Here is a 52,638-nt window from a genome sequence, read left to right as displayed (position 1 = left end):
AGTGTTTTTGGGCTGTTTTTTTTAGTCCAATCATAATGAACTTTAGACACAATGTAAAGGGTAACAGGTATTTTCAAATTAAAAATGGAGATACAAGGTTTTCTTCCAACAGCAGCGATATATATATATATATATATATATATATATATATATATATATATATATATATATACACACACACATACAAACATGCTATTTGTATACACATTTTTTTTTTACTGTACAGCATAGGGTATGAAGTATATGAAGTACAGGCTGGCTATTTAGAGCTGACACATATCTCTATAGTAAAAAGTTAGAAAATCCATTTTTGTTCAATTAAGCTTACTTTTAAGTCAGTCTGTCAACGCACAAAAACAACAAAAAAAAATCTGGGTTTAGACAGAGTCTTAGGTCTTAGCATAATGGTTTAGACCAAATATTTCTTGTGTGCAAATTTTCGACATTATTTTTTTGCTTATTTTTTCTCTCAGAACCAAGTTTGGGCTAATTTAGTAAAAGTTGGCTAAATTATTGATACATTTCTAGCAATGAAATCGGGATATCAGTTCTTTACAGCAAATAAAGCACTCTTCATAACATCCTACTTCTAAAAAAAAGGATCTGCCTGATAAACAAATACCATATTTTCAAAGACACATATCTCTGTCTGTGCATTTTTGCAGTGCTTACAATTATTTGAATTTTACAAAAATATGAGCAGTCAACAGAAAGGAAGGTTACAGCTCAGACATTTTATAATGCTTCATAATCACCGGTTCACAGATGACCAGTGCTTGAAATGTTTAGAAACACTGTTCCGCCACTTGTGAAGGGATGCATGAAAAATACATGTCGCTGATACAGAGACAGCTTAGAAAGAGTCCGACATCAGGGTACAAAGGACAACAAATGTAGCTAATGGGTTATATACATTCTGATTGCGCACTCATTCGGTGCAACACTTTTTCAGAGCTTTGTCATTTTGCACTCACTCGCAACATGTCATTAGCAGAAAGGATACCATGAAGACACCCACCGAATAAATAAGGAGGTAACCATATACAGGAGAACTTGCCATACTGTAATGTTAGAATGGTAAATCTAGCTGTGAGTGTGTAGTTTGGTGTAGTAATGAACAAGTGACAAGTTGGTCAGTCAAAGTCAGTTACGTATTATGGAAAGTTAGTGCTTCATTTACTTAAGTGTAGTTAATAATCAGATGTAGAGTTGGTATGGAGACTTGCAGTAAGTTAGTAAGTCTTCCTGTTATTATCCTCCTCTTTTCACATATTTGGTGGGGTTGAAGCACACAGACATGGAACCCTGGCTGTCCCTTCATAGGGTCTGTGTTGTCTGGTGGTGACCTCAGGGATGGCCAAGTTCGCATCATACCACTCTCACATCAATGCTTACGTCACAGTGCCCACCAAATCCATCGCTTTGAAACTGCCCACGAGACATTGAAAAAGAAACATCAGAGAAGGTTACTGACGCACTATTAAAAGGTTATTTCATAGTAGATAATCGATCACATAAAACTGATAAATATGGATAATCATAAGTGCAAATGAAATCCATCTTTTCAACGAGGGTTGTCGTGCCATAGTCAATGCCTGTGATTTATAACCCCTAAACAAAAAGAAGAAAACAAATCTTCCAAAAGGCAATATCCATTCAATTGGTAACACATGATACGACAAATAACATGGAGACAATGCTGAAACAACACGAATCTGGTCAACTTTTTGCCACTGAATAAGTACCCTATGATGCAGTCATTGCTGTAACCATGAACCAGTTAGCAAGACATCACTACAGGCCCTGAATTAGTCCTTAAATGTGTAAAGAGGCAGCCATTTCACTGACCCAAGGACATTGTGGAACACCACTGCTGGTGACTGTGCCACTGTGCTCTCACCAACACCAAAGAAACTGATGAATCAGTAAATCAACAAAAGGGATGAATTAATACCTGTCCCCTGCGCAACACCTTTACAGCAACAACTGAATTGCATCAACTTTCCAGCATGAAAGATTCCTGGGTGCCTCTTTGTCTCTGTGCTTCTGTTACTTGGTTAAGACTGTGAAAGATACAATGCATATTCACCACATTAAAAAAAAAAATAGCGCCAACCCCATTCAGTGGATACATAAATAAATGAATCAAGCTACAAATAAAAGAAGCTAGTGATTAAATGATTGTTCTTCCACCAGTGTTTCACAGTCCGCATTAGGTTAATCACAAAGTGTGGTCAGGACAGCAACAATGTTGTGCTAATTAATGGGCCTCCAAAAAAGAACTTTCTTGTAACATCCATCTTAATCCAATAAGTGTAAATAAAAATGGCACTGGTGGCAGAAAAAAGAGAACAATACGCTGTTAAATCCACAAGAAAGTTTTCCTTTTTTTCCAAGACGTTCATAGTTCACAATTGGCTACATTGTCTTTGACACGTAAGCTTAAGCAGGGCCTAATCAAAGATTTTTGCAGTTTTTTTCTTTTTTGCATTCAGTTTCCTTGTCATTTTGCAAAACTTTTCTCCAATCATTGAGAGGAGAAAACATAAAAAGCCTCAGAAATTACATGTCCATGATGAGTATTTACAATAGCGATTAACGATCAGTCTGATTCCCTTTTTTCACCTCTGGCACATATAGAAGTAAAAAAGGACAATTTGTCTCCAGAGGGAGGCACCCAGAAATGCACGCAATCAACTTTAAGGCTTTTAGTCTATGTGGTGAAGAGGCAGAAGCAAAGCAATGACACACAGACACACATATCCTCACACATACATACACAGACGGTCAGCCCAGGATGTCCAGATAAACAGGTGAGGCCTTGGCCAGGCTCTGGAGCAGATTGTGGATCTCTTTGATGTTGAGTCTCATGTAGGGTTCGCGCTGCCAGCAGCCCAGCATCAGGTCATACACCTCTTTTGGGCAGGTCCGAGGCCTCTGCAGTACACGGCCTTGTGTGATGCACTCAATCACCTGCAGGGGGAGCCACACCAAATGCACACAAGCTATTCTACACTGACTCACCAGTTATTAGGTATACGAGTGCAGGGCACAACCTAAAGGCTAAAACACAGAGGTTTTATATGCATCTAAACAAGTCAACGTGTTTTCACATTTTCCAATAGCAACGACATCTGTGAATTCTGACAACTGTAGAATCGTCTCGTCGTCTGAACTCTGATGTAGTATTTGCCAAACTGTCTTGTTTTTTTTTCAGCAGTATTTCATCTAGCTGCCATCAGCCTATTCAGAAAAAAAATTTGTCTCCTTTATATCATGCAACATCGCTGTGATGACCAGCTACATTGGGGGGTTGTGTGTCTGCAGTGGAAAGCGAAGTAGCTGGTACCAAAAGCGAGTAGAGTCAAGTCGAGCCGTACTATGCAGTGGAAAAGCAGCTTAAGTCTATAACTGTGTATAAGATTTCGCACCATATTATTACAACATCTTATTTTAATCACCTTCTTGGTGGCTGTAACATAGCACCATTTTGAAGCATATAAACAGCTCATTGCAAAAGCTAAGCAGGCCGAAGTACAGCCTCCATATCCACATAGTGGGTTAGTTTTAAACACTCTTACAACAAAGCCTCCCCAAGTAAACAATGAGAACAGTCTGCTGCCCTTCATATGAATTTAGAACCATTTTTTTAAGCATATACATGACTCACTGCAAAAGCTAGCCAGGCTAAACTACAGCCTACACATGGTGTGGTTAGTTTTAACAAGCTATAACAACTAAGCCTCCCAAAGTAAACAATGAGAACATTCCCCTTTCAAATAAATGCAAAACTGTTAAAAATGCACAATCAGATTAATAAAACATAATTCAGTTGGCCTACATCATGCTGATACTTGCTGTTCTAGTTTGTAGTAAAAAAAAAATTGCCAGTGTCTAGTTTTACACTGTTGTATTGATCCATACATAGTGTTTGCATCAACCTATTACAATCAACCCTACCTCTGGGGTAAGTTGTAACATTTTCGCTCAAACTACTTTAGGCTGAATTCTTCACATACAATATATGCTCTGAACATAGTTTGTTTTCAAATTGTTGTTCAAACTAAAAATCTAGGTCAGGTTAAGCCTCACTTTCCCCTGCACCTTCTTTAATAAAATTTGCAGTTTTGTTCAGATGTCACAGATACAGCAGTGTTGCTGGGGTTTTTAGATATTGTGTACACTTACTGACTACTCTCTATTAGACACACCTGCCTTGTTTGCCCATCTTGTAGATGTCATTTGTAGAGACTATGGCCCACCTATTGCTGCACAGTCATCCTCTAGTCTTTCATCAGTGTTCAGTTCCTGACCAAAGGACCTGATGGCTGGATATTTCATGTTCTAATATCATCAAAATATCGTGTGGTGTACTGAAAATGGATCACTACCCAAATAACATCTGGTCAGTGGCTGTCCTATGGATGTCCCATTCCAATGAGGGACAGAGTAGATGGTGCCTATAAATTGTGCAGCAACAGATGGGCTACAGTCAGTAATTGTACACCTAACCAATGTGCAAAAACATGGCAGGTGTAACTGATAATAGTCAATAAGCGTAGATACAAGGTAGGTGGCAACTCAGTGTCACTTCATCAGAACATTTTACAAGAACAAATAGGATACTCCACAAAATTCTTAAAGTAGAATTCCATTGATTGTTCATGTGTACATGAGATGTTGTCATTCAGAATGGTGAAACCGTTAACTGAGAAACTTACTTAACAATAAAAACACTTATGCTTAGAGTTTTATGTAAAAATATTTAATTTGTGTCCTAATCATCAGCAGCTTATATACTGCAAGAAAGCATTTTTCCATCTGCTGAAGTGATGGATTCATAGCATCAGTTGCTTTAAACACAAGTAGAAGCAGTATAAGTTTACATTCTTTATAGGTAGGTGCCAAACGGGTTCTTTGGAGCATTGCCATAGAGGACAAATATTTACATGCTTAGTTACTTACTAAGTAAAACAACAGAAAACCTGTTAACACAGAGCACACTTACAATAGAGGTCAATGGCCACTGGGTTTGAGTCAACAGGGTGAAAAACCCTAGAGCACTCCTTTGCACAAACATTCATTAAAAGGTTCTTTAGGGACCCAAAGGTAGTTCTTCTATAAAATTGCTCCAAAGAACACTTTTTTTTTTAAGTGTATAAGTCTGACCTCATTGTTGGAGAGCTGGTACCAGGGTTGCTTGCCATAGGTAAAGATCTCCCACAGGACCACCCCAAGGCTCCACACGTCACTCTCTGTGGTGAACCTGCGGTACATGATGCTCTCTGGAGGCATCCAGCGGATGGGCAACATGGTGTGACCGCCCACCTGCCATCACGTGTGAATGATTTTATTGTGGTATATGGCTATCAAGTAAGTTACATTTCATTTACATTCATAGCTTGTCAGTTAAAACAGTTCCATTCTCATATATAGGCTCCAGTAAGTTGTTGATTCAGTGTCTGGCATTTCATGGCAAAAGGGGCTGGTGTCCCATATCGTACACAAACACACACACACACACACACACACACACACACACACACACACACACATATACCCAGAAGGCTGCTGACACAGCAGAGTGTTTCCGCCAGTGTTGGCAGGGGGCGGATTTGGGAGAGCCCTTCAGTGTCAGATGGTCAGAGCTTTTTCTGGAACAACTCGCTGTGGGGGGAATTGTCTTTTTTATCGCACATTTATATTTCATCATGTCTAATTGACTGTTCTAAGATTTGTAGATTTAAACAATCTACAGTTTTTTGGCCAAATATTTGCTCAATTGTTAACAAAGACTGTAAAATAAACAGCAGAGTATCTATTTAATTTGTACTTGTGACATTTTTGTAGAGCTTCAAGATCTAAAATCAATATAGCGAACTGTTTTTCATTGTAGGGCTCTTTAGGATTAGAGAATTTGCATTTATAGGAGATAAAAATAGCAGATTACTGTTATTATAATTATGACTGATACACTGCGTAACAATTTTCCAGCTTTTTATCCTGTTTCTGAGCCTTGCTCCTGGGTGAAATAGCTTAAACGTCTAGACCTTCCAACACTGTTAAAAATAAAGGTATTTTTTTTATTTTAATTTTTTTTATTTTCATCAAGGTACAAACAATGTAAATGTACCCTCAAAGGTTAAACAGTGGAGACTAGTCGGAGTGTGTGGAGTCAGTGCAACTGAGAAAATATCATTTCAATGGATTATGGTTCAATTGTTTTCCCTGACTAAAAGTACTTAGATGTACCCTTGAGGGAACTGCCCCAGTTACAGTTTTGCACCTTTTATTCTGAGAGTGTATGGATCTATTCTAGGGCCAGAGTATTACCATGGTCCAAAGCTATCATGAGAGAGAGTAAGAGAGTAGAATATTTCAGACTCTCATATATGAACATAACCACCTTACCCTGTAGTAATCGGTGCTGTACACATCTCTGGACATGCCGAAGTCCCCTATCTTGACAAGCAGATTCTCTCCCACCAGGCAGTTGCGCGTGGCCAGGTCTCTGTGAACAAAGTGCTGTGAGGCCAGATACACCATGCCGGCTGCTATCTGCTGAGCAATGTGTAGCATTTGCGACTGAGTCAGCTCCACCAGCATACTCTGCTGCCCATCCGCCATCAGCACCGCATCTGGCCCGTGAGCCCTGGGAAAACAAGATAAAGAGACATTAAAAGAACAGTTTGACCAAACCTGCTAGTGTAGCTAACAGTGACTATAAGCTAGTTGGCACCAATTTTCACTTTCATTTATTGTTAGCAACATTATCTTTTTCTGTTTAAACTGTTCCTTTAAGAACAGCACCTCTCATACAAATGTACCACCAAACATTGCGTAGAATACCACCAACTATGCAAAGACACCCTTGAATGTGTTCACAGGTACAGATAAGGAACACTAGCTAATGTATAAACACAAAGAAATATACACTATATGGACAAGTATTGGGACACACCTATTGATCATTGAATTCAGGTGTTTCATTCAGTCCCATTGCCACAGATGTATAAAATTAAGCACCTATTCATGCAGTCTGCCTTTACAAACATTTGTGAAAAAATGAGTCGTTCTAAAGAGTTCAGTAAGTTCGAGCATGGTACTGTAATATGGAGGACCAGATTTGCCAAAATGAAAAATAAATAAAATAAAAAATAAATGACTTAGTAAATTAATATATCAAGTAGAATTGCAAGAATAATGATCCGCCCAATGACAGCTGGGATAGGCTCCAGCACCTCACCGCGACCCAGAAGGATAAGCGGTTTAGATGATGGATGGATGGATGGATTAATTAATATGTCTGCATTTATTTATGTCTATGTAGTAATTTCCCCTTCTCACTAATTTTTTTATTTTTTTGTTATTTATGTTTCTTTATTAACATTTTTCTGTTTTTCTCTTCATTTATTTTCATAACTATTAATTTCTATATGTACTTATTTCTCTATTTATTTATTTCTGTATTTCCTTGTCCTTATGCTAATAAAGGGGCTGTCAGTCAATGATGTCACAGCGTCTTAATATTCCTATTGGTTGATCGAAATCAGATTCTGTAGATTGATTGTACATGTCTTGCTCTCTCTCAGTGGTAACTAAGGACAAGACAGTACAATAATGGCTTCTTACAGGCAGCAGACAGCCAGAGATCTGAGACACTCGGCTGATCTGGCTGAAAATGCAAGTACAGATTGTTTGCTCTTTCGCGTGGAGGCTGTAGCGGACAGTTTGCTCCATTTTGCTGCCTCTGCTGATAGAGAGGTCGACCCTGTAGTGTTCAGAACTTTGGAGGAGGTGGTTCATCGTCTTTTTCTGCAAAGATAAAAGACGAAGATTCAGATTACACCCAGACATTTGGACGCCCTTCTCACATACTGCCTGTGGAAGCCACGGAAAGTTATTTATCAGCAGGTTTGTCTGTCTGTGGCATTGCAGTTCTTTTTGGAGTTGGTGAAAGAACAGTTTAATCAGCTCTTCTCCTCCTGGTCTTGACTGCTAAGCCTGAACATGAAAAACACGCCCCCTCATTATCATATGAACGACGAAATACAGAAATAAATAAGTGAATTAATGAATAAATAAATAAATAAATGAATTCATGAAAAAAATGAATACATGAATAAGCAATATCTACTTTATTTAGTTTTTTTTATTTATTGATTACTGAGCCATTTATTTTTTAATTTTATTTATTTTTCAATTTGGCAAACACGTTTTGTGGAGTGATGAATCACGCTTCTCTATCTGGCAGTGTGATGCACAAGTCTGGGTTTGGTGAATGCCAGGAGAACATTACCTGCCTGACCACATTGTGCCACCTGTAAAGTTTGGTGGAGGAAGGATAATACTATGGGGTTGTTTTTTAGGGGTTGGCCTAGGCCCCTTAGCTCCAGTAAAGGGAAATCTTAATGCTTCAGCATACCAAAACATTTTGGAGAATTGTATGCTTCCAACTTTGTGGGAACAGTTTAGAAAAGGCTCTTTTCTCTTCCAGCATGACCGTGCCCCAGTGCACAAAGCAAGGCCAATAAAAGCATGGTTGGGGAGTTTGGTGTGAAAGAATATGACTGGCCCACACAGAGCCCTGACTTCAACCACATTTAACACCTTTGGGATGGACTAGAATGAAGATTGCGAGCCAGGCCCTCTTGTCCAACATAAGTGTCTCACCTCACAAATGCTTTTCTGAATGAATGGACAAAAATTCCCACAGACACACTCCAAAATGCAAAACGTGGATGAACTCCATATTGATGACTGTGGATTTAGAATGAGATGTCATAAAAGCTCCTGTAGGTGTAATACATAGTTGTCCCAGTACTTTTGTCCATATAGTGTACATGCAGGTACAATTGGTGTATACACTCTCAAAAAAGAACAAAGTAAACAACTGACTTATTAAAACTTTGTTTTGCACACGTCACACACATATGGATACCTGAGGAACTTGTTGAGGTCTCCATGTTTCATATACTCGAACACCATAATGAGGGGATCACTCTCCACACACACGCCATAGAAGGTGACGATGTGCTCATGCTGCAGGTTAGTCAAGAGCTCTGCCTCTCGATGGAAGTCGGCCCGCCCACTTTCACTTGCTTCTTTCAAAGTCTTTGTGACACACATTTCATCTTAAGAATCATTACATTGGACCTGATGGTCACATTACAATGACCTACCTACGGTGTACATTTTAGGACATCCTCAGACCTCAGCATCAGTACTCGGGCATCAGACAGATCATCATCATCAGAACATCATTCCTCAAACTAAATGACTTTGAATCTCAGGAAAAAATATCATCATGTCTCAGATCTTGTGTAATGGAACATCAGACCAAATGGCCTCAGGAAAAAAGGTATCAGCTTGGTTAAGCATATACTGGTTCAGTGTAACTTAGGAAACTATTGTGTATTCTCGATATAAAAGCTGGTCTAACATTTGCAAGTTTACTTATAACAAGTTTACTTATGTGAAGTATGCGCTTGCAATTAATGGCAGCTCCATACCCCACATATCCTCTAACACAGTACAATGTAAGTGTTACTAGTACTTCTAATGTTTCAGGATTCTAGATTTTCATACCTTAACAGCCACCAGGATCTTCTCCTGGTCTGGTGATAAATTGTAGCACTCGGCAAGGAACACTTTGCCGAAAGCCCCCTCTCCAAGTTCTCTCTTCAGCACTATGTTGTGGCGTTTGATGTGTTGCACAACTACAGAAAAATGCACACAGAGCTAGTGATCAGCTGGTTTCACAAGCTAGACTTGACGTCACCCAGTAAGGCTTATTGTACTACAAAGCCAAAAACCACCTACTTCGACAAGAAGGAGTGACCAACCACAAACTGCTGTTTTAGCCTTCACCTTAGGGGTGAATGCCAGTTAAAGCAGTGAAAAACATACTTATTGCCCAGGTAAATGGTTTCAACAATTTGCTTAGGTGCCTAAGACTTTTCTGTGTGCGGGGCATCTGAGGCCAAATTAGTGACCAGCTGAACCGAGTGTGATCTAGCACAATCATAGTTACAGTTCTTGCACCTGTAAAATCTACAGTTAGAGACCACCTGCCTCTAGTGTAGTTGCCATGGTAGTGGAAGGGAAGTTACCATAAAAACTGTTCAGAGGCAACTCAGGCTAGGGGTTCTTAGTGTGTATATGTGTGTGTGTGGGAGAAGGGTGTTGGTAGTAGCCTTGTGCACCCTGGCAACTCACAAGTGTCTGATTTCAGCATGCTGCTGGGGTTGCGGAAGTACTGTGGGTTCTCAATCACCGGTATCTTGGTCATGCCAATGATGACAGCATCTGGGCCCATCTCAGAGGACGACGGCGTGTTGTTACCATTGGAGACATGGTGGAGTGGGCTTGCTGAGTCGTCGTCATTGCTGATAACTGAGGAGGAACCTGAGCAGGAGAAGAGAAGAATTACAAACCTGGTAAAGAGGCAGAATGTCAAGTTTTACATATCATTTAACAGTACCTAGAATGCCCATATTTTACCACACATGGAATTCAAACACCCACTGAATAGGTACAAGACCATGAACAAATTTTAGAATTCTAGAATATTTGAGTAATAATAACCTTGACATCAAATGCCAGTTGACACTGGACATATGTTTCCCATAGTAATATTTATTTTGCATGCAGATCAACTCAGATTAACAAAATAAGGTTTAAAGTCTTAGACTAAGCTTTAGGCCTATTGTTTTGGGGAATTTTCCATTAAAGTTGGCATCACTGATTTTTAAGACAGAACAGAACTTTTGAAGTATTCTTTTCATATTCTTGCAGCTGACAATAAAAAAGGGGTCAGAAGCTGCCCCAAGCTCTGTAAAATGGAGAAAAAACAAATGTAGCGGACCATCAACACACAGCCAAAAAAGACAAGGAGGCGTTTAGACTTGCCAGTCAATCATGCTGTAAGTTCCACAGCACATAGCAGGGAGCCATATCTTATCCTTATAGCTAGTGAGCTACAAACCTGATAAAGTTCTGATAAAACCAAGTGGAAACTGAAGAAATAATGACAAAGTAAATAACACCAAAATGCCTAGAATGGCTTACACTGCCAAACAAATCAAGAGAAGAAAGACAGAAGAAACAGAAACTGAAAAATCCTCTACAGAGTAAAGCCCATGGTAAAAATCAGTGTGGCTTACCAACGCTAGACAAAGCTAAAGGAGCTTAAGGGCATGAAGATTGATGCCAACCTTGCTCTACAATATCCGCTAAAGAGATAATAATTATGAATAACACATCTGAGGCTAATGAAGTGCAACAACCAAACAACTAATTTAGCACCAGCATTCAGGCATTCTAGATTAAGTAGATTTATTGTCAGTTTGTACTGTACAACGAAATGCTTTTCTTCACATATCCCAGCATAGAAAGCCAGGATAAGATGTGACACACACCCCAGAGAGGGCTAAGTGCCTTCTTCAGGGATCCAACAGTGGCAACTGAGCAGATCCACGTATTGAACCCACAACCATATGATCAAGTGCCCAGGGCTCTAACCACTATGCTTCCCTTGCCATAGCCAACTCACATAAACACAAGAATGTGCAAACTATAAATGTTTCATCCAAATGTATATCTGTAGTAATTTCAGGGTTAAACCGGCAGCCCACATCTCCAATGGTGTGGCCCCAGTTTGCTAAATGTAATCGAGCTTCATGCAGTGCATAGAGATTAGACAAAGCTGAAACATTTTATTTTTATTTCCTTTTCCATCTTGAATGATGTAGCAGTTACTATTAGACGCATGTGTGGTCACTAGTGTCCAACTGCTACACTATTTAAGGAGGAACAGAAATTAAAATAAGAAGATGATTTCCTTTAATGACTAAAAAGCTAAAAAATAAGTGGAGCCTCAAGAGATTAGTGTATCAAATTCAGCACGACTGGCACTGGCTGACAAAACAGGCAGTGCTCTACAGAGTTTATTACATTTTTTACATTACCACAGGGGCATAGCCACAGGTCAATGACAGGCCTACTCAATCAAATGGAGTAAGAATATTTATCAAGCTGAATTTTTAATGATGATGAAATTTGATTTGTTTTCTCTGCATGCTTTCACTTTATAGAGGCCATTCAAATCATTATGCTGCCCCAAAGCTCTGCCTTATTTTCCTCAGCCCTTAGCCCTGCTTACCACCGGTTCCTATCTACCATTGCTTCAAGCCTTCAATTTGTTCTCATGTGCCAGTTTTTGAATTTGAATTCCCAGTTACAGTTAAAATATGTAACTCGGGACGTTTACAAGTATACATATCTTTTAAAGTATATTGTTTTCTACCCATCCAAAGCCAAAAACAAATGTAAAAAAGTTGTCTTCTGTTTGCCGCAAATTTGGTACTTACAATGCTCTTTTACTACAAAAGCTGGCATGGTTTTTTTGAAAACATCAAAGCACACATCTAATGTTACTTCAGTCCATTGAGTCATTACAGGTAAGATATAAATGGCCGCTGTAGCAATATGCTGTGTTTGTTTTGTTAACAATTTTTAAACATTTTCACAAAATAAATCACTAAAATTTGGACCTAGCCAAGGACTAGATACAAGCCTGACTAAACTAACACATGCTTACCCTTCAGGCCAAACTTTGAGCTTCTTCCATACTTGAGAAAGATCAGCATCAAGATGCATCCAGTCAGTGCAACCCCAGCTATTCCCACCACCACATATACCTGCAATAGATAAAAAAAAATTAATAGATAAAAAAAGTCTTCATGAAGGATTATTGTCTAGCACAGTCTCACACTCAGTGCCAAACTGATTTCTCTGTATTTGTGCAAATTCTCGAAATTCCATATTCTATTGCCAATATACTGTTTTTTCAGATGAGGCTTCTAACCTGAAATAATACATTTTCAGTGTATTGTTTTACAAGTCATGCAAACTGACTATTGGGCTCCAGTTTCTATTTACTGAAAATAGGTGCAGACTTACGGCAACTTTGTCTTCCTGTGGTGGGATCTCTAAACACAAGACCAAAATGTATCAATGTAAGTTTTAAAAAAAAATGAAAACTTACTGAAAACCATACATGATGCTCACAGAGACTGCATGAGAAAAAAAACAGACATACCTGGAGGGTTAGTTGTATCTGAGCAGAGGGTTTGCATGCCAGAAGAGTTACGTAGTTCCAGTACAGAGCATGACAGAAAATAGTTAGTTCAAATTAATAACCTATATTCAGCTCCATCCTGTAACATGGTAAAATAGCATCTACAGTTTTGTTAGCTCAGAAAAAAAATATCGTAACATAACATGGATGTAAAGAGAAAGAGCAATTCCAGAAAAACAGGGGTTTCCGACTCCAACTGAGAACCATAAATGTGAATAGCAATGGATAGCCAAGACGGGGGGGGGTCACTGCAGGTATGCATCAAATACACAAGAATGTGATCATACATTCAGAAATTAAGCTAATCATTCATCCATCATATATGTAATTAATTACAAGCCTCATGGATATTAAACCAAAGGTAGTCCTGGAGAATTTCAGAGAAGGACTTACCATAGTAGAACTCATCTGTGGAACAGAAACAGTCAGACGGTTGGAGCTTGTTTTACACATATTTGCTAAATCAATAACAATGCTCAGCATGAAGCTTGGCTACAATCTTACAGTAAAAAAAAAAAAAAGATGCCTAAGGGTTTTTTGTACTGATACCACCTTTGGCTCCATGAAGAACTTTTCAGTGGATGGTTCTTTAATGCAACACTCCAACATTTTTCAGCCCAATCTATATCGCCACCACCTTTTGCGTATGGTCGCTTACCACATGCAATAAACTTAGATGCTCTTTCCTGTAAAAACTAAAAACAGGCTGACTCAAAACACACTAGCCATTGTTTTCTATTAGAAACATATTTTAAGTCAGCTTTCTGTTCACAGGGACATGTGTCTAAATCAGTGGCTATCAACTCTGCTACCAGAGATCTATCTTCAGTCACTCCCAGCCCTGATTAAACACATCGGATCCAGATCATCATTTGACTTAATTAGTTGGACTACTAAAGCTAGATTTGGGCTGGAGCAGAATTTTGAAGGAAGGCCGATCTCCAGGAGCAGGGTTGTTGACCAGTAGTCTAAATTACTGTCCATGGTAAGTACCTGCATAACTACAGAGGTGGCAGACAGAGATCAGGTTGAAAAAGCTCTATTCCTTAAAAGAACCATCCACTTAAAAGTTCTTCAGGAAATCAAAGATGGTTCTTCCATGGAATTGCTGCAAAGAACTCTTTGGCACTCTATTTTTAAGAATGTACCATTGGCCAAGTGCACCCAAGCCCACCTGTTCCTGAGTGCTCCACGTCAGGGATGTGCATAAAGTGTGCTGTGACATTCTTCTGGTCGTCACCAAACTCGTTGGTGGCCACCAGCGTGTAGACGCCATTGTGGATGTGTGTGGGGATGTCCAGCTGCAAGCAGCCATGGTACTCGCTCTCTGTTGACTCATGTATCTGTGTTTTGATGTAGTCCTGCTCCTCCAGTGGCTGGCCCTGGTGGTACCACTGCAGCTCAGGCTTGGGGTTGCCTGTCACGCTGAATGGAATGCACCAGTCGTGGCTCCGCTCAGGCTCGTACAGCTGCAGGATGATTGGCCGGACTGACCCGAGCAAGGGGCAGGGAGGGAAGGTGGGGAAGAGAAGGAAGGAAGGGAGGAAGAGGAGAGGAGAAGGAGAGTGACCATGGGGATGCAGCGGGGGTGCCGAACAAGAGGGGCGAAGGAGCGTGGTGAGATTCTGAAGTTGTTTGGTAAACAGGAAGAGAGTGACAAAAGAGGGAAGTACGGAGGGGATACTAGGAGGAGGAATTGAGCAGAACAATAAGAAATAAACAGGCTTACTGGAGCATTAGGGACAGTTATACCAAAAAGAAACCTACATGTCAACAAAAAGGAAATAAAACTTTGAACTAGAACATAAATCACAGCTAATGAGCAGACATAATAAGGAAACAGACTAATAGGAATACAGACTAGTAGATCTGTTAAAAATGCTGTTGGTGTGTTTCACGCACTTTACCTTATATTTCCCTGTACTTTTTACTGGAAAAAGGCCTGTCACCGAAGTCTCACAGCACTCTTGTTTAACTGATACATCGTTGGCTGATAATGTCGGCTGATACTGAGATCTTGCAAATTTATTAGTATTGACATAATTCCCACGGATAAAGCACCAAAAACATATCCCAATAACCTATGTGAAGAAAATAATTTGCTTATGATGATCTAACAGTCTTAAAAAGACTGCTAACGTGACATTATTTGCTCACATCTATCACTGCAATGCAGAATTGCTAAATCTGAACATGAAACATTACCATGGTTAAGTTAACCAAATCTAAACTTCAGCATTACAATATCATAACACAAAAGATGTAGACTAATAATGACAAGTTATGATGACAAAACTAAAAATAAGTTGACTTTATGAAAAGTAATAATTGAGAACTGACAATCATATTTAACACTTAGCACACTGACAGTCATAACAGTCAGAAAAACACTTTAAGTAAAATTCTTCAGCAAAAAAATTAAATTTAGAATCTAAATAAAATCTAAAATTACATCAGCCAATATTATCAGTTGTCAGAATCTTTTCCCCACAAACATTTCATATCAGTCAGGCCACAACTAGTCAGTATATGAAAGCAAATGCATATCATTGTTGTAATTCATTTTTTACTTTTTACTTTTCACACCAACTGCCCTTTTCTGCCCATCTAGCTAGGTTTATAAATACTTGGACAGCAACAAAGTTATTATTTCAGTTATTTACCACAGCATATGTGAGATTAACTGAAATAATGAGTGTGAGCTGAAAGTGTAGACTTTAATTTGAAGGTTTTACTCAGGTAAATCAGGTGAACAGTGTAAGAATTACAACCATTTTTAGGGGCTCAAAAGTAAGTGGACAATTGGTTGCTCCGCTGATCCATGGCCAGTTGTGTGTTATTTATTCAGAATTTCTTTTATGTAAGCAGATAAAAGGTCATGATAAAAGAAGTTGACATCAAGTGTGCATTTGCATTTGGAATATATTGCTATTAATTCTCAACATGAGGTCCAAAGAGCTTTCATTACCATTGAAACAAGCTATCATTATGCAGGAAAATCAAAACAAAAACATTAGGTGTGGCCAAATTCACTATGTGGTACATTCTGAAAAAGTAAGCACAAACCAGTGAGCTCAGAAACACCAAATGACCTGGAAGACTACAAAAAACAACTGTGGTGGGTGACACAAGAATTTTTTTTTCCTGGGTAGGACAAACTTCTTCACAACAGTTGGCCAGATCAAGAAATACCTCCAGGAGGGAGGCGTATCTGTATCAAATGTGGCAATCAAGAGAAGACTTATTAGTAAATACAGAAGATTTATCACAAGATGTAAACTATTGGTAAGCCCCAAAAATGGGAACACCAGATTAAACAAGCCTGTACAGTTCTGGAACAACATCTTATAGACAGATGAGACAAAGATCAACTTTTACCAGAATGATAGGAAGTGAAGGGTATGGAGAAGTAAAAGAACCTCTTATGATTCAAAGCATGCCACCTAATCTGTGAAGTATGGTGGAGGTAGTTTGAAGCATGTGTGGCTACCAATAGAATGTGTTCATTTCTCTTTATTGAAAACTTTTCAAAACTTATTGGATGGCACTTTACAGTGCAGATTGACAATGACCCAAAGCATACTGCGAAAGCAACCCAAGACCTCAATCAAATTGAGCATGAATTTAAATCACTGAAGGCAAAAATGAAGGTAAAATGCCCAAAGAACAAGCAGGAACTAAAGACAGCTATAGTAATGACCTGGAAGAGCAACACCATCATCAGGGCATCACCCTCACCAGTGTCTTGTGATGTCTATTGGTTCCAGACCTCAGGCAGTCATTGACTGCAACAGGACTTGCAACCAAGTATCAAAAATGAGAATTCATGATTGTCAGTTTGTCTGATTACTTTTGAGCCCCTAAAAATGGGGTGAAATGGTGTGAAAATGGTTGTAATTCCTATACCAGGGGTGTTCGATCCTGCTCCTGGAGATCTACCACCCTGCAGAGTTCAGCTCTAACCCTAATCTAACACACCTGATACAGGTAATGGAGGTCTTCAGTGGGGTCTGAACTTTAGAGCCTGGTGTGTTGGATCTGAACTCTCCAGGGTAGTAGATCCCCAGGACCAGGATTGTGCACCCCTATCCTACACTGTTCACCTGATTTGGATGTAAATTCCATCAAATTAAAGAATTAAAGCTGAATTAATTAATTACATTAATTAAAGCTGAATGAATTTTATTTTAACTCCAATATGTCGATATCCAAATATTTATCATCCTGATGGTAACATCTAAACATTTAATAACCAGTGGACCACTATAAATGGTCCAAAATAAATAAAATCTTGTTATACTATCGTACATTAAAGTTCAGAACATTTTTTCTTCTATACATTTACCATTTCTGAGATTCAAGGTTTTTTTTTAACAGGGATGATATATGCAACAGAGCTGCCCTTTCATTGACATTCCAAGACACAATGGCATTGGTAATGTGATAAATGGCAGCAGTGCAGTTCACCCACAGACAAAAACACACAGGGCCGAGTCCTTACAAAGTATGTTGAGGGTGACGGAGGCTTCGTTTTGGCCCACAATGTTCTCTGCATTACAGGTGATCTCTCTCCCGTTGTCACTGGGGGACAGACCGGTCAGCGTCAGCATGGACTGCAAATCTGAGGTTTTAGTCTAATTGAGAGAAAATGGAAAAAACACTGCTCTCAGAGAGGTTTGAAAGAATATGGACTATGAAAAGATATTCATCAGGATGTTTACACCTTGTCTTAGGGTCATGTGGTTATAAAGCCTGCACTAGAGTTAAAAACATTTTTTCATGTAGTCATGCACATATACAAAGTTGTTAGCTTTAACTCTGCTGACCAAAAAAACAGCCACCTCTTTGCCAAATGACATTGCCTATGCATACCCCTATACAGAGAATGGCTAAACTTTGAGTCGAATGTTCAAACCTTGATACAAGATATCTACATTTGTCTGTTACAAACAGGGTTGGGAGGTATTGGAAAACAAGTATTCGGAGCACATTTTCAAAATACAGAAATTAAGTAACTGTATCAGTCCAAGTTAAAGGCAGTATTGAGAATACAGTTACTTTTTACATTTTTAGGAGAATACTTTTAGGATACTTACCCACTAAATAAAAAAAACATACAATCTTCAAAAGAAAGAACATCAACGCTCACTTATTAACTATTTTAAAATCAGTGAATGGCATGTAGCAAACAAGCTTGGTAGACGAACTTTAAAGGGGACCTCAGTTAACAGCTTCTTTACAAACTGATATTCCTACTAAAGCTTGAGTAAACTGATGAACCAATGTGATGAGCCAGTTATTAATCTCAGCATTACTGAGTTCTTTTGAGGAATGATCAAACTAATAAAGTCCTCAGTAGTGGACGTTTTTGTGAGTAATAAGTTTAGCATTGGTGTTGTACTGGACTTCTGCTTGGAGGACAGCGGTGATTTAAGCCCAGGGCCCCGAATAATTCAGGGCCCCTGATTGGTTGTTTCTTTCCCTTTTTTAATGAGATTTATTGTTCCCCCTACCAGGCCCACCCAGTTAAACAGTGGAAGAATATTTAAGCCGACTTTTTAAGTTAATCAAATTTGATATGTTTTCTGTGAATGCTGTCATTGTATTATGGCCAAACAAATTATTACTCTCTTTGGCAAGTTTTGCCTTTTCTTCTAAGGCCTCCAATTACTTCACAACAACCACAGCTATCTGCCATCGCCACAAGCTCAGTTCATTATCAGTGTGCCAGTGTTTGAATCTAAAGTTCCAACTGCTGTTAAAAGATACAACAGAGCATGTGCAAAAGTAAGATTCCGCCATGTAGAATACGTCAGCGTCGGTTTTCTCTGAATTTAGTACTTAGAATGCTCTTTTATTACAAAGGCTGAAGTGGGCTTTGTGAAAATGGCAAAGCAAACATCTATCAAAGATAAGACATAAATAACCATTTTACATGCCTGCCATGGCCATATGCCTTACCTACAAAGATTAGGTTTAGGTTTTTAAGCTTTATCTCAGTCATGTCGTTTTCTTTGGGTCAGCACATTTGGACATTGTGTCTACCAAGTTAGCCTACTCACTTTTTCATTCCTACCCAAAACTTTACTTCTTCCTACGCCACTGAATCAGATGATATACTACAGCTTCTTGTGGACCTAGGCTGTTTTGACAATGTTATAGTTTTACAGAGTAAACTACCACACACTACGGGAGAAGTGACTGATTGGATGCAACTAGCATATATATGCTCAAGTTCATCGCAAATTTCAAACCCTGACCGACTATGGCTTTTAGTGATTTGATTCTAGATTAATGTTTGGTGAAGCTAAAACTGGCTTTTTATCCACCAGGTTCTTTTTAATATTTTCTGTTCCACCTTAAAGGGTGCAGCAGTCACAGGTGCCAGAATGCAACTGTGGCACCATTTAAGGTGGAACGGAAAATTTGAAAAAGAACATGGCGGATAAGAAGCTAACTTAAGCTTTGTTTAAGTTTGTGCAGTAATGAAAAGATGATGAAAGGCTATATTGGAAGTCACAGAAACAAAAGATTTCAGTTTTTGGACGCGGCATGTAACTAGACCCATAGGGCCCACAAACACTTGTCCCCCCAGGTCCCCTGAGCAGGTTAAAGCGCTCCCTGCTGGGGGATTATGAGAGCAGCAGCGCACAGAAGCAGGTGATAAGAATAAAATGAGAATTTTCAGAACTTCATTTAAATAATAATAATTTTTTTATGAAATGCATAAACAAAAAAAAAAAACATGAAGGAAACTGCCAACCAGTAACAGCGAGGAACAGTGTGAAAAAAAGTTTTCCCCACGTGCCTTGCCAAAAAGTACTGTAAATGTATTGTAAATGTATTCTGAATAGGTTACTATTTTATGTACTGTAACAAAATACGTTACTGAATAAATTTAGGGGCAGTGTATTCAGTATTTAGCCATCACTACTTTTTTAAAGTATTTTGCCCAACCCTGGTGACAAATAGCAGTATAGAAATCTATTACTTACAAAGTGTCTCACAAAAGTGTCAGCTGAATGATATGTCTAAAATTCAAAGCAGGAAACAAACATTGACTATGGATCTATTAGGCTATATGAAAACACTTTAAACACATAACACTGTGCTTACATGTGTTTGTGTTTGTTTTCTTAAATTTTCAGCATAAAAAAGATCCTGACTTTGTAGGACAGGACCAACAGTGACAGGACCAACAAAGAGGTTCTCATTTTGTAAAGTATAAATAAAACCTACATTTTTCATTTACAGTTTAAAAATCAAAACCTTTTTCTTTTTCCCAGAAGTTAAAGTTCTGATTAATTTTTTGGTTTGGCTAACAAAATTCTGATTGAGAGAACATGGAAAAAAACTGCTCTCAGAAAAGTGTGAAAGAATTTGGGCCTTGGAAAGATATACATCGACCATGAGTATGTTGATGTGATCGGTGTTTGGAAAACTTGCCTGTGTGCTCAGAAAAGCCAATTTATCTCCACCTCAGGAAATTAGCGGTGAAGCAAAGAGGAGGTGAACATTTAGCTCAAAGTAGCTCAAATTTTAAATCTAAAATTATGGCTAGTGATGGGTAATTACTGACAAGTCCCTCGCTCAGTTTAAAGCAGCCAGGGTTCCATCAAGTTGTTAAATTCCAGCAAATAACTGAAATGTCGCAAAAAAGAATTGTTTCCATCAGCTCTGTACAAGAGAATAAAACTCTACATGTCTATAAAAGCATGTCTGAGAACTATGAGCCTAGTTTACTTACAAATCTTTAATGATAAACAGTTTCATTTTTGATCACATGACCACTAAGACACACTGGCAAACATAATGGACATGTACATTAAACTGCTGCCAGCACGTTATATCTGTTTAGCATCTAATATCACTGTGTATTTTCATGTTTTTTTCTTTGATAAGATAAAGGAGCCTCAAGCCTTATCATTGGGAGACTGTAAGCTGAATCCCTGGTGATGCCATCACCATCTGTGGCTGGGAGTCCAAGAGAGTATTACTGGCCTCGCTCTCTCTGGGTCTGAGTAAAATGGCCCTTCCTCTTTTTCTTCAAGCATGTCCAATGATACTCAAAAAAAAATGCAGTGGAGGAAGCATGTGCTATCCTCACCCTTCCCAGCTTGGTAGCATTGTGTAATAGGGGGAGACCTATCTAGTGGGTGGAACTGGAAATGACTCAGTTATTTGCAAAAAGTTAAGTAAAAATAAAATTCAAAAATGTAAAAAAGCTAAAATCAAGATATGTTTACATTTTTCATCAGTCCTCTGAAACCTTCTACCTTCTGCAATGTTTCATAGCTATGGCTGGGCAAAAATGCAGTCAAATGAAATTATTCTATTTGCATTTACATTATACGTTTAGAAAATATGTCTCCATTGTAATTTACCACATTTATTTTAAATATAAAACAATTATTCACTTCAAGTGAGTGTTCAAATTTATATGTGCATTTTGGCAATTTCATTTCATATTTGCAGTTTTTATAAATATATGTCAAATGTTTTATTCCGTATGTCAAATTATGTTGAACTGTCAGACAAAAAAAGTGCCACTCCTAAATTTAGTCACTGATATTTAGGTTAATTTATAAGTGCTCTCTGGACCCCAACCAGCACTGTTAATACACATTGTATCCCACAGGTTGCTGTTTTCAAGCAAGCACAAGGGACACTTTGTTGTAAGTATCACTGTAGTGACATTAAATATTAATGGAAAACATGGGTTTTTTAGGCTCCTGTGGTCTGAGTGTCTTATAGAGCTTTACAGGTCCATTACTGGGTGCAATAGAGATTAAATGTTTAAGTGCTTCTTCTTATTGAACAAATAGGGTTATGCATGGGCTGTTTAGGCCTGGTGTGATATCATATGGTTATAAAGCTTATCACTAAACTTCAGTTTAAAGCATGTTTAATGTAGTCATGCACATAAACAAAGTTGCCAGTTTTAACTAAGCTGCCCAATAAAAAAGCCACCTATTCACCAAATGACGCTGCATATGATTTGCTAAACTTTGTGCAGATTTTGTTCCAGCAAAGAGTTGTAACAGTTAGGTTGTTAACCTCAATTATTCAGTAGTTGTTTGCGTTATACCTTTAAACTTTCATACAAGATACCCATATTTCTCCGTTAAAATTAACAGTAGTTTTAGAAATCTATTCTTTGCATACAGAAACTCACAGAAGTGTCAATTTAATCACATTTCAACAATTCAGTGGAAGCAAACATTGACTTTGGACCTTTTAGGCTATATATACATATACATTTCCAGTATAAAAAGGTCCTTACTTGGTAGGAAAACTGTTTCAAACAAAATCAGAAACAAAATGTTTCTACATTTTTCTATTTCTTTTTTGACTGAAGTTAAAGCCAGCGTTAAGTTTCAGGTTGGCTTGTGTCATTTAAAAAAAAAAATGCAATTTCTGGTGAGGAATAAACATCCCCACATTTATTCCCACTTAAAATGGCTAAAATCACACACAATTGTATCCAGAGGCGTAAGTAACGAATTACGTTTACTCTCTTTACTGTAATTGAGTACAGTTTTCCCTGTAACGGTACTTTTTTGAGTAGAATTAAATCATAGTACTTTTACTCTTACTTGAGTTAATTTTTAATTAAATACTTTTACTTCACTACTTTAATTTTCATAACATTACAGAGTATAAATAAATTATGAGTGTATCAGCTCAGAACCCAATAGGAATGATGCACGGTTAAATTTAAAAGATTCACCAATCAAAAAACAGAAAAACACTTCAGAGATATCCAGTTTGGTGGAGAAGGACAGAGGAGGAACAGAGCGTGTCCAGACAGTCATTTGTATTTATTTAACATGAACTAAAGAAAATGGCATTATTATCAGTGGCCAAGAGAGAGATCCGCTCTCACAACTCGACTCCAGCCTGAGGCAGTGTTAGCTGAGCTAGCTGATCTGAGCTAAACAGGTACCGTGTTTACGGATTTCTTCTTTCTTTTATAGCTAATGTTTCTGTTTTATTACACTGGAAATCTGTTGCGTATATTTTATTACAGTGCTTGTCAGACACTTTAGTTAACAGGTGTCGCCCACAGCCCACAGTTTACTGTTTATACAGCCTAGTGCTGCTGTTTTGGAGATAAATGGTCGTTTACGGCTGTGAGACAAGAAATCTAGTCTAATACAGGATCTTCATCAACTCTGGACAGTGATTCTGTCGCGCTGTCATTATTCAAGCTGACTGGCCTGAAAAATAATATATTATAGTAAAATCAAAGCTGGGTAAGTTGCTGATGTTGCCGCTGATTTTAATGCTGTAAATGTTCTGAACAGATATCTGTGAAAATATACAGTTTGAAGGCTGTGAATGTGTTTACTGTCTGTAGAGGTTCATACCTATTAACGTAAGCTAGAGTCCAGGGAGCTGATCGGCAGCAGAACTCTCACTAAAATTACCTTATTAATTAAGCAATCTACTCAGAATTTTGACTGTTTTTTTTTCTTAATTAAACAGTAACAGCCTCTGCTCAGTCTTTCAGGGTTTCTGAAATACTTTACTGAAAACCGATAAACTAGGAAGTCTTATATAATCATCTAACCATGAAACGCATGCAGTGTAATGTAAACCTTGTTCCTTACTCAGTTCACAGATGTGTCTAAATGTGCTCTAGCAGAGCGGACTGTGATCAGTTTTTCTATACAGATTATTTTCAGTGATGTAGCCGAATCAGATCAGAAATATGTTCAGGTCATAAAAGCAGAAATATGAAAAAGTAACTAAGTAACTCTGTACTTAAGTAGTTTTTTAATGAACTACTCATTTACTCTTACTTGAGTAATTTTATTTACTAATACTTTTACTTATACTTGAGCAAATTATCACTACAGTAACAGTACTTGTACTTGAGCAGGGATTTTCAGTACTCTTTACACACCTGGTTGTATCACATCAGGTGCACATGATTAGAACATCGTTACTCAGCATTTTGAAGGAGGCTTGCCTTATTTAAACCTCAGACATTTAGTTTGGTGTGCTCCTGACTGTTGAAGTGAGAGTCAACACCACGGTGAGATTGAAAGAATTGTCTGAGGCCATCAGAAAGAAGATTGTAGCAGCATATGAGTCTAGTAAGGGATTTAAAAAGATCTCAAAAGAATTTGAAATCAGCCATTCCACTGTCTAGAAAATAGTCTACAAGTGGAGGACATTCAAAACAACTGCCAACATGCCCAGGTCTGGCCATCCAATCAAGTTCACCCCGAGAGCAGACCGCAAGATGCTTAAAGAAGTCTCAAAAAACCCTAAAATGTCATCATGGGACCTACAGCAGGCTCTTGCTACTGTTGACGTGAAAGTGCATGCCTCTACAATCAGAAAGAGACTGCACAAGTTTAACTTTCTTGGGAGGTGTGCAAGGAGGAAACCTTTGCTCTCTAAGAGAAACATGAAGGCCAGACTGAAGTTTGCCAGAGAGACAAAGTAGACAAAGACCAGGACTTTTGGAATAATGTTCTTTGGACAGATAAGTCTAAAATTGAATTATTTGGATACCATAACAGAAGGCATGTTTGGTGTAAACCAAATACAGCATTCCAGGAAAAGAACTTCATACCAACTGTGAAACATGGAGGTGGAAGTGCCATGGTTTGGGGATGCTTTGCAGCTCACCATCATAGAAACCACCATAAATTCTACCATGTATCAGAGGGTGCTTGAAGAACATGTGAAACCATCTGTAAAAAAATTAAAGCTGGAGCCAAAACATACCAGTAAATCCACAAAGGACTGGCTGAAAACTAAGAAATGGAGAATCCTGGAATGGCCGAGTCAAAGCCCAGATCATAATCCCATTGAGATGCTGTGGGGTGACTTGAAATAGGCTGTACATGCAAGAAACCCCTCAAACATCTCACAGCAGAAAGAATTCTGCGTTGAGAAGTGGGGCAAACTTTCCTCAGACCGATGTCAGAGACTGGTAGATGGCTACAAGAAGCGTCTCACTGAAGTTATTTCAGCCAAAGGGGGTAACACTAGCTATTAGGGGGTAGGGTGTCTTAACTTTTTCCTCAGCTAGAATATGCATTTTTGTTAATATTTTCTTTTCTAGAGATAAATAAAAACAAGATTAGACATCGATATGTGAACATTTCTTAATAAAGAACTGAATATTTAATGGGGTGTCCTAATTTTTTCACATGACTGTACACAGTTATATACTACGGAAGACTCTTTGTACTTTGTATACAATCTTTTTTATGCCAAATAACAACTAAGTTCTTTTAACCAAAATTAATTGCACAGTAATGTTGAGTTTGTACTACATACCTGCCCAGTTAATGCCTAGAACCTGTTGTGCATTTCAGTGTAATTTAGTTAGACTGCCTTAGAACTTACCATCATGTTTCCCAAAATAATTGCCTAGCACTCTAGGGTCTGTACCTCACACTTAAATGGTTAATACCTAGAACTTAAGGAGCTGTAAAAGAAAACGTTACCAATTGTTTTTTTTTCTCACATACAGCAGCGTCTCACTCGAAGTCTTCCAGTTTTTTCCATCAGCCCAGGATGATGGAGGGCATATGTACAAAAGTGATATTGCTGATTGGTAAAATTGGAGGCAACTTATTCTGTGTAACAGTCTTCCGCAGTCTCCCTGTGGAATCTTGAATTCAATATCATGCAGCCAGTTGGCAGCTATGTTTTACAGATACGTTTTACCTCATAGGCAGTTGTAAGTGGTGGATGGTCAGTGGAGTTCACGTTCCAGGAGACCACAGGGGCTGGAGCTCCAGAGGCACTACATGCTACTATTGCATCACTCCCTGCCATCTGGGTAACGACATTGGGGATGACTTCTACTCGCGGATACTCTGAAGAGAGAGAAAGTTGACAAGTTATTGATATGCTACAATTCTCACCTCAAGGCTGCTCTTCAGCAACACTCTTAGAAATAAAGAGCCAAATAGGTTCTTTGGAGATATATCATATTAGGTTCTTTAAAAGAACACACCAACATTTTTCAAACTTAACTCCACCTCCTGCATCTGCAGCATACAGTTGCTTACCATTATCTTTAACAAAAAAAGACGCATTTCATTTAGTAAAAGAATAGAAAACCTGTTGACTCAAAGCAGACTGCACATTGGCTTGAATTCTAAATATATTGTATTTTTAATGTGTTTTTTTTATTTACTTTTCTTGTTTGAGTACAGAAAGAATTTGTATAATTTATCGTACATGGTAAGTACCATAAGTTACAGCTGGGGCAGCTGGTTGATTAGGTCAAAAAACACAGGAATACTCCTTAAAAGATCCATCCACTGAACTGGTGGTTCTTCAATGGAAACACTCTAAGGAACCCTTTTTTTCACCTTTATTTTGTAGACCAAACTCATTTTCATTCAAATACAATATAGTAGACCTCACAGCTACAATTCTTGTTGAATTTCAAGATATACCTTCAAAATTTAGTCAAGTTACCTAGAACATGTTCAGTCTAACTGTACAGAAAAGACCATAGCAAGTCATCCTAGATGACTGAAAAAAAATTATGACTATAAAGTGTGGTGAGTATGCTTATCTTTTTAGTGAACGGAATTACCACATGAGGGGACAGTGAGTTTAGAGAGGGTTTTTACTCTGCCCCCTTCTTGCAGACACTGAAGCTGATCTCGCTCGCTGTCCTCCAGCCAGGCCTTGATCCACATGTTCTCACATGCACACCGTAGAGGGTTTCCAGCCAGCAGCCTGTAATAACAGAGGAATAGCATTAAAACACACAAACACTGGAAAAATTAATCATATATTAAACAAAGATAACAATTAGCCACTGGGGCTTTGTAGTAATGTGAGGTTTTCGTTGCAGTTTCATACAGATGGTTGATGTGCATGGTAAGTACTACATTGTAAAGAACACTTACAAAGTTGACATGTTGCAGTTGCGAATCGCTGTCCATGACAGTGTTGACAAATTGTTGTCTCTGAGATTCCTACAAGTCAGAACATTAAAGCTTACAGCACATTCTATAAAATATATTTACATCAGTGATAACATCTGATTTTACAGGGCTGTTTGCCATCATTCTCTCCTGACATGTAAAACCCAAGAACAATATTATTCACTATAACGAATCCAGCAAAAAAAAAACAAAAAAAACTTACAAATACTGAAGTTTGGCATTGTTGGCAAAGGCTTTTAAAGATACAGATGTTAGATGAGTCTTGGTCACTGTTCTGTATTGGACAAATTTATATGGATGTTAGGCACACAATGTCTATATCTAAACATAGAAATCTAAAATGAGCTTGAGCTATGAAATGTTATGATTGACAAATACTCACAGATTCCTGAGATTTGTGTAAAACTTCATGTGGTCCTCAGTGATTGTAAATAGTCTGTTCTGTTTTGTGATATATCTGAAATAAATAAATAAATAAAATTATATATATATATATATATACATATATATATATATATATATATATATATATATATATCTATCTATATATATATATATATGAAGGATAGATTAGTAAATATCACACATCTTGAAGAAGAACTGGTTACTGCCCAGATTAACTGCTTTACACATAATGTTTTTTCTTTTTTCTACTTTGATATGTACAGTTGGGTCTAAGACTCTTTCTTGATTTAATATGAAGTTTTTCATTACAAATGATTATCAGCATAACAATGTGATTGAGTAGACCCCTTTCACTCAAAAGTAGAATTTGCCTAAATTTGAATAGTGAGCTAGAAATATTGCAGATAGGTATAAAATAAAAAAAATATATAAATGAAATGACACTAAAAACAATAAAAAGGTTTGGCATTGAACAACTGATCATTAGCAACAGGTTAATTACCGAGCAAACAGTTCTATCATACGCTCTGAGTATTGTATAGGCTGTGCTTGAGGCCTATGGCTAAATGCTGAGGCCTGACTAATTCTTTGGCACTGATCGTGTTCCCAACTGGTCCAGGCGCCTGCATTGCTCGCTGCCCCATCACACTCGGCTTTAATGAAGGCGCTCGTGAAAGCGCCGTGATTGCGCCGTACGCGCCTAAAGTGGCTCCACGAGCCGTTGTCGTGGAAACGGAGTGACATATTTGCGTAGGCGCTGATGCCGTTCGCCTTGCGGACGCTTCGCTAGACTCTGCGCGAAACACTAACGCTATAACGGACTGGTTATAGTGTGATTTCCCGACGACACGCAGGCGACCATTTTTATTCGGCATTTGTGGCCACGCGCGTGGACAGGATGTCCGTGAAAAGAGCAGGGCAGCTTATGGTAGAGATGTTTTCAGCGTCCATATCATCTGACGGTCCACCCAAACGTCCCTACATCATTCAAATGCAATGGATAGTCCTCAGCAGTGGAGAATCACTGAAATTGACACCGTTTTTCCAAGTGGCAACCACTAGCAATTTGCTGTGTATGAGGAAAATTGAAATTGAATTGCTGTGTAAAAGCTGCGCATTTCTGTTTCATTGCCGTGATATATGATTATACGTAGCCAACAGCTATAGTCAGAGAGAAGAGACACTACAGGCGTCCTTCAGAGCAACATCTGCTCTGGCTTGGTGCCTTTGAGCTTGTAGAAATTTCGTATAGGCTACTTTTATTTACCATGCTCCCCCCTTTCACCCGTTACAGATGCGCGCTCGCGCCACCACGGGCACACGCGCGCGCAACACACACACACATACACACACGCACGCACACATACGCACACACACACGACCCTTTACGTTGATCTATATGATGGTCGTGTAGAGATTTAGGATCGTAAGTATTTTTTTCCGTTTGGTGTCAATATATCGATTTTCGAGCTCTCATCACAGCTGTTCAATATATAAACCTGCATTAAACGGTGAGGGGATATGGGAAGGTTATTCGATGTCATCCGCGGTTTTATACCAGAGGATTTGTCTGAACCGCTTTTAAAAATCCTCTACATATATCATATATGGATACACTCTCAATTAGTCGAAATAGCAAGGCTGTCCAGAGACCCACACACACACACACCGTTTGTCTTCTGATTGACTATCTAGCTGTTACAGGCAGTGGCACGACACGTCTTCACGTCTCCTCTCCTCACCGTTTCACAGTCTGGCTGTACTTACATGTCCGTGATGTTTTCCATGTCGGTCTCGGGCACCAGGATGGGGAAATCCTCGATGCCAGGCTCTTGGTCGACGCACGAGATCCTCGAGGTGTTACATGAGCAGGATGCGGGACAAGAAGAGGCGAGCTTCAGCAGCCCCATCAAAACAACGTAAAAGCTCCAGCGAGCCATTCCGCTGAGCCCCGCGGCCATGGCAGCTCTCCGCGATAGTCCCCCCCCAACACCACCACCACCACCACCACCACCACCACCACAGCCACCGCTCGGTAAAATCACTTATTCCTCTCCTCCGCTGGCGCCCCGCTCGCCGCCGCTGAGGTGCGATGCGCAGAGCCGCTGGACGCCGCTGGGTGACACTGTCATGGAGGGTGCTTGAGCTTAGCAGAATGGCGAGATCACACCATCACAGGTCGCCGCCGCAGCTCGGGGACTCCAAGACGCTGCAGCTTCCTCTTCGTTTCTGTCCTTAAAGTCCACCTACCGCGAATTCTCGACGCAATCGTAGAAGAAAAAGCCGTCTGGATCCGCCACCGATTTTTTCTTTTTTTTTTTTGCCGTGGAATCCGAGCGGAGTAGAATCCGATAGGCTCCGCTTTAGCACGGCCGAGCGACTATAGCCAATCCGCAAAGAGCTTGGCTGACAGCGCTTCGGTCCCGCCCCCTTTTGTCCCCCTTCACTTATTCCCCCAGAAAAGAGCTGTGAGGTACGGATGGGCGATACCGCTACATTTCTCTTCGATACCGAAGGCTAATATCTGCATACCAATACTTATACCAATGCTTTTAAAAGTCGACTTGAAAACCAGTAAATGTGTTCATCAAACGTTATAATTATAAGTCTTTGCATTAGTTTTAAATTGCCACATAAACTGTTTTGTGGCAAGAAATAGCTCCGTATGATTTGCCAATTTAGAGCATTTACTCCATCACATATGACTAAGTGTGTATAAGAAGATGAAGATGTAACGAAAAGTAGGCTAGTGCACTCTACACATTTATTTGCTACAATTTTTTCACTTTTTACGCATCAAATACCAATTCAATAAAGATACACTTTTAGTTACAAAAACACATATTCAGTTTACTACTTGAAACACTTGACACCAGTCTGTTCATGTAAGGATCGATTTTCAAAAGAAACATCAGCATCGGTAGTTTCGATTCTTCAATACTGATCCGCCCACCCGTACTGTGAGCTGAAACACACTTTGCCCTGCTGGCGTTTCAGGCTTGTGCGGTGCTGCAGCGGCTCCAGGCGATACTTAGAGCTTGTCAAAGCCGCTGCCTTCCAGAAAGCGGCACAGCGCGGTAAAAGTGTGGCGCTATGGCGACCGAGGACGAAAAAAAAGCTAAGAAGGAGACGGAGAGCTGCGCGTGCGAGGAGGAGGTGGAGCACCTGCGAGAGCCTAGCGATTAGCCTAGCGTCGAGGACAAGCACATCTGTCCCAACAATCGCCGTAATCACTTTTAGCTGAGAATGTTTAAGATGCTCTCAGCGTCGTGATGTGGGCAGTTTATCACTGATACTGTCAACAGGGGTGATCTCAGGTAGATAACCTACGTCTTGTCACGAACTCATTAAACTCTAACGTGGGCTGCAGATGTAAGTCAGTTCTCCCTTTCCGGCTTCTTCAGTGCGCTATCGCGGCATACGAACGCACGGCATACACTACTGTTTTTATCTATAAGTTAGCATAAGTTTGAACGGTAATTTAATGCTGAAGTTGAGCTCGTATCGCTTTTTTCACCACCGCCACAACTTCACGGCTGGCAATTGCCAGAGTGTGACGTGCAGTGTGACGCACAAAATTGGCTGCATCTAAGAAAAATAATCACAGAATAAAACTGTCCGTGCCACTGCTAGAGTAAGTCTTGCGTTCCAAACGAGTGCAATGATGGTGGTGCAGGACATTTAAAAGCAGTAGAAGTAGTAGCTCATCTAGTGAAAGGCGACCAGTTTTGTGTTTATGAGTGTTATATGATGCGCCTAAGTGAAGGTGTTGAGACGGACATTAGGTTTCTCGATTAAATTGTCACTTACAGGTGTAGAACGTCAGGCATGTTTTCCTTAATCAATAGGACACGAGCCGTGATGTTATTCGCGATAACACATGACCTCGAGTGTTCTGTTGCTTTTATACAACAGTTAAATAAATACGTAAGTAAGAAATAAATAAATTGGGCCGTGAACGTGGCATTTAGTATGTTTTAATGTTAGCAATTCCTTCCGTCAAATTATAGTTCCTTACCAAGCAGCTTGTTGCCACGTCAGAGTAAAGAGCTCCGCTCACTCGCTGCACAGCATGCTGTAAGCCTCGCCTTTTGATGTACGGACTGAGCCATAAAACTGCCACAATATCAAGTTTAGCTCATTGTTGTCAATTTTTGCTAGATCAATATTAATGTTGTTTTGTTCAAGCCAGTCTGTAAAGCATTTTACAGCCCATTTTGTTTGGCGCATGGTATGCGGTTCATTTCTGGCCAATTCCAGGTTGTTTAGGTGTTCTTCTGTCATAGCTGCCGACTGAAAAGCTTGCTCAGTTGTAATGACAGTTTGGGAATTTAGTGTAATCTCATCTTCAGAGTCTGACCAAATCGGCTGTAGGTCAAATGTAATCTAAAAAGTATCCATTTTCTGTTTGTGCGCAAAGTAAGAACTTTAAACCTTCAAATGGCTTGAGCGTCTCCTACAGCTGTCAAAGTCGTTGCTTAGCAACACCTTCTCAGTGGAATTCTCAGAGAATTGACGAGTGTTGACCACAAGAGGGCGGAAAAGATACGATCAAACGGGCTCTGGATCGACCTAAGCAGCACTGTATTGAGTGAATTTGAGGTGATGCACATTACAGGCTGTACCATAAAGTACCACGTCACTTCAGTATTCAGTTATATTTGACAATACGTCAGTTATCTAAAGTTTGTCGTGGGAATGACGGCACTATCGTACATCCCATGATGCGGTACAGCAAGTTTTGTAGTTTTTGTGCTTCCTGTGGACAGACAATCGGTCGGTGAGATAAAAACGAAACTATCACAGTCGTTCCGTTAGTCACTAGAATGCCTAATATGAATAATAACCAACAAAACCGAGTGACTGAAAAAATATTACGTATTTTTAATCACTACGTCTGACATTTGTTATTGTGACATAGTGGCCCAGCACGCAATTGAGATGAGATCCTAAAAATGTAAATAAACAAGCAAAAAGCCAGTTGGCGTTGCCCTGGTGTTGAATGATAATGTAACTTTCCATACTTTGATGACATCTAGTACTGCAAACACCAGCTATTAAGTGCTCCTAATGCACTTGTAATGAATTTCATATTTACTTCAGAGGAGTGCTGATGTCCTCTGCTGTTTATCCGATGAACTGCAGAGTGCTAGAAACCAGATGTCCTTTTCCAGTACCGGAGGGTAAACAACGTTTATAACATTACATTGGCACTTGAATTAATGTGCCTAGCACAGACGCTCAATCGTCTAATAAATAGCCTTGCATGCATGTGTGCCTTGTAGGCTGTTTGCAGTAGAATCATAAAATTTATTGTGTAGCCTGTAATTATATGAATAACCTCAGCTACCGTAGTGGTGTATTTTTTCACAGCTTTAAATTGCAGATCTTTCTTTTGGGTAATGGTTGCTTGTAACTTGAAAATTATAAGTTAACCTGGTATTAGGCCAGATCAGTTACATTGGATGCACAGTGCTGAGAGGACACAAAGAATATGGGCTTAATTAATATGAATTGATATCAACAATACCTTCAAACTATATGTCCTTTCTGTACATATTTAAATAAAATCTGTTCTCTGCTGGTTGAGGATCTAATTGATTCTTTCCATAACGGTTTAACTGAGTATTATTTGTTTGTTGATGCTTATTGGTTCCAAACTACAAACATCTGCTGAGGGCAGATTGGAATATTATTATTGCTGTTTTTATTTGCTAATAAAACTGAAGGTATGTTATTTGGTTTATATTCAGTTGACTTTAGTTGGTGACCTCTGAATAATTCTTAAAGAAGAAGACATTCTGAACAATGCAAAATATGCCTATAGCTACATATATCTACACAAATGTGCCCAGTGCGTTTTAGTAGATAATTTTGCTGAAAGATTCATTAATAAATGGAAGACTAAAGGTTTAGACATTCAGTAACAGCTAATAATTTTGTTAGCATGGAAATGTTATGAATTCATAATAATTTTGCCTCTGTACAACACCACAGTGAATTTGAAATAAAGAGTTTAAGATGTGATTGAAGTGTAGGCTTTCAGCTTTAATTCAAGGGTTTTAGAATATTGCATTAAACGGAATTGTAGCCAATTTTTATGTAGTTCCTCTATTTTCACAGGCTCAAAAGTAATTAGACAGTTGACTACTTAGCAGTTTCATGGCCAGGTGTGGCCTGTTCCCTCTTTAGTTCATGACATATGAAAGAGATATGTCTGAAGTTGATTTTAAGCAGTGGTGGACAGTAACAAAGTAAATGTATAATTCGTTACGGTGCTTAAGTAGTTTTTTCGTGTATCTGTACTTTACTGAAGTATTTCCATTTTGAGTGACTTTTTACTTTTACTCCACTACATTTCAAAGTCAAATATCTTACTTTTTACTCCATTACATTATGTGAAATCTGTTGTTCCTTTTGGCTTATGTGTGCATAAAAACATAACGTCAAAATGAAAGAAGTGCAAAGCAAGCACACCAATCAGGGTACAGCGCACACTTTGTTTTGAGCTTGTTTTGACCTATTGGACATAGCTACCCAGTAGCATATGGTTCAATGTCAGTGCAACAGCGTAAAAGTTTGGGAGTGCCTATGCCTACATAAATGGTGGAAGAAACTCCTGACTCTAACTTAACTTTTTGTAGAAAGACCACAATATAGAAATATGCACACACATGTAGTTTTGAACACTTTTTCAAAACTCTCACTTTTTTAAAGCAAGTTTTTATTAAATTTAAACTTGTAACTAAGTTGCAAATAAATCTTAAACCAAAACTATGCTTGTTTGCAAAAGGTTATTTCATAGCCACTTGGTTCTACCTAATGAAAATTGTTTGCCTTCAGTGTTTTGTGCTTTTGATATTTTAATAGACATCTGTGTCAGAAGTGTCACAAGACCAACACTAGAGTATTTCAGTAAAAACAAAAAAACATTGCTAGTTAAAGGCAAATAAATTACCATATATGGAAATTTAGGTCTTCCTCTTTCAATAAATTTACTGAATGGAATAGATTATCTGCTTAAGTAAAATGAAATGACACCAGAGTGCTACAGGTTTCTTTCTTTGTAAACATTACAGTTTACGTCAGTGTTGCTGAACCTGCATCTTTAGTTGATAGTCTTTCTTGAAGATTCATTTTGCCTAAATCGAAGACTGAATATTGTGCGGTATTGGGACCATATTCATTCTTTCCTCTTTCATTAAAATTTCTGAATGATGACTGCAGTTTTGAAATGTTGATCTAGTGTGTAGAAGGAAAGCTGGGGAAGGATTTGACATAATACAGCTCAAAGTTTCACTCATATTTCGAACATTGTGAGTATGTAAAAAAACATAGGAAATGTATTCTCTTTTGTATATAATTGTTGGAAAAGTATAAGCGCCAATCCCACATTTCTGAAAACAAAAAATAAAGAAGACATAGACGCTCTACACTGTTGCTATGACAATAACGTTAGCGCCACTAAACGTTAGATCAGATCAAAGGGGTCGGGCCTTTTGTTCTGATTGACAACCACAGAAACCAATTATTCTTATATCTGTGACACTTTTTATTTGACAATCTGTCTATCCAATCAAATTCGAATTAAGACACGCCCTCCAAGGTTGTCTCCACCAATCACAGATAAAGGCAGGCGCCCATGTAAATTTGCTGTAAAATCAGGGTAGAATGCGTAGGTTTCTTGGTCAAATATTGGAGTGACGAACGGGGCCATCTGCAGGTTTGTCTCAAATGGCTCTCTAGTCTTTTTGAGTGATAAGAACACAATTAATAATTCAGTCGAACGCAGTAATCGTGCAGTATGTGTACCTTATAACTGTGGTGTAATGAAGTGTAGGGATGTGTGTCTACATTAATTGGTGTCATTAACTGTTTTGTCTATAGTTGCCTGCAAATGAGCTAGTTTGCTGTCTAGCTCGTTAGCTTGTTAGTTAGTCACAAAATAGTTATCAATCAGAGACCTTTGCTTTTCCTAACGTAGCCAGTTAGCTGATAACAACGTACCCGTGAAGTAGTTGGCATGACTTAGCTAGCTAGCTATGTAACCAGGTACTTGTCTTGAAAATGTAGCTAACGTTGATTCACATGTTAGCTTGGTCTCAAAGTCTTTGCATTGACGTGCTAACTTAACTAAATTAATTAACCGAGCTCCCAATTTCTTTCAGCTAGCTTACCTAGTTAGCTAGTATAGCGTTTGCTATGCTAACGTGAGTGAAGTCAGCCGGAAAAGCAAGCCATTTTGTGAATGGCTAAACAGCTAGCTAGCTAGTTAGCCACCTATCAAGACTTTAGACCATGGGGAATCTTGGTCTAATATTGATCAGTATATGAATTACGAGCGGTTAAGATGCTCTCCTTGGGTCCTTGATCAAAATGACAAACATTTAGCTATTTTCTCTGTTCCCGAAACCTACTTGTTAGTCAACCTTTGGTATATTTTGCTAATGCCGTTAGCTAGCGAGCTAAAATGCTACCTATGCACCATTTTGAAGAAATAGAAGTGCAGTGGGCCTGCTGTTGCTCGGGCTCTGTACCACCTCTCATGGCTGTTTTAGAGTCTGGAAATATGGAGCATGAACACTGGCTACCCATTAGAGTGCTTGTGCTTAGTGTTGTCTGCTTTGAAATAAGATATCCAAGCTGTCTCGCCACGGGTTTGTTATTGTTTGTCTTGCACACTTCATTTATCTCTGGCTTGTTTGTATGACCTTTTTTGTTATTTTACAAAATATTCATCCTGTGAGCTTAACATAGTCAAGAAATGTGTAACTCCTAGGGAGAGTTAAGAGTTAACAGTTGCACACAGTTTCAGCAGTAACCTTTATACAACCAATCATTGACACACCCACTTAAAAAGGCTACTAGAAAGGACCAAATGCTTGCATGAACCGTCCACTTGTCTCTGTTCCTTAGAGAGACACACGGAGAGGAGAGCCCGTTCCAATTTTCCTGTTGGTAGAAGACAATGGAGACAGAAATTGAGCAGCAGGAGGAAGATACTACATTCAGCAACACTGACACAAACGGTAAGGTTCACAAAAGACAAAATCTGTAGCACTCTTGTGTCTTCTTTCTTAACTGCAGCCTATAATATATTCCATGTTTCTAATTGCGAAATTGCTTTCTAAAATCATGTACATTTTCAGAATCGTAAACAGTACACATATGATGCGTGACATACGGTACAGAACAGACAAGTGCACTAGACACACATGAATACATTACACATTAAATTTAAGAAAAAATATCACATAAGCTAAGTAAAAAAATGAAAGATTGAAAATGAAAATAAAAAGAGCCAAAAAGACCTGAATGTATGAATATGCATAAATGTGCTAGGTCTGAGTGACAGTTACGGTGTAAAGTGACCTAATTTAAAAACAGAAGAATGAACAATGTTTATGAACACTCATACAGGCTTTTAAAGACAATTGCTTTGCCATTTTTCTTGAGCATTTATTTTGAACAGGTTTTTTTAATCCTTTGAACGTTTTTAAATTCCTTTTACTTCATTTGCATCCTCTTACCTCAAATGCAGAATCTTATGTTGTGAAGTCTTTCTTTACACGTGTATATGAAACACAATAAATAAGACAAAAATGTAATTGCCTACCACTTTTAATTAGAAATTCCTATCAATAGTAGCCTTAGTTATTTAACGTTTGTCAGAGGTATTAGTAAGCCACTGTGTAGTTTATGCGCAGTTGTGCTTTGCACCGCTTGGCCAAGCAGCTAATTTTTCTACCTTATGTGTTTCAGTATTTCAACACATGATTGTTAGTTGACTATGCTAAAAAGCATGGAAAACTAGACATATTGATTTAAATGAACAGGTTACAAAGATCTGTCTGATGTTGTTAAAATTTATTGTGAACAAAAGGGATGTGTGTTCAGTTTAGTATTTTTATGGTATGGTAAATAGTCCATATTATCCTGTAACAAATGTTAATACCTAAGCAGTCAGTCTTATCAGCATCTGAGAGTCAAAAGGTAGGCATGTTCCAACAATCCGACTCCTCGTTAGTCTAAATTACAATCTGTATGCATGTTGTTAACGTGAGCACTTCTTAATTTGTCTGCAGTCATGCATGGTCTTAGGGGTGGCTGATATGGCAAAAAAAAATTATACCATGGTACTTCCAAGACATTTTTTCGGTGCACAATATGCATTACAGTATTTCAGTTTCTGAGACGTGATAAGCTGGAACAGGCAAAATAGAAACTTTAGTGCGGCATCTAAAAAAAATACTAGAATAATTATTACACTTACAACTACAGTTATTTTTTTCTGGTGTTTTACAAACTGTCCTGTACTCAATCCAATTAAACAGGGGTAATTATGCAAACTTTAATGAAACATGTAGTCAGGGTTCTTTAAAAACTGACTATATCCATGATATAAATACCATATGACATAATTTATTGCATTGACGATAAAATATTGTCATATTGCCCAGTCTTGTGTGGTCTGTTAATAAACCCACTTCCTGCAGCTTGCAGTCATTTCTGGTTTAAGCCACACCCAATTTCAGTTTGTAATTTAAAAGATGATGATGACAGAAGTTTGGTTATTGAACTCTATATTGTTATCGGAATTGAAGTGTTTAGAATGATACCCATCTCTGGTGAACAGTGCCATGTTCTTCTGAGCATTTGGTAGCCATCAGGTTTGTTCTAGCGCATAGACAGTAATAGACAAAAATGCTTTTTGATTTATTTTTTTTCCCCCCTCATCAGATGTAGCAGTGGGGTAACTGTCCAATCGTACAGCATGAGTTACTGTGACAACATAATAAAGCTAATATCCAGGGTGGGAGGAATCAGCTGTAATCTAGCCAGTACACTTCATGACCCTGCTGCTTTTATTACAAATATAATTAAGTCTGAAATTGATTTAAACATTGAGGACATTACTTTTAATTTTTTGCCTTAAAGCATCACCTACATTGTTACTACTTAACCTTCTAAATAGATTTATTTTATAAATAGGATCACAAGCATTTTTTTAACAGGTTCACAAGCATTTTGTAAGCTTGCAGTGCTTGTTTCAAATAGTTTTCGTTTCCATTGCTCACTTCCATAGGCAAACGCCCTGCTGAGGACATGGATGAGGAACAAGCCTTCAAACGATCTCGCAACACGGATGAGATGGTGGAGCTGAGAGTGCTGCTACAGAGTAAAGTAAGCCTTTTTTATGAAATAGTCAAGACTTTTGTATCTATTAAATATTATACTTATTTGTAGAGATGCACCGATCCCAGTTTTTCTTTTTCAATACCTGTACTATGGGTATCGGCCGATGCTGAGTACGATCCGATTTTTAAAAAAAAAATTAATTTATTTTATTTAAAATCTTCATACCTCACTGTGTCTAACACAAGACTGCAGCTAGAACAAAAAAAGTAAAAGATTGGAAAAACAAGAAAGAAGTATTTCAAAAAATGTTATTAATATGCTTCTGGGTAGTGAAATATAGCAAAATAAACTAATTATATTTCCAGTGTAAACTCTTCAGTGCAACAGTAAAGTTGTAAAATCTGAATAATCAAAAAAAATGAAAATTTAACCTTTAAAACCTTAGCTTTTCAAATATTACAAGTTGCTGTGCTACTTGACATGTTTGTATTAACCAGCATGAGTCGTGTTTCTTGTCTTGTTAGCTGATGTTTCAGTTGAGGATTTTTAAAATGAAGCACGCTTCTCATTGATTTCATGTTTAATTACATTACTCAAATTTAATTTAACTTTATAGCCTACATCAAATATTTTTTGCTCACAAAGCTGATACAGTGTGAGAAGTTCTTGCGCAAGACTTGCACTTCAGCATAGAGAAACAACCAGATTTCATGCTTGCTAATTTAATTTCCTTAAACATAGATGTTTGTCTGTACTGTGAAAATTCGTAATTATTACATGTATGAGCTTTCTGTTCTGTTAATAAAATCAGGAAGTGTTTTGATGTTAGTCACATTTTGGAACACATTTCAAGTGAAGAGCCACCGCAGCTTATGCTGCATTAACATGTTTGCATTGAATAAATGGTAGAAAATGAAAATAAATTGAAAGTCCTTATTTGGCACTTATAGCTGTATGTGGCCACTGACGGCAGCACACAGCTATATCCAATTCATTTAATGAGGTCAGTATCGGTGCCGATCCGATATGTATCATTACTTATTTGTAGATGTAATAGTAGCATGAGCAAACGAAGAATGCAGAAAATAGTTTGGTAGTTAACAAGATGTGAACATATTCTACCAATCTTTCTTCAGCTTAGTGGTATCTTATGAAACTAACAAAAAATTTAACTTGTGTCTTTTCAGAATGCAGGTGCTGTGATTGGGAAAGGTGGCAAGAATATTAAGGCCCTTCGGACAGATGTGAGTATTTAAAATTTGGAGAGGATGGTTAATGTATTTATATGAAAGCGTTGTTCTCTAAGACTGGGACTTGCTTTCAGATCACCAGCAATCATACTTTCTAATTTTTTGTTGGCCTGCATGTTTTTTGTGGGTTTTATTTAATTTTTTATGTATTTATTTATTTATTTTTTGTGAGAATCTGGATTGATCTCAAACTAAAACACCATTTGATCATATTAAATTCCACAATTCAGCTGCCACGTCAATTTATTCAAATCAAAATTTAAAAAAGAATCTTATTCATGTAAATGCACCTGTAAGGGCACAAATCGCAAGTATTGCATGCCACTTGACCCCGAAGGGGAAATCTTACACTTGTTAGGTGGCGCAGTGATGTACTATAGCTATAGGTTAGCTCATTTGACAGACTCTCAAGCTCTCTGAAAGGGACCCGATTGTGGGTGGGGATTTTGACATTTGTACAATTAAAAGTTGAGAAGTGTTCTCATTTGCAAGTTCTCTTGAAGATTCTCTCTTGCTCGACAGGGATGTCCTGGCAGCCAATTCATTTTATACTAAAACCCCAAAACAGATGTCCTGACTCTTGAGCTGACCCATAGTCTTATTTTAACTACTTTGGTTCTGTATCATAACTGTCCAGCCCTATTTCTTGTGCACTCGTTGCCAAGTCTCTTCAGATTTTTTGGACATTAGAATGATGAGTTTAGCCTTGTATTCAATTAAAATGTATTCCTTCTCCCCCTCTTCCCTCTCCTTTACTTTTCCGTTTTTGGCCACCTTCCTCCGTTGCCCATGTACTGGATCGACATGCCCCTCCTGCGTTGCCCACCTTGACGTTGGCCCAACCTCCGCCCCTGAACGCCCGCCCACCTGACACCCCGGTTGGCCCCATAAACGTGCCCCTCCCTAAACGGGCACCTTACTTGACAACATGTGATTGAATGCCCTTGCCCAATGCCAACCTCCACGACCAATGCAGTACAATGCCAGTGTATCAGTCCCAGACAGCAGTGGCCCAGAGCGGTATGTCCCACCAGTTATTGCCTCACTGCCTGATTAGAACAGAGAACACATGTCTTTGATAACCTGCCTTCTGTTTCATTTTTAACGTTTTATATACATAGTATCCCCCTTTTAAGAAAAATGTATTGTTCCATTTGATTTTTTATGTCTTCTCCCCTTCCCCCAACACTCCATTCAGTCTTTATTTGGGACTTGTGTCAGTCAAAGTGTACTTATGAAGTCAGTTCTACCACACAAGAGGGAGAACTTTCCTGTCTCAGTTGTTCAGTTTGAATGGAAGGAGCACTGCTTGAAGTGCTTAAAGTTAAATATATCTTCATTGTTGTTGCTACTGTTTGCTGTCATTCCTTGCTCTGGTATTGACTGTGAATTGTTAAAAAGCGAAGTCTTATTTCTTTCTGTCCTTGTTGGCCCACCTTGCCCCCCACCCCCTTCTCCCCTTCTGCCCCCTGGGCCCACCACTTCACTGTTCTCGACATCGCTGTCCATGACTCTGGCGCTACTGTGCCCCCTCTCTGTCATCATCACTGTTGTCTTTGATTTGTCTCCGGCATCTCTCCCTGGTTTGGTTTTCCTCTCAGGCCACCCAACAGGCCCTTTCCCTGTCGCCTTGCTCCAGCTCTAAATCACACCTAGTGGTCTCCACTCACACCCCTCCACCTTTTTTTGCTTTTGCTTTTGCATTTAAACTTTTTTTTTTTTTTGGGCTGATAATTTTTTTAAATGTATTTAATTTTCTCTCTCTATTGCCGTCTCTCCCTGTCTGCCACCACCAAGAAAGGTGTGCCAATAGTGTCGTAGTTGTAATGACAAGAGGTTTTGTTCTTCTCCCTCCTCTCAAAATTTGCTAACGGTGGGGTAGTATAATGTAAGTGATAGTTTCTCATGGCCTGCAGAATGTATATTACCCAGTGATTCTCAGTCCTTCTGCTTTTGCCCATATCCTCAGGCCTAATGTCTTTGTTGAACGTACAAGGGGCAAATGCATGTCAGCATTTAAGTCCAGTGTTGGAAAACCTAAACATGTGTTCAACAGTCATCTTTTTATTTACTTTTTATGCATTTTTGTTAAACCTTTTTTCTTAAATTTTGTTATGCTACACTGCAGTTATATGGATCTAAAGGTGTGTGTCTGTTTTGCTCTTGTCTTCCATTATGCTTTTATTTGGCCTTCTGGTTGTGCTGCTGCAGCATCCTGAGTGTGAGTGCAGATATTGAGACCATCGGAGAGATTCTTTTAAAGATCATCCCCACTCTTGAGGAGGTAAAGACAGCACAGTTTCAGTGCCATGCCAGGCTGTGTATACACATCAGTGTTGCTATATAGTCAGGTTAGGTTTTTGGTAACTCAGAATTGTTCTCCCTCTGCATATGTTTTGCAGTACCAGCACTACAATGGTATTGACTTTGATTGTGAGCTGCGCCTGCTGATTCATCAGAGTTTGGCTGGAGGCATCATTGGTGTCAAAGGTGCCAAGATTAAGGAGCTAAGAGAGGTAATTGTATTATTCTATATTAAATTGCTTTTCCCCATGGTTTTGAAAAGAAGTCTCTCATTTTTTGTCCTCCTCATCCAGGAATCTATATTTTATGTGTAATGTACAGAGTAAATTAAAACACTGCCCTTGTAAAACCTGCTTTCTGCTGCAGACCTGCATGCTGCAGATATTCTGTTATTTACAAAAGTTTTACATGTATGTATAATTGTCGTGTTGATTTGCTGGAGCTTTCCAATTACTTAAATGTATTTGTAAATTCCAAAAACTACCCTATTCTGTTTGTCACCCTCACAACCTCACCCAAATGTTTTTTGCCAATTTCTTTTTATTCTGTTGGTGCAAGCATTGGTGAAAACAATAGCAGCAGCGAGTGCCGCCTCTACCTAATAAGTAGCTGTTTAGGGCCCTGAGGCTGCCAGGAGGCCCCCTAACAACTTATAGGTTGCTACTGTAAAATTATGTTGTCTTGTAGGTAGTGAAGCACTTGCCCCTTTACACCTTGATGACTGACAAATAATTTAAAGAACGCTCTCCATTAATGATTCCCACATATTTAACTGGCCCTTTTTTTGACCAATCGCTCACAAGCCCAGTCTTATTTTCTTGGCTCTTCAGTCTACGCTTAGCAACCGTTTCTGTCTGCTCCAGATATGGTGATTGTGTCTGTATCAGATGAAGGTTATGATTTTTCCAGCCCTTTCCAAAAACAAAACAAAATAAAAACATCTTTGGATTAATTTGTGTGGTTAACCTCACCATCAGCTGAACACACAGCAGTACTGTCTGCTTAAAGGCGCATTGTTTCATTTGCTGGTAGTTGATGATATCTATGTGCACAAAAATATTCCTGTAAAAAGTTTGTCAAATATTTGCAGTCTTCGCTGAACTATCCAAATCGTTGTTGACTTAAAATGGTTTTTAACATGACATTTTAATCGCTTATTGTGCTTATTAAGCATACTAGGAGTTTATGGCCTTTATAATTCTTCGGAAATAATTCTTATAGCATATCTTAAGGTAGCAGGCATACCTCAGTTTACTCATGTATATTTTAGCTTGTTTAGCACATTTTACTGGCTGGCATTTGCTATGAAAATCAGTATTAATCAGAATTATACTTATTTATATGTATACCCATTTTGAATTTGATGCCAGCAGCACATTTTCAAAACAACTGATTAGGTTCATTAGCAACAAGTCAGTAACAGAGTGGAGGAAATCACCACTCTGTAAAACGCTGTGCAGGGCAAATAGTGCAACAATTCAAGAAAAATGTTTCTCAACTTAGAATGGCAAAGAACTTGGTTTCATCATCAACGGTATGTTATATAATTAAAAGATTCAGAGAATGTGAAGAAATCTCTGCAGGGGACAAGGCCAAAAACCAATTGGCTGGCTGTGATCTCCAGGCCCTTAGGTGGTTCTGCTTTAAAAACGGACACGATTCTGTAGTGGAAATCACTGCATGGGCTCAGACACTTCCAAAAACTATGGCTGCATTCACAAGTGCAAGTTAAAACCACCATGCAAGAAAGAAACCATATATAAACAGGATCCAGAAACGCTGCTGCTTTCTGTGAGCCCGAGCTCATATAAGATGGACTGAGGCTAAGTGGAAAAGTGTTCTGTTGTTAAAAAAAAAATCATGGACGCTACGTTCTCCGGGCTAAAGAGGAGAGGGACCTTCCGACTTATCAGTGCACAGTTCAAAAGCCAGCATCTGTGATAGTATGGGGTGTATTAGTGGACGTGGCATGGGTGACTTGCACATCTGTGAAGTCACCAGTAATGCTGAATGATGTATACAGGTTTTGGTGCAACATATGCTGCCATCCAGACGTTTTCAGGGAAGGCCTTGCTTATTTTAGCAAGACAATGCGAAAACACATTCTGCACAAGCATGACTTCGTAGTAAGCGTCTGGGTGCTAAACTAACCTGCCTGCAGTCCAGATCAATCACCCATGGAAAACATTTGGCACATAATGAAACCAAAAATAAAACATAGGAGACCCAGCATTATTATGCAGCCGAAATACTATATAAAACAATTCACTTTAAAACTACAGCAACTGGTCTCCTCAGTTCCCAAATGTTTATAGAGTGTTGTTAAAAGAAGAGGTGATAGAACACAGTGGTGAACATGCCCATCTCAGCTTTGTTTAAAAGCTGTTGCTGGCATCAAATTCAAAATGGGCATGTATTTTTCAAAAAAACAACAAAATGCTATAGTTAGTTATGCTCTAGTTGGTGTTTCATCATTTTGGTCCATGTGACTCTTTTTAACTTGCTCCTGCCCCTCTAAGGGTGTCTCTGCATGGCTTTGCATGAAATTGGGACATTTATGAATAACAACCAGTCATGTGAAACATGAGGAGGAGTCACCAAAGAAGCATTTATAATGTTACAAAAGCAATGCTGTTGCCACTGCCACTAGGGTTAGATCCAACTAAGCTTAAAGTTTACTGGGCAGACAAGAAATACTGCATCATGATACATACCCCTGGATTGAGAATGCTGAGAAGATTATCTGTTATTTAAAATGTTACTGCTCAGAACTTCAAATAAGCACACAGTCATCAACAATACACAAATTAGCCAGTTATGAAATATATATGACAGCTTGTGGTAGTCATTTCTATTTATTAGCCTCTAATTTTGCAATGCATCAGCTAGCAAGATGGGGTGGTTCACCAAAACAGATGATTGGCTCTTTGAAATATTTTTTAAAATCCTAAATTCCTTGAACACTGCTGTAGTGCTGTAACACTGCTTTCTTGTGTCAACAAAAACACTTATGTTTTTTTTTTTTTCCCTGAATTTTTTTTTTTGTTTGTTTCTGAATTATCCATGGATCGGGATCATGAAATTGTAACCAAAAGTTGTGGCATAAAATATCAATTAATGGGCTGTATTGACCAAAAAACCCCACAAGAGGTAATAAAATCAATTTTTTTTCTTTTATGTTTCAGAATACACAGACCACTATAAAACTCTTCCAAGAGTGCTGCCCACATTCAACTGACCGCGTGGTTTTAGTGGGTGGTAAACCAAAACGAGTGGTCGAGTGCATCAAGGTCATCCTTGAACTGACATCAGAGGTGATTAGTGTTTAAAACCAGGATGTATAATTACGTGGTCGTAAATGCTGGTCACACATGATGAAATTGTGTTTTGATTTAAGACATGAAAATCTGAACTTTGTCCTCACCTCCTGCTGAACAGGCTCCTATTAAAGGACGTGCCCAGCCGTATGACCCAAACTTCTACGATGAAACATATGACTACGGTGGTTTCACCATGATGTTTGAGGAGAGGGGACGGCGGCCTATGGGAGGGTTCCCCATGCGTGGGCGTGGGGGTTTTGACCGCATGCCCCCTGGACGTGGTGGCCGTCCAATGCCCCCCTCCAGGCGAGACTATGATGATATGAGTCCCCGTCGAGGGCCGCCGCCTCCTCCACCAGGGAGAGGTGGCCGAGGTGGGAGCCGTGCCCGAAATCTTCCTCTGCCTCCTCCTCCGCCACCCAGGGGAGGGTAAGAGATCAAAATCATGAAGTAACAAAATATTATCTTACAGGATTTCCCCTCAAACTTGTGTTAGTGGATGGTAATTGGCTATAGAATTTGTCCTACTGCTCAAATGTCTACATAAATCCTATTTGATTTAATGAGATGACTCTTTGTTTTTCTGTTAGCCTATAATTTTGTTTTCCTTCCCCCATTGTCTTACTTGTTCCAGGTCTTTTAGCAGTGTCTCAATGCTTGCCATAGCAGGCAGCTATAGCAAGCATTGTGGTCTGCTATGGTGAGGCAGATCAGATCATATTATGCCCTTGGTTTCCACAAGCGTTTGTAATTCTGACTGTCTGGGTCTTACTTGCCCACTTTTTGTTTTGTTTAATGAATTGTCTGTGCATTCTCACCCTGCTTTGACCAGCTCACTTGGGCCCTGTTTTATCATTTTTACAGAGGCGACAGGTTTTCCCACCAGAGCTACCATGGCAGTCTGGACGACAGACCAAAGTAAGTAAATTTAAGGAGTGGCAAAGCTCTAGTTGTTTTTAATGCTTGGAAATGATAGCAAATGTGTTTCTGCTAAACTAAGACCTCACTAGTTATCTGATTTTAATAACAAGTTGACCTTGCTGCCATGTGCGTTACTTACTGTTGTTTATTTAAAGGTAAAAATTTGAATTTCAGTTGATAAACTTTTCTTTCTTTTAATTCTGGGAGTATTTGGTGGTTTAGAAAAAAATTGTTTTGCTTTAGCTAATGCTCATTAGAATGCCTAAATGCTAAGGATACGGTCTTTATCAACCTCAGCTGTGTAAGTATGCACAGCTGAGCTACAGAATTCTAAATATTTCTCTCTTGCTCCAAGTGACAGAAGGGGAAGACCTGGAGACCGCTACGAGAGCATGGTGAGTTGCTATTGTAGTTGTACAATAATGCCTTTGCTTTTGTGTCTGAAGATAAGCAGTTCACAGCTAGTTTTGAGTCTTGGGTAAAAGGGACCCTTTTGGAAAAGCGCTAGGGAAACCCAAGTGGAACTGCTTGTTCCGTCTCTGTGAAATGACAGTGTAATGGATGCGTATGTGGAGCTTTTATCCCTGGTGCACTAGTTTGGGCTGCTGTTGCTAAGCAACAGATTTTTGAATCACTTGTTGCCTTGGTTACCAAGGAGCTGCTAGATACGTAGGTGAAAGCCATCACGCTCGCCAATGAACTCGGGGCAAAGCAGTTGCAAGTGCATAGCTCTGTAGAATACAGAATGCCTGCTGCTAATGGCTGCCATTTGGAGATTTAGCAGACAAAGTTCATTGTTTAATTGCATTGTATGTAACTTACATGTGTTTGTAGGCATAGACTGGACTAACTCATTCTTTATTTCTCTCTAATTGAACAGAGTGGAGGAGGATATGGTGAGTGTTAAGATTTAAGATTTATTCCCATACACACTGTACATACATTTTATATATGTGTGTGTGTGTGTGTATGTATATGTATGTGTGTGTATGTGTGTGTATATATATATATACACACACAAAAATTAAAGGTTACCGCTTACCCCACGTCAAACATATTGCAACACCCCTCTCAGCAGCTGTAGTGCTTCCTGGCTTTCTTTAGCTGCCATCTTTCTCTCATACCTCTAATATCTTGACCACATTTTCTTTCCCTTATCTTTGTCTGAAGACAATAACTCTTCTTGGGAGCCCTTCCAGTCTGGTAAGTGTACACTATACCTTTATGTGCAGATGGGATGTAGGATTGAACTGATGTCAGTATATAATTTTTGTCACTGTTTTTTACCAGGCGGTCGAGGGTCTTACAGTGATATTGGGGGTCCCGTCATCACGACACAAGTGACCATACCTAAAGATGTAAATGCACAGTGCAACTGCAATCCTGCCTTTTATGCATGCATACATACATACATACATACATACATACATACTCACTCAAGTGAACATAGTAAACTTTCTTTGCTATTTTTAGTTGGCTGGTTCCATCATTGGAAAAGGAGGGCAACGGATCAAGCAAATCCGTCATGAGTCGGGAGCCTCCATCAAAATTGATGAGCCTCTGGAGGGTTCAGAGGACCGCATCATCACTATTACAGGAACACAGGACCAGATTCAGAATGCCCAGTATCTACTGCAGAACAGGCAAGTTCAGAAACCTAACGGCCAAGCTTTGCAAATTGTAAGATTGGGCCCAATAGCAGGCTGTTACACACAATAAAACACACATACCATGTTTGTCTTCTCTTTGCAAGAATTATTCACTTTTTGATTCTCAATTATTTTTTTCTGTCATGGGGCAAACAAGTAGCAATATCTTTTTTAGGCAATGTATGCTTAATCTTCTGAGACTACCTTACTGACCTTTCTTTCTATTTCTACACTCTTGACTTGATTTTTGATGTCAAGAAGCTATGTGGTCAACGGCATGGCCTGTTGAGCTGCTAATTTGTGCTAATTTGAGAGCAGCATAAAGAGGTTTACTTACTGTACCTTTAAAACCTGTTGTGTAACAGTTTAGGTACCTTTGACTGCAACCCCTGGTATGCTTTTCCCCCCCTCTGCTTTACTAACAGTTTGCTACATCAGGGGGAAAAGTTGTTCACTGTGACTTACATAAGTGGTTTTGTCAGTTCCATTTATAGTAGAAATCCAAACTGAAAAGTGACTGAGGGGCAAATGACTTCGAGCCCAGGAGAGTGGGAGAAAGCTGGCTTGCTTCTGTGTGGAAGACTTGTGATTTTGTTGTTGTTAGTTAGATGAGGTGACAACAAATCACAGTCTGCCCTACAGCACAGGCCCAGCCTCATCTGCCCACCCTTGTTCCACCCACCCACCCCCCCCAGCTCTTACAGCCTTTCTCATTTCACTAACCTTACCATGACATGTTTGCTTCACTCTGATGTTCTTTTAACATGCATGTCTGCAAGTTACTCTATACATTTTGCTGCCCAAAGCACAACACGACTGTATTATGTTCCTAAATTTCTGCTAACCTTCAGCATTACCCTGACTTTACCCTCCTGCCTTTACAGCACCATGTTGCACTAATCCAAACATTCCTTTAGTGTGTAAGTCTTACTTCAGCTTGCGCCTAACAATTTTCATTGATCTTACTTACATTTGACATGTTACTTGTACTCTAACGTGGTAACAAAATTTAGCTCGTAATTCATGCCTGTGTACAATTTTTTTTTCTAGATAGAATAAGCATGATCAATAATCCTGGTAAGCTGTGATATATAAATTTCAAATGGTGTTCTTAGCCTGTCGTCTAATAAAAAAATATCATAATACAAACCTTATAGTTTCAAAAGATCTCTGCTTCATTTAAATACAGTATTGGAAAAAGTAGAATATAACAGCTTTTTTTTTTCATTTTACATCTTGGACTTCAATAACATTAAGAGTACTGTCAGATCTCGCATCTAGAGAATAAAGATACAGACAGCTAGGGTTGCAGCAGTAGTCAAAGGTAGGGCTGTCAAGGCTCTATTCCTAACTTTTTGTATTAGTGTTCTATTTTGAAGCGATAATGTCAGTTTTACTTGCCTGGTGCAGTCCAAATGCTTTTCGTGCTGCTCTCCATAGCATTTAGAATCATATTAATATTTATTTCTGTATAAACAAAGCATGCTGGTTAGCGAGCTGTCCGTCCAGGGCAGAAACTACCTTATTAAAACTGCACTGGGCTTTAAGACTAAGTTAAGACTGAGTTTAGCGCATGCTTGAGTATAAAGCTTTTTTTAATGGCTTAAAGGAATAGTTTGTTGAAACATCTAATAAACATGATTCATCAGTTACCCTGGATTTAGTCGATTAGCCAAGACATGTTTGGTACCTGGCATCTGTTTCTCAAGTTCACAACGGGAGAGGCTAGGTTAACATTGCTAACAAGCTAGAATTGGACTGTCACCAAACTCATCTTTGTGAATACATGCCAAAATCTTTATTTATTTGCTTCGAAACTCTATCAAAAATATATGTAAATGTTTAAAAAAAACAGTTTAGTAAAACAGCATAGATAAACCTTAAACATTTAAGCTAGAATTTGAACTTACTATGATCTGCATAACACCCCACTTTGTGGTATTCCTCCGTCACTACTTGGGTATCCTGTTGCTTGTTAGTATAGCTAAGGCTTCATAACTGTAAGACAGTTTGCTAGAAGTTGCATCTTGGATAACAACAAAGCTACAAAATGAGGTGTTCCATTTTGTATAAACAGTAAACAGAACAAATAACTGTAGATGTAGCATTAGTCCTGTTTATTACCTCTGATTCCCTAATGATGCAGAACCATGCAAACTGCTCTCTGTCGCTCGCAGTGACACAAACTAGCAAGACCCTTCAGTAAAAGTATAATGCAGAATCTCACAAAGCTAAAGTTAACTTGTTCTTCACCAGCTTCTTTTTCGAGTTTACCATTCCATCTTAAATGGTGCAGCAGTTTCATCCTGGCACCTGTACAGATACTGGAATGTAGTGCACGTAAATGATGCACCATTTATGTTGGAACAGAAAAATTTGCTAATACGAATCTAGTTTCTGCCTTGTGAAAAAAAAGCAGTAATCATTTCTAACCTGACGATTACAAGGAAGGCAGCAAAGGGAATATTCTAAAATCTACAGCAGTTCCAAATAAATTTCTATGAATAAGAAGTGAATTTAAGGTAAGCTTTGTTTACTTTTTCTCTGCCTTCGCTGTCTGTTTTGTGCTCATTTAGCTACTGTCAAGCCATGTGCAGTTAAATGCTTGACAACACTGCTTTACGCAGTTTAACTGTAGAAATAAACATCGTTTTACCTTCAGTGCTGATAAGCATGGCATCAGTAGCTCCCTCTCCCCACAGCACACACAGTTTATCTCCACTGGCATCACCTGTTACTTTCCACAAGCAAACTCGATTCCTGTTGTACGAGGAGCTACAGAATGTTGGGCGAGTCGTTGTTGGGTCTAGCATCCAGCTGGCTCATTTGTTCATGTGTGTACTCAAGTTCGAACGTAGAAGGCTGAAAATGTGGTTGTCAAAATCACAATCAGACATTGTTTTGATCTTAAAGTTACCTTATGCACAGTCATGCACAAAATGATACCACACATTTCGCTGAGTTTTAATAGACTAAAGAAAGTCATAAGGTGTTCTAAACCCCATCAATATGTCTGCGTAAAACAAATGAAAATCGGGGTGTGATTTGAGCAGATGGATGTTTTTGAGCATGTCTTTACCAAGTTGAGTTTGGTGAAATGCCAAATCCAGTGTTTGTTAGCAATGTTGGCCTAGCCTCTCCCGTTGTAAACTAGAGAAGCAGACGTCAGATAGCAGATATGTCTTGGCTGATTTGCATCTGGGGTAAGTGATAAAACATGTTAATTTAATTTTGCGCCAAATTATTCCTTTAAAAGGCTTGGTCATAAAACATGGTTGCTCGCTAATGAACTGACAAAAAGCTGTTTTCAGTTTTCAAGACAATGTGGTTTAAAGACACTGTTTCCTCTGCTCTCTGGCTTTACCCATCACTGACACTTTAATCTTGGGCATTTCTGTCAAGTCAGACCGGATCCCCCATTTTATGCTACTTGCAATAACAATAATAGCTTATCAGTAATATTTTCAGATTACCTGTAGTATTTCGAGTTTCATTAATACATAAAAATAACAGATAACGATACGATTTTTTTTTTCTTTTAAAGTCAAACATATCCTGAGCTTTCTTATAGAATATTAGAATTTTCAATTTTGAAAATATTTAACAGAATATTCGAAAAGAAAAGTATTTGGTAGTTGCAGCCCACCAGATATCCTGTATTAACTAGAGCCTGACCAGATGAGGTCCTGCGGATTTATAAGGGGTTATATTTGTCTTTAACAAGTAGAGTTTGCTATGGTTTGGAGCCTTTTATTTCATGTAGGAAAAATGTTACTGATTTGTGACTGCAACCGTGAATGAATCAAAGCATTTCATTTTGCCAGGCAAAGTGTCAGAGTATTCTACTTTATAATGTCTCTAAGTGAGAGTGAGTTTATTTAACAGTAATGGATCTGAAGAGTCTATATTTATATCTTTATATCTTTAAAGAAGAAAAAAGATTTATGAATCGATTCTGAATCTGAGAAAAAATAGGAACTCATACTTTAGTAAAGCAATGTTTACAACTTTTGGAGTGTAAAATTGGTTAATTTAATTTCATATATCAATGTCAAACATTTTTATATCTGTACTAACTACTGTTATTAGCTAGCATTAACTCTAGTTTTACAAAGACTACATTAACCTAGTGTAACGAGCAGTCTGTCAAACAAGCATCCGGTTCTTTCTTATTTATTGTTGCTGTAAGATCGAACATGTTTTGATCATTCATGGTGGGTCACTCAAAGTTTCCTCGCATTAACTCAAAACGACAAAATTGCTGCCTGTCTCAATTCTGTGTGGTTCTCTTTCAGTGTGAAGCAGTACTCGGGTCGATTCTTCTAGAGGACGGCGAGCGAAGCCAAACTGCCATAGCCATTTTACTTCAGCTTCTTTTCAGAGTCTACATTCCTCTGCTTCTTGGGTAGATGTGCTCCCTACTACTCTCTTCTAACATCAAAAAAAAATTTAGCGGAGGTGTCTCAAGCAGCAGAAAGAGTGGATCCTTTTCTTAACCCCACCTCCCACAGCACCCCCTGCTTTTCTTGTGAGCAATTTCTCTATTTTTTTTGGAATTCTTGTACTGTTCTGTGC

At 38.7% G+C, this 52,638-nt stretch overlaps 2 protein-coding genes across 4 annotated transcripts in view; one reads left to right on the top strand and one right to left on the bottom strand.

Annotated features, from left to right (window-relative positions):
* Positions 1–295: 295 nt before the first annotated feature.
* Positions 296–29,463, bottom strand: ntrk2b (neurotrophic tyrosine kinase, receptor, type 2b). Of its 3 annotated transcripts, none has more exons than XM_036580263.1 (19): positions 29,248–29,463; positions 27,458–27,532; positions 27,278–27,349; positions 27,037–27,105; positions 26,718–26,863; positions 25,835–25,986; positions 17,643–17,775; positions 14,316–14,630; positions 13,535–13,549; positions 13,103–13,120; positions 12,964–12,992; positions 12,602–12,701; positions 10,219–10,407; positions 9,589–9,719; positions 8,942–9,114; positions 6,412–6,652; positions 5,170–5,328; positions 2,776–2,973; positions 296–1,428 (listed from the first exon to the last, which is right to left on the bottom strand). In XM_036580263.1, exons 1-18 carry the CDS (start codon positions 29,439–29,441, stop codon positions 2,788–2,790), a joined length of 2,397 nt encoding a protein of 798 aa, XP_036436156.1. In that variant the 5' UTR covers positions 29,442–29,463; the 3' UTR covers positions 296–1,428; positions 2,776–2,787. The 3 variants fall into 3 exon arrangements, with proteins under 3 accessions (XP_036436156.1, XP_036436157.1, XP_036436155.1); XM_036580264.1 differs by having other exon boundaries at positions 2,780–2,973; XM_036580262.1 differs by lacking the exon at positions 296–1,428 and having other exon boundaries at positions 2,682–2,973.
* A 5,654-nt stretch (positions 29,464–35,117) lies between these two features.
* hnrpkl (heterogeneous nuclear ribonucleoprotein K, like) overlaps positions 35,118–52,638 on the top strand; it is an 18,171-nt gene continuing 650 nt past the window's right edge. The window contains exons 1-16 of the mRNA XM_036580261.1: positions 35,118–35,203; positions 36,397–36,509; positions 38,567–38,664; positions 39,807–39,863; positions 40,846–40,889; positions 42,081–42,153; positions 42,272–42,385; positions 45,359–45,487; positions 45,612–45,922; positions 46,358–46,411; positions 46,770–46,809; positions 47,295–47,310; positions 47,585–47,617; positions 47,705–47,772; positions 47,888–48,057; positions 52,359–52,638. The exon at positions 52,359–52,638 is cut by the window's right edge and continues 650 nt beyond it. Coding sequence (XP_036436154.1) covers positions 36,449–36,509; positions 38,567–38,664; positions 39,807–39,863; positions 40,846–40,889; positions 42,081–42,153; positions 42,272–42,385; positions 45,359–45,487; positions 45,612–45,922; positions 46,358–46,411; positions 46,770–46,809; positions 47,295–47,310; positions 47,585–47,617; positions 47,705–47,772; positions 47,888–48,057; positions 52,359–52,389 — 1,299 coding nt within the window. The 5' untranslated portion in view covers positions 35,118–35,203; positions 36,397–36,448 and the 3' untranslated portion in view covers positions 52,390–52,638. The remainder of the gene's footprint in view (positions 35,204–36,396; positions 36,510–38,566; positions 38,665–39,806; positions 39,864–40,845; positions 40,890–42,080; positions 42,154–42,271; positions 42,386–45,358; positions 45,488–45,611; positions 45,923–46,357; positions 46,412–46,769; positions 46,810–47,294; positions 47,311–47,584; positions 47,618–47,704; positions 47,773–47,887; positions 48,058–52,358) is intronic.

Source organism: Colossoma macropomum, unplaced genomic scaffold (assembly GCF_904425465.1).
Source record: "Colossoma macropomum unplaced genomic scaffold, Colossoma_macropomum, whole genome shotgun sequence".
In the NCBI taxonomy this organism is placed as follows: Eukaryota; Metazoa; Chordata; class Actinopteri; order Characiformes; family Serrasalmidae; genus Colossoma; species Colossoma macropomum.
The sequence above is the reverse complement of the archived record's forward strand: the minus strand, read 5'-3'. Positions and strand labels throughout refer to the sequence as shown.

What these genes read in the sequence shown, in the direction of transcription:
- ntrk2b (XM_036580263.1), bottom strand. Translation starts at nt 29,441, where the DNA reads ATGGCCGCGGGGCTCAGCGGAATGGCTCGCTGGAGCTTTTACGTTGTT. An exon ending in CACAGGAAGACAAAGTTGCC is followed by an intron (nt 12,702 to 12,963) that starts GTAAGTCTGCAC and finishes TATCTATTGCAG; the next exon opens with GTATATGTGGTGGTGGGAAT. An exon ending in AGATCCTGGTGGCTGTTAAG is followed by an intron (nt 9,115 to 9,588) that starts GTATGAAAATCT and finishes TGTGTCACAAAG; the next exon opens with ACTTTGAAAGAAGCAAGTGA.